Source organism: Haliotis rubra, unplaced genomic scaffold (genome assembly GCF_003918875.1).
Source record: "Haliotis rubra isolate DU_JTF1 unplaced genomic scaffold, ASM391887v1 Scf41, whole genome shotgun sequence".
NCBI lineage: Eukaryota > Metazoa > Mollusca > Gastropoda > Lepetellida > Haliotidae > Haliotis > Haliotis rubra.
The window spans coordinates 2,644,372-2,705,319 of record NW_025767091.1 but is presented as its reverse complement, the minus strand read 5'-3'; the positions used below and the strand labels follow the sequence as shown (position 1 = coordinate 2,705,319).

General features: G+C 40.7%; 2 protein-coding genes across 3 annotated transcripts; one reads left to right on the top strand and one right to left on the bottom strand.

Annotated features, from left to right (window-relative positions):
• Nucleotides 1-15,059: 15,059 nt before the first annotated feature.
• On the top strand, nt 15,060-28,842 carry LOC124288006 (WSC domain-containing protein ARB_07867-like). Of its 2 annotated transcripts, none has more exons than XM_046724518.1 (5): nt 15,060-15,477; nt 19,655-19,738; nt 25,723-25,865; nt 28,142-28,226; nt 28,322-28,842. In XM_046724518.1, the coding sequence occupies exons 1-5, from the start codon at nt 15,120-15,122 to the stop codon at nt 28,390-28,392; spliced, it is 741 nt and encodes a 246-aa protein (XP_046580474.1). In that variant the 5' UTR covers nt 15,060-15,119; the 3' UTR covers nt 28,393-28,842. The 2 variants fall into 2 exon arrangements, with proteins under 2 accessions (XP_046580474.1, XP_046580475.1); XM_046724519.1 differs by having other exon boundaries at nt 28,142-28,289; nt 28,385-28,842.
• Nucleotides 28,843-44,810: 15,968 nt separating this feature from the next.
• LOC124287976 (A-agglutinin anchorage subunit-like) lies at nt 44,811-51,772 on the bottom strand. The gene is made up of 4 exons (XM_046724479.1): nt 50,748-51,772; nt 46,984-47,089; nt 46,078-46,254; nt 44,811-45,173 (listed from the first exon to the last, which is right to left on the bottom strand). Exons 1-4 carry the CDS (start codon nt 51,770-51,772, stop codon nt 45,072-45,074), a joined length of 1,410 nt encoding a protein of 469 aa, XP_046580435.1. The 3' UTR covers nt 44,811-45,071.
• Nucleotides 51,773-60,948: the final 9,176 nt, after the last annotated feature.

The window sequence follows — 60,948 nt, the reverse complement described above, 5'->3', positions numbered from 1 at the left end:
GACACAGCTTGGACACCCTGTTGTAGGAGAAGAGGACGCAAGACTGGAGCGTGCTGCACTCGCGGGCACATGCTCCAACATTACTACTGTCGGGGACCTCGGACACCTGGCTATCTGAACACTTGTAGCCCTCAATGTCAAGATATCTCAAGTATCTGTACCTGTCTGTGACGGAGGTGCAGGACACTTCACAAATACAAGCCAGCAAAACCAAGATTTTCACAAAACATTCAATCATCGTTATCGAAATGAGTAGCTTTTCTTCAAACAAATTAGCAAATTCTTCATGCATGAAAAGTCCAAATAGTCTGAACAGACAAAGGCATGAAGAACTGTGAGGCTGAGTTTGAGTTTATCAAAGGTAAGGTCGACGTATTAATGATTAAAATTAATGGTCAACGCCCTCTGTACATGACAAGAGAACGCAGAATGAACAAAACGTGCACACACCTTATTTGTCTTTGTACCCAAGCATTCAAATTCAGTTGATACGGGTTTTAAATTCATGCACCCAGAGCCATATTACTCACGTATTCTTGTCCGAGTAAATACCTCCCTCTGAAGAATATTTGCTCATCGATGAAATAAAAGCGTCTAAAAATTCTTCGATCTTTAAAAGCCCGGAGCCTAAATATTAAGTAAACAATCAAATGAATAATATTATGGTGTTGATGATGTTAAACACGATATGACATGTATTCCAGTATCACTATAATAAATTGTGAAGAAAGAAGTACAAGTAAAACACTTTGGTCAAATGAAGACACAGACAATAATCTATTGATATGTTTTGCTATGGATTATGATAGTCTGTTTGCAGTAAAAACGTACCGATGAATTTCACTTTAAACAAAAAGGTATATCAAATAAAATGAAATTATTATTACGAATCGTCATAATTTTATCTTGCCAATTGAACATTTAAATCTCAGAATTTTATTCATGTTAGGATAAAAGTTGCTGAACAAACGATCATACATTGAAATCGCTACCATTGGTCTGTATAACAAAGGGGTAAGCGCAGTAGTTAGAACAGTGAAACAAATGCACGTGGGGTTCGTGATGAGCGTTAACTTAGACCAACTCTACTTGTTCTCGGTGTTTCATTTAATGTGCATACCCCCATGTAATACAAACAATACAAGCGATTTGAAACTATATATGATCTTTTGTTAAACAACTTTTATCCTAAGATGAATAAAATTCTGAGATTTTAATGCTCATTTGGCAAGGTAAAATTATGAGGATTCGCAATCATAATTCCACTTTGTTCGATTTACTTTTTTGTTTAAATTAAAATTCATCGGTACGTTTTCACTGCAAACAGACTATAAACCTCCAGAGGAAAATATAGCAATAGAATAGGTTTTTGGTGTTGCTATCCACTAACGTTCTTGAGCAACATATTTCATATCGGCAACTCTTAACTAGGATCTTTCATTAGTGTTAACATAAATTGGGAAGTAAATGAATGCATCGATCTTGCATGTGAAGGTTGGTATGTGTCTACATATTCCTTTGGAAAAGTGTCTATTGTATCCAAATAGCTATAGTATTTAGCATAGCAAATTTATATACACATGGAAAAATTCAACGCAACACTTATGCATTTTTTAACCCACATACTGCCATGTATATTCATATCATAAAATAATGTTTGTTTGTATGATTATTGCGGACCCTTCGCGAACCATACATTGATTTTCATGCTCGTGCTCCGATCAAAGGCGATGCTGTGAATAATGGTAACATATTGATGCCAGGAAAAATACTGCGCTTTTCAATACTTTTTTCCGTGTCTATGAAACATGATACACCAAGGCGGATGATCATTGTAATTGATTGTATTGATTTGGACCTTCCCTTCGGCACACACTGGGAGCGTGTAGCAACTTAACCACAACAGAGCCACGTTTCACAAATGAATTGAGCAATAAGAACATCGTACTTCCCATACTTTATAAAGACTTACAAGTGAGTGAGTTTGATTTTACGCCGCACTCAGCAACATTCCAGCTATATGGCGGCGGCCTGTAAATAATCGAGTCTGGACCAGACAATCCAGTGATCAACACCATTGAGCGTTGATCTACGCAATTGGGATCTGATGACAAGTGTCAACCAACTCAGCGAGTCTGACAACCCGATCCCATTGGTCGTCTCTTACGACAAGCATGGGGTACTGAAAACCAATTCTAACCCGGACCTTCACAGGTTTCTAGACATACAACAATGATATCTCTAAGTCTGATTTGTGGAACGGACCAGGTTCATGTCCAACACGGTTAGTGGGGAGTGTCATAGACAGCAGTTCAATAAACCAATCAGAATCTATATCTCAGAAAATTGACCTTCGCTATTCATGACAAACTTGAGTTACGTAAAATATCACAGATATACATATGTTGAAGGACGCAACGGGCTCTTATCTGCATTTGTTGTGTCCTCGATTCATGTTTCCAATTAAACATTGCTTCACATTGATCTGTATTGCTTGTTTGCACACTGTTCACAAATACACAATGACACATAATCGAACTTATCGAACGGACAAAGCCTCTTAAAAATCAGGTTCTCACATATCATTGATTACTTGGGTAAATAGCATAAAATGGAAACGGAAGTAAACCATTTCCATCGATCGTCTCCTTAGTGTGTCACCATGTCAACATGCTTGTGTATGTCTGTTTGAAAGCTGGTATTAAGCACCCTGTGCATAATGATATAACATCATAGATATTCCATAAAGCCAAAGCAATGACCAATCAGGTTGGAGTATAAGTGGTAAAGTTTTGTTCGTCTATTTGTTGTTTAACGCCACACCAAGCAATATCCAAGCTTAATGAGGGCGATCTGTAAATAATCTAGTCTGATCCACACTATCCAGTGATTGACATCATGAGCATCGATGTACGTAATACCCCCTTCACACTTGAGCCGGAATGCCGTCCTGGAAATTCGAACTGCATTCTAAAACTTCTTACTCCATTCCGAATGCACTCCAACTATTCGTGTCAATTCTTGTAACATGCCCGAATGTTTTGAACATGTTCAAAACTTTCGAGGTACATTCGAAGTGGAAAAATATCGAACTGTATTTGAAGTGCGTTCTAACTGCATTCTAAGTAGTCTTACTGCATCCTAACTGCATTCTAAGTATTCTGAACGTATTCGAGGGAGAATCGAAAAGGCAAGCCACTTCAAATCGTGCAAGAATGTCCTGAATGCGCCTCGAATGTACTTCGATTGCTGGTGGAATTTAGGTGGAATACTCCTCAAACGTATCGGAATATTTCGATTGCACTTTGAATAGAGCTCGAATGTACATCGAATGCACCTCGAATACAGTCAGAACGTCTCGAATGCTCTTCAAATAAGCCCTGGAGTCATCAGAACACCGCCGAATCCCTTAAAAACGTCACTGAAACTTCATTCACACCTTCAAGCTGCGCAAGTTGTCTCCAGCCTCCTGGCACCACGTTGTGCTGCTCATCTTCCTCATCCACCATACCATTGTGGAGATTAGGATAACGAGTCCTCATCATCTGTGCAGGCAGACACAGTATTCAATGATGTCCTTCACAACGGAAGGCTTTGGCAGCATGGTGGTGAGGAGGATTTGCCAACTGTGTGCCATGATTTCAAATGCATTTTCCAATACCCGTGGGCCCCGACTGATCCTGTCGTTGTTGATTCTCTCGTCTCTCTGGAGAGTCATATGACCATACGGTTTCATCAAAAAGGCTCTTAATCCAAAGGCATCATCTCCCAGAATAAAGCATGGCATACGCTAGTCATCTTGTGGTAAGGAGAACGGATCAGGAAATCCTATGCTCCCATCTTCAAGACAATCCTTGAGCTCGCACTTGTTGGAGATCTGAGCATCAGACATACTTCCGTAAGCACCAACGTACGCCCACAAGAGCCATTTGGACCACAGAAAAGAAGTTGTGGTACAGTGAGCTGCCCTTGGCAGGTTTCCTAATGGCCACATGTTTGTCATCTAAAGCTCCTACGGCATGAGGTATATTCCACCTGTTTCTGAATCCCTTTTCAATGGGTGTCCATTCTTCTGGAGTGGTAGGGCAGATGATAACCTCATCCTTGTATTCCCCACAATGACCTTACATACTTCTGAGATGATCAGGCTGATTGTGTTCCTTGCCACGCGGAAGCTGTACATGATGCTGGGGTATCACCTGATACCAGGTACCTCAATGTGATGGCAAGCCTCAAGCCTGTAGGTTGCACCTTTCTCATATATGTATCCTGCTTCTGTATTCTTGGTCCAACTTTCTGCACCAACTCATCAAACATGACAGGCTCCATCCTAAGGTAGTTGAAGAATGACTGCCTGTCCCCAACTCTGAGCTCTTCCATCAGTCTTGTGTAATGTCAAACAGCCTCCTCCTTTCCTCTGTCAGCCATGGTCTGGTCTGGAATCTCCTGGGTCTTCTCCTGTTTTTTTCCACATCTCTTTCAATCTGGGCTTGCTGGAGGACAGCAATCGGGAGCACCGCAACATGGTCCAGGTGGTCCATACTCTATGGGAGTTGGGCAGTGACTGATGAATAGTCCAGATTCAAACGGTTTTTATACCCCATCGTGGAAAATTCCGGCAGCATTCTTCATGCATACCGGACATGCGTGTTACATTCTAAGTGCATTTGAAGGACATTTGAAATATTCGAGCTGCATTCTGTTTAAATTCTTTAACATTCGACCCATATTCGGGGGCCATGCCAAGAAGGTTCTGAATGCATTCTATGTAAATTCGTGCAGCATTCGAGGTACGTTCCAACTGAAAATCGAGTGCTATTCACGCAGCAATCGAACCGGACTCGTACTGCAGTCGAAATTCATTTTAAGTATTCTTAGTGTATTCTAACGCGTTCTAGTTATTCCTACTGTATTCCGATTCATTCGAACTGCATTCGTGATCTAGTACATTTGGAATGAGTATGAATAATTCGAGCCGGGTTTGAAGTGCGTTCTAAGTATTCCAACAGCATTCTTACAAAGCTTGAACAAAATTGTTTATTTAAAAATTCTCTCCCGAATGCGGTTCGAATTTTGGAAAAAAATATTCTAGCTGATTCTCCTTAATTCCTGTCAATTCGAAATAAGTGTGAAGGACCCTTAATTGGGATACTAGGTAATATATTCACCAAGTCAGCGAGCCTGAGTTCACAAGAATAGATTTGTTTAAACAAAACACACTCATATAACCGCAACAAACAGACAAGCTGTTATGGTATATAAAACATTTTTTTGTTAAACTTTATCTCAACGATCGGATAATCATCCGTTTAACTTTATCCAAATACACATACATTGCTAAATGTTTTTCGTTTGTATAAGTCCCATCTGTTTGATTCGGGTTGCTTACTCTAATTGTTACTGCAATAACTCTTGCAGTCGTTTTCTACCTGTCCAATTGTCACTGCAAATTACAGCAAGTTACTGATTCACACGCTTTTATGGAAGCCTTCTACAGCTTCACTGTTGGTGAAGTATATGTGATTTTAATGATGATTCAATCACTTCAAGCCAGGAACTTATTCTGCCCTTGATCGGTCCCTCACAGATATAAGTTAATGTTTACAATGAATTTGAATGGCCAGTGCAGGATAACCTCTTTAAAAGCTATCACCTCCCTATTGTACGAGATGCTATGAAACCAGATGATGATGTTATTTTGTTTGAAACGCCATATATTGAAGAAATAATACCTGACAGTTTCAGAAATGTACCAGATGCCTTCCTTTCAACCCGTGAAGATCCGGGGTTAGAATTGATCTTCAATAACCCAGAGGCGATCGGGTGGTCAAGCTCCCTGATTTGGTTGACAAATGTCATCGGTTCCCAGTTGCGTAGATCAATGCTCTTGCTGTTGATCACTGGTTTTATTCTGGTCCAGACTCGATTATTTACAGACCGCTGCCATATGGCTGGAATATTGCTGTGTGAGGCGTAAAACAAAACTCAGTACTCACTCAGTCCTATTGTCTTCAGGCCAACTGAATGAAATTGCTAAGGTTAAACCAAACAATTCCTAAGTCCTCTGTAAATCGTCATATTCATAAACCACTGTTTAACAATGACTGCACGGACATATAGGACGAAATAAAAAGATGTTTTCGTCGATATTCCGCTGTGGATAACTTTAACAATGTTAGAATGACTGGGTCAAGGCACCGCACGATGTTCTTGCTAACAAAATATACGCCAATCTTGTATGAACTAAGTCTCAGAAATAATTAACATACACTTATGTTAAGGCATGAAACACATCACAAAGAAATATAAATGTTCAAGATCCGCTGTTCACCATTTTAAAGAAATAACAAAAGTATTCACTTCTGAAATTGCAAATAAACTTGGTGAAACTCTAACCAAGCATCCTTCACTGCTTAATTGTGTCCCTTATTTTCTGAGATATAAGATAAACAGGAAAAGACAGACGTCTAGTTTTACTCTTATAACAATGAAATTTCCATTGAAACGTTTTAATTACATCAGCTAAATACATTTCTTGAGGGGCTTATGATACTGCCTTGGGCATAATGCCAGTATAGTCCTTTTTCCAAAACCTGGTGGGATCACATAGATCAATCACATTATAGACCCATATCTTTAACTACCTGTGTCTTTAAACCATGACGCGAATGCTAATAATAGATTAATCTGATGTTTGGAAAAAAACACCTAATTAAAAAACATGCACTATGTGAACGTGCAGCTGATCCGACATGACGCGGATTACGCCACATCCAATGTCACGGACTGGGCGAGATGACATCATCTGTTTCCCATTCACTTATTAAATGGCAAGAAGAAACCCATTCTTCTGAGAGGCAGCACCAGTCACAAGCCATGTGATAAAGACCGATAAATCCTTCTTCTTCCACACAATGATTGAAAGTCCTGCTACAGGGAATACTGCTGCCGAATTCCAAGATGCCAACTTAGACAGAGAATTTCTAAGATCGATGAAATGACGCGAATGGTAATTAATAGATTAATCTAATGTTTGGGGAAAAAACACCTAATTAAAAACATCCAATATGTTTTACGGAAAAATTCGAAGTAGTATTGATCATTTAGATCAGTTAATTACACAGGGTATGTCATGACCGAGTAGGTAGAATCGTATCTGGATCATTACAATCAGGATGAAGGGGTTCCACAAGACAGCATGTTCTTTGTTACTTTATACGTTGTAATTATGAGTCTCGCAAAGGTTTCAAGTGATTCAGTAAATGAATCACTAATATACGTCAACGATTTTAACATTTTATTGTCGACGTAAAAATACCATTGAGAGTTACAAATTTTCCTCTATAAAAAGTCACATATGGTTCCTTGAAAACGGGTTGAAATTATTTAAATTAAAACAAATTGTATATATTTCTGCATATATTTTGAATTGCATCATTGTAAAGTTGTAAAGGGGGTTGGGGTGGGACAACTTTTTCGGTCTTTGTTGTGATTACCACTTAACTTTAATTTATATACCGTTAGCCAAATGCATGAAGGCACTCGGTTTGTTGACATATATTTCTAAATATAGATGGGGAAGGGATCAAACAACCACCTTGCACTTATACAGGCCACTGAACTTTGATAACAGTTCCTTCGTATATGGTGTGGCATGTCAAAATCATTTTTAAAAATTGGATACTAACCAGGATCAAGGCATGAGGCTTTGCCATGAAACCTTTACAAGATGTCCTCTTCTTTGCCTGTATGAGGATGTACATGAGCCATTCCTTTAAAAGCGCCCACTGAAGTTTTCCTTACAAAGCATTACAAAAGTATTCCAATCAATCAAATTCGTCTTTTGACGGCGTATTTACTGTCTTGTCACGAGAATGACAAAAGACTCTCCACAAGGCTGTATGACAAAAGGGATTATTTCAACTTCCCAACAAGTATTTGCCACTGATATGGCAATGTCCCCCGCCGCTAAAGAATGGAATATCTATATTTACTACTTTTTATTTTTTGGTCACATACAAGATGCCTGAAATGACTGGTGTCTGCATAATTACCCAATGTAGGCTGTCAACATACTTGGAAACATTGGGTGCAATGTTTTATGAGATATCGCCTTTAAAAAGCGGTCAAAGTATCGTGGTGACCTTGAAGATAAGGTCAAGGTCACCCAAATAAACTGGTATCTGTGTCATATTCCAATGTATACTGTCACCAAATTTTAAGACATTGGGTACAACAGTCCATGAGATGCCGTGTTAACAAGAGTTAAAAGCGTGCAAAGTGTCTTGGTGACCTTGAACATAAGGTCAATGTCACCAAAATAAACTGGTGTCTGCGTAATCCCCAATGTAGGCTGTCACCATATTTGAAGACATTGGGTACAACAGTTCATGAGATATCGTGCTAACAAGAGTTTGAAAAGTGGTCAAAGTGTCGTTGTGACCTTGAAATTAAGGTCAAGGTCACCCAAATCGACTGGTGTCTGCGTAATCCCCCAATGTAGGCTGTCACCAAATTTGAAAACATTGGATACAACAGTTCATGAGATATTGCGTTAACAAGAATTGGGACCTACGGACGGACGGACGGACGGACGCCGCTGAATACATAGTCCCCCGTTCCGCGTTGCGGCGGGGGACAATAATCAACTTTTCTTTCATGTCGAGCAATATTCCAGCCTTTAGTGTTTACATTGCACATCTTCTGTAATTACAATATCCTGCTTGTCAGTGTCAAAGCAGTAAAGAATCTTTTTGGTAAAGTTAATTCTCATTTAATATATGCCTTTTAAAAGAAATAGATCTCATTCATATAGTTTAATGTACAAAGTGATGTATCTACCGTTACAGGTGCAGATTTATACATAGATTTAATGGTTGTGTACCCAAAACGTGGCATGGTGGCGAGTTCATAATTGGCATTGACTTGGATGTTGGCTAAATGAGCAAATGTCATGCAGCTGATCCGACATGACGCGGATTACGTCACATCCACTGTCACGGACTGGGTGAGATGTTTCCCATTTCCCTATTCTGGCACACAATGATTCAAAGTACTGCTACATGGAATATTGCTGCCGAATTCCAAGTTAGACAGACAGTTTCTAAGATCGATATTCGTATGAAATATATTGCCGTTGGCGTGTTCTACAGGTGTGTATATTATGTTGCATTGGACTATCAAAGCCTGGTTTCATAGGTCTAATGCGGTACTAGGACTTTAGTCCTGCCCCACAACGCTACGCTGTTCAAAATTGCCTCTGGGTACCCGTTGAAATAAGTCGTGAGACTATTAACTGCCTAACAGGCAACTTGGGTTATCTAGAGTAATAATGATCAGAGTGTGCGTTTAAGCAGGATATCTAGTGTGGATAAGGCGCGTTATAAATATTCTTATTATGTTTTACAGATTAAAGATGAAAATGCAGCAGAGAGGGTTCGGGTGATCCTGGCACAGTCAGGCTGGTAAGGCTTATCATCAGCTCAGGGCCCTCGCCCCCTCTACACGCAGCCCAGACAGCGAATGGGACTTCTCCCAGGAAACACTGCCTAGTCGAACCCACCAAGAACTTTCCGGAGAATATGAAGGCTCCCCAACACTGCAGCCTTCTGCATTACCCAGAGTGTCAGAAGGCTTGTGCTCCCGGTGGAGAACCCGGGCACACTCCTGATCTGCGCCAAGAGATCAGGAGGTATCAAACCAAGGGCACCGAGAACAATTGGGATGCAAGCGAGACATTTCAAAGGCGAGGTCCGCTTATTTACCATGCCTTTCCTGAATCTTGTCACATTGCTGTCAAAAGGGACAGAAAATTAAATGATATAAATAATTTCACTGGCTTTATCAAAAAGGACAAGATCAGATTTGTTGGCAGGAATTCTTCTGAGGCTGTTTATGGGCTTGTTCCACAGAAGTTTGAAAGCATCATTTTCCATGACGCCCTCGACATGTTCAGGGTCGTAACATGGATGAACCTTGGAGTCAAAGCCACAGGCATGGCGAAGACGGTAGTAAAAGCAACGAGCCATGCCATGCCATCATGTCTCTTAAGATATGCTGTTTGTGCCAAGGAAGGGCATCCACTAACAAGGTGTTGGACAGTCTCTGTAAATTCATTACACAGTCGACATTTCATATTGATAGTTTCCTTAAGAATCACATTTTGGCGATTACGAGTGGGAAGTGACTGGTCCGGAGCAACAAAAAGGAAGCCCTCAGTTTCACATTTGAGACCAGCCGACTTCATCCAGGCGAAGGAGTCGGTGGAATTGCTATTCTGTTCCAAACACTGCATGTACACACGATGCAATGGCTTCTCAGAAAACTTCTCCACAAAAGACCGACTCTGGGCAGACTTGGTGAAGGACTTCACCTGGTTTACTCCCATCGCTGTACCGTCCAGTAATACATCGCCATCAGCAAAATCAACCTCAAATTTCAGATTCTGTCCAACAACCTTGGCACGCTTAAAATAGCTGTGGAATTCTTTGCTTTCATCATGAGTCTTCACATGCATCACCAGAGGATCATCTGATAAATAAATATGTGCAAAAGTACACAAAAGAATTCTATCATGAAGAGCCTCCACATTAATCAAACCCCCACCTCCAGAATTGATTGGCATGTATAAACGGTTGAGAGAGGAACGAGGGTGGTGGGCTCTGTTATCAGACATGATCCTTCTGGTCAGGCGGTCAAGACTCTGAATGTCTTGTTTTGTCCAATCAACTACTCCAAAGGAATAGGTGAGGACTGGCACAGCAAAAGTATTGGTGGCCTTGACGTTGTTTCGAGCATTTAGGCTCTGAGCTCCAGATTTCTTTAAGCGATATTTGTACTCGGCCCGAAGTTTGTCTTGAATTTAAGCATTCTGGAGCTTGTCTCGAACTTGCATTCCAAGATAGGTGTAGGCCTGATCTTCCACAATTGCAAGATGCTCAATAACTCCTCCCCCCTGTAACTTGACCGATCCACCATTAAATGAAGAGCATTACATTTGTTGAGTCCAAATGTCATGCCAATATCATTAGAAAAGGACTCGACAAGGAGAACCTGTTCTTTCAAATTGGTATCTCCTTTGGCAAGGAGCTCGATGTCATCCATGTAAAGAAGATGAGGAAGCGCTGTTGGGGATCTGTGTTGAGGAGGTCCGGGAAGGTATCCCTCCTCTCTGTTGAGCAGAAAGCTCAAAGTATTTAGAGACAAACAAAAATGCAAAGGACTGAAGGAGTCCCCCTGAAAAATTCCCCTTCTAATTGGAATAGATTCCGAAGTCTGCACCTGCCCTTGCGAGTACATCTCAAGTTGAGGCGACCAGCAACTCATTAAAAGACTTGAATAAATCAAGTAGTCGCTCCGGGAGGTCAATACAACGAAGAGACTTCAGAATCCATTCATGAGGGACAGAGTCATATGCTTTTTTGTAGTCAATCCAGCGCAAGGAGAGGTTGCGGTGATATGTTTTAGCCTCTTCCAAAATCATTTTCTGTACAAGAAGTTGATCCTTGCACCCCCAACATCCCTTTCTCGCTCCCTTCTGCTCTCTCTATAACTTATATCATTAGCAGAGCAGTATGATGATCGAGGTTTGTCAAACACCCAGTGAATAATTTGTATTGTGTATTTAAACATGTGATAGGGCGGAAGTTTTGGGGATCAGTCAAGTCTCCTTTCTTGGGGAGGAGTATCGTGTGACCTTTGCAGAACCACGGAGGAACATCAACTGTGTCCACGAGAGTACTGAAGCAGTGAAGTAATGGTGTTTGGACACAGGGGAACAGTTTCCAGTACCGGTTTCAAATGCCATCAGGCCCTGGAGCTGTATTAGATTTGGACTTTTTGATAACACTTCTCAGGCAATCTGGTGAGATGTAGCATACAAACGACCTAGTTACTTTCTCATGCATTGCATGGTCATAATCACGGACCCATGGTGCCTCAAGGTTACAGTCGCCGGGTACAGACCACAACTGTTTCCAGAACCTTTCATTGGCATCCATGGGAGGCCGCTTATCATGCTCACCATCACCGTTTGTTTTAAGTTGCCTGTAGAAGTGTTTTTCATTATTTCTAAAACTGTTTATTCTGTTTGATGAATTTATTTTTATTTTTTCTTTCTTTTAGTCCAAACCTTTATTTTGGCCTTAAGGGAATCGACAATGTGGGGAAGTATTTTTTCTTTTGTTGTCTTATACTGTAATTTTAATTTTCTCCAAATTGACTTTTGTCGTTTAGACACGGGACTCCCTGATGATCATAACTTCAGGCAAAGCTCTATCCAGGAAATGTATCTTCTAGTTTTTGTTAATTGTACTTGAAACCGGGTTTTCCTTCGTATATTGTTCTTAGGACTGGATGTGTTTTCTTTGGAAACTGTGTGAAGTTCCTCCTAGGTTCGAGCGGCAGCATAGACACAACAATTCACTTCATGTAACGAACAGTCCACAGAAAGTTTCATAGAAATAATATCATTTAATAAATTAATTTCATTTTGGGAAAAGATTCAGTTGTTTGTTTAATTGGCCTCCGTATGTCAGATATTTCATCATAAATAGAATGAAACAAAATATACACAGGATTTTCGGAAAGATCTGCAACTGAGGAAGAGGAAGAGAAAGAGTGAGGTTCCGAAATTTCGGGGCCAATTGGCTCTACGCCGGAAGAGTTTCCATCAGGAAGAGGAGACGCGGTTAAGAGAAGAGAAGAGGAAGAGGTTAACGCGGACGAGCATCAGAAGTTTTGGGTCTGCTGCCACATGAGCATTCTGTTCATGCAAAGGCTCCTGACGGGCACCAGTTGTGGGTTGAACTGGCTCACGGGGCATGAGATTTTTAAGCCGCCGGAATTGATCTCGGAGATTTTGCTCCGTCAGGAAAGCATACATGGGCATGGCATTGTCCCAATGCAGCTTAAGCGACTTGCCGTTTATGCATGGATTATCAGGCCATCCTGTCGCTTTCGCACACACTAGTAGTGTGGTTTTGAGATGGTTTGACCAAGATAGTCTTGATCGGGTGCTGTGTCTTCCCCTGGGGCAAGTCCCATCTCCAGTGTGGTTGGTTTGACTACCGGAGGAAGGCTGACTGGGCTGCGGAGTTGAAAGATGGTTTGCTCCTTGTTTGTCTGTCCCAGTGAAAAAACAGCTTTAGGGGGGTCAGCCCTACCTGGGTGATGTACGTTCAGTTCAGGGAATATAATCCCCCTATCTAGGCCCACCACGGAGAGGCGTACATCATCAGGCCCTTCTCATTATTCTTATTATCATTGTTAAAGGACAGATTTTCTTTAAGACGTTAGACAAATATGAAGGAAACAGTCCGCGTCGATGCCAAAACGCCTTAATCATATTGACATCCATTTCGAAATATGGTTTTGTGCCAAACGTAATGCACTGAATCAGAAACAGCTGTTCCATTGTATCAACAGCAATTTATCGATTAAATCTTGAAACATTTAAATTATGTATAGATTCTCACAGATTTCTGAATCTGTTTCTACATCTGTGGTCACCACGATACTGCAAAGATACAAGCCAATACTTTCCCATGGCATCACTTCGACGTGTGTGATTACAGTGAGAGGCTGTAGACGTGCCACCAAACCAGTACCATGCAATAAAAGAACCAACCGTAGTGATACACCAGTAGAGTGATTATGAAAAGGGACTTAACAAATCCAATAATGATACGTGATCCCTTTATCCGGATGTGCTATGGTGTTGAGTTTTATGTCTATAATTTGATTAAGGTGCAAGATCTCGTTCACGGGTGTTGAGGGAGAATATCTTCTGTCACCCAGGATCTCCACTAACTAAAGTTTGTTCTCAATGGGGAACTGGTGGACAGTCTGAGACTGTTGATGAGTGCCATCGTATCCCAGTTTAACAGATCTATACGGATTGTGTCCATACCTGCCTTTTCATGTCTAGATTATGTCCAGATCGCCGACATAGAGCTGGATTATTGCCGAGCGTGGCATCAAACAACAAAGAACTATTCAAGAAAATCTTTCTACGGCTAAAGAAATTGTTGATGTTTTATTCATACAGTCTTTCTAATATTAATTCGACACTTCTGGATTTCGGTTTGGAGGTTTCGGGTTATTTATTCAAGAGTAACTTGTTATGCCTAACATGGAGTAAGCAACACAAGATTTTAGTTCAGATACCACGAGGAGGACAGTATACGCTTTGCAGATGAGTTAATATTTCATCTATAACCGCCTGTATGGGCATCAGTGTGGACATGTAATGGTTTAGACAACAGTATGAACGTATGAGTATGACTTATTATAAAACATTGATCAGACGAATGTTATTTTTAATAACAATGAATACAACTTACAATTAGTGACATGTTTTTTGTTGCTTAAAGCCGCATTCAGCAATCTTCCTGCTATATGACTAAGATTTGTAAATGATCGAGTTTGGACCAGACAATGGAGTGATTCATATTATTAGCATCGATATACACGCCCTTTGTATACAGTGTAACCTTCCATGATATTCCGGATTATACTATGCTGGAAAGGACCATGCAGTTGTCGTACCTCGTTGTTCTTGCATAACTCTGAATATAGCACAAGTATACATAGAGCAACTCACTGTCCTCTACTGAATGGCAACAGAAAACATGTGATACCCTTGAAATACTTGTTACACAACACTATCAGATAGCTCTTTAGTCTACTTTTTCTGTACAAAGATATTGATGATTCTGGGATGGAAACTGAAGATATCCTTGAAGACGCCGTACAATGCGTCACAATGCATGACAGAACAAATGAAAGTGGTACATTATCAATTGATATTCGATATGGGTAAATTGATTTGTTGTAATACTGAACTGCAATAACCACTTAACAGCAGTTCCAATAATACAATCTGTTATTGATTACCTGTTATGAAATATGTATATTTGTGTCTTCATTCATTCAGTTTGACGAACTACATTTGTATTGACTATTTACCACTTGTACTTGATCACAATTAAGTGTGTTCCATAACTGTAATGTATTTTTAGCCGTGAATCCTGTTTGATATAAATATCCTCACGTTGCGCCGTCATTCAGTAGCAGTGTTAGGAGAGTCACTTCACAAAGACAGTCTATTTCAGACAGAAATGTTTTTAAAGATGAAGTGTATGTTGATGCCGGTGCTTCAGAGAAGGACAATTGGCTTTCTTCGTTGCCTTGTCCTTTCTGTCACTATTTTGCTTCACGTAACAATTGCTTCGGGAAGAACCTTTAACTTCCTCCATTCTGACCATCTGAATGGCCATTTGTGTTCCAAAGGGATCAGAGAGCAAGCTGTGGCTGTTAGTGAACTGGACTGTGCCAGAAAGTGTACTTCAGATCCTCTGTGTGTCTCGTTTATCTACAATGCCGGCAACAGCTCATGTCATATGTACAACAAAAGTCTAAACATTGACGACGATTGTGTAGAGCATGCACAGCAGAACTACCTTTACTACAAGTTAGGTGAGTTCAAACTATGCCATTCACAGGAAACGTTAACTCATACGACTTTTTAAAATGTTTTACTTTTCTCCGTGATATTTTAACGACACATTTGACATTTCCACCAACTAGGGAACAATCTGAAAAAAGAATTATACCGTTTCCTCGTTTCTATGATCACATGAAGTCTATCGCAGAGTGTCGACGTTATCTGTACGTGCCTCTATTTCATAGTAACTCGAAAGCGTCACTGCATCATTTACAAGTGGCGATCCGGGTTAGAACTGGTCTTCAGCAACCCATGTTTGTCATAAGAGGTGTACAACGGGTTCTGGAGATCAGGCTCGCTGACTTGTATGACACATGTCATCGTAACCATATTGCGTAGATCGATACTCATGCTGTCGATCACTGGATTGGCAATTAGTTACAGACCGCCTCCATATAGCTGAAATATTGCTGAATGCGGCCTTATACAACAGACCAACAAACCACTGCCTCAGGCCTGATTAAACACCTTCTGAGTAAAAGTCGTATGACTCACTTTACAATCTATAAACACTGTACCTAAAATTGATGAGGCGAACTCAATTGTCTTAGATATCCATTAGCCGCCTCTTACGACAAGCATGGGTTGCTGAAGACCGGATATAAGGTCTTGGCCAAATACCTTAGTTTAACTCGAGCATAATCTCGTTTCGTGTAGAAGAGCACAGTTGGTGACACTGGTGATGTCCACGTCTTTCCTGAATGTTTATCCCAAAATGTCACAACGTCTTCATTAATCAGAAGTTCAGCAATTAGCATACAATTTTCTGAGTCAACGTTAGTGTAAATTATCTAAAATGTTTGAAGCTGACATTAAACGTTTTCACAGAATCAAGATTCAAGAAAATTTTGGTCGATTTTCAAGAATCCACATTGTATTGATATACTATGAGAATAAAACATTGTTGCAACATGAGATATAAGGTAAGATGAGATGCATGAGTTAAAGAATGATAGAAAATTATGCTCAAATGTAGGTGATTCTGGAATAAGCTCTTTGAAGTACTCCTCAACCTCACTGGAGCTGTCCCTAGCACAAGTTTAAATAAATCTAAACATTACCACATAACAGTATTGATTTTAATAGAAAGTCACAATGTTTTGAGACAAGATGTTCGTTAAAATGATTATTTGTTTTATTTATAATTGATATTCACACTGAATATGAATACAGTTTGACGGGCTGAGTGGTGTGATCAGCTTGAGGAAATGCTTTCATGAACCTGACCTGATAGATGTCCCTGCAGCTACGATACGTGTAGGTTGATGTAAAGGTATCTGTCGTCATATCAGCTCTAAACTCATCAGGTTAACATCGTCATGCTGCGATAAACCCCACAGCAAGGGAGACTTCAGGGGTGTGTGTGTGTGTGTGTGTGTGTGTGTGTGTGTGTGTGTGTGTGTGTGTGTGTGTGTGTGTGTGTGTGTGTGTGTGTGTGTCTGTGTCTGTGTCTGTGTGTCTGTGTCTGTGTGTGTGTGTCTGTGTGTATGTAATTTTCTCTCGCCCTACCATGCTTTGTTGACAGAAGTAAATGCTGTCCTGGGCTATGTTGTCTGTAAATTATTCCAGGGGAAACTGCTTCAAGGCTTCATAATGTCTGTCGGGGCACAGGCTTGTGACACCATATTGTTACTTCTTGTCATTTTCACCATCCTGCGGGCTGGAGCGTCTATTTAAACTTACCTCTGGCGCCAGCCTAACACATAACATGATCTATGATATGGTGTGTAATCAAGACGTCGAATATCGCGGCACCACGAAAAATGTCTATCTATATATCTGTCTGTCTGTCTGTACTAAAACATGTAAAGTCAGTCAGTCAGTCAGTCAGTCAGTCATGCGTTTGGATGATGGAGATTGGGAGGGCCTGTCCCGCTCCTCTGGCAGCGCTGCGCTACGTTCGTCCAACGAGATCATGACTGTGACTTACAGACTCGTGGCAGTTATATTGGGCCACTTGACGTGATGTCCATAGACCTACATGTTATTTCAGTGTATCATAAATAATTTTCATGAAATGAGTTTAGAATCTTTTGGATCTTTGTAAAATTTGACAGGCAAACGTGAAATCATCTCTGCTCTGCGCACATATTTTCTGTTCAATTTTCAGACCACTATTTAACTAATGACATCACATTTATCAACTTTGTATTGTTCCACAATGTACAATCCCATAGGCCGCCATGTTAAGGGAGTTCACGGCACTGTACATATGTTGATTAAATTGTTGCCATTCGATAAATAAGCAACGGAAAATTAAACAGAAAGTATGTGATTGTAGGTAAGATGATTCCTCACAAATGTGCAAAAGTTTACTTGGATCTTACAAATATTAAATTCATGAAAATTATTTATGCTACACTAAATTAACATGTGAGTCTATAGAAGTTACGTCAAGTGGCCCAATATAACTGGCAGGGGTCTGTTTCAGGGGGAATGGTCTTGACTCCGTTCTGTTATTGGCATTCTATGGACCTTTGTGGCGCTACTGTGTGGGGACGTGCAAAGTATCGGTTGTGTTGAGGTGTTAAGATATACAGACATACACATTCTTGTTATTCTTGTTATTAGCAGTGGTCTTGGTTATAATACATCATATTAACATTTATATTTTATAATCCCCGAAGCTGTAAGGGTATAGTTGTTATCATGAATATCGATTCAGCTTTGATCAATTGTGTTGGAGGACAGTTTTACTTCACAACCTTTCATCACATCATTAAAAACATGAAGTGAAATTATATCTGCCTCTGATCTGAAGATACGCCGTGGATTAGGGACGTATGTACTCAACTTTCTTTACCAGCAAATCCACCGATGAAAGCACTGAACCGATGCAAATGGTGTACTCTCTTTAAGGGGCACCCCATTAGTCTGATAATAAGATGGATGTGCAAGACATGTTTATTGATTACCATGTCAATTAAACAGTGTAATTATGTCTTTTTTTAAGGGTCGGTTGGGTAGTCTAGTGGTTAATGCATTCCCTCGTCCCGCCGAAAACCCGGGTTCAGTTCTCCACATGTGTACAATGTGTGTAACCGATTTATAGTGTGACCCATCTTGTTATTGCTGGAATTTGAAATCGGTTTAACACCTTTGTTACAATAATTAAGTGAGTATATCGGACGTTTACTGAGAAAATGTTGTTAAATGTTAGACTTCCTTAAAGATAAAATCTATGTACCGTTTGATTTATGTACCGTTTGTAATCATCCAGACAAACAATACGCGTCACAATGGACACCAGCAGTGTTCCCCTTAAAACTTGGTTTTTATGCATAGGCATCGGAATTCCTGCTCTCCTAGACAAAGTCAAGGCAAGGTTTCTTTTAAAAAGTATAACCTCAGCTTCGGTTGTATCGATGATCTGATATTAATAACCTCAAAGAAGCCGATTCCCTTCTACCTGAACTAGAAACAAATGAGATCACAGTTAGATCTTTGCATCAAAATTCAGAGTAAGAAACACTCTCCCCAAAACTGTATAACAAGACTATGATTTCACTTTTTCAGTAGGCAACGTTGCCATCATGTCGGGCAATATTCCTGCAGCGTCAGCATTAGTGTTTACAGGTTACAATATTTTGAGGTGAAGGATACGCTCTTTGTATTCTCACCAGCTACTAGTGATACATAATCACATTCTCGTGATGTAGTCGGACTTGCAGAACGAACTTTTCTGCTGTGGCATAGATATTTATAGGTATGGAAATGCTTTTGTCGCTTTTATTTAATGGATGTTTATAGTGACAAAAATATCTTTAACCTTTAAAATAAACACCGATCCCTTGCGGTGAAGAAATCCATGCAAAACGCGCGTACTTCACCGTGACGCTTCCTTAATAATTGATGAATAAGATGTTGCCTAACCTTCAAATGATAATAATTAGCTTGTGATGACAAGACGATATTGTTGTGGAATGACTTATTCAGATAAGGACTGACAGGTATGATGTACAGTTGTTCGATATCATGAAGAGTGTTAATACTTTGTTGGGGGTGACGTTGTTTGTAGTCGTAAACATTAAATATTCATGGGGAAAAGCTTAAATAGAACGAGAGACCTTCTGTCATGATGTGAGTATCGACATCAGGCAATCATTGCTATAAGTTATCTTTTCCCTCATCTTTTTTCCTTTCTTTCAGCTGCCACTACCACAGCAACAACTGCCACGATTCCAACAACCACACCTACACCAACTACGACATGTCCTGCCACGCCAAACAATGGTTTGTGTAGCCAATAGTATATGCCCTTATATGGTTGTCTTGTATTGTTATCTGTGTTTCTCTGTTTGACGTCGTGCCATCTTAAAAACTTCTGACACAGACTTTAGAAGCAGTGTCCAACTACCTCTATCATGACCACTGAGGTGTGGTGACATCCATTCGTGTAAACCAAACAGGTATGCCATCAAACATGAGGACAAAACAAAGCATTTGTGTGTGGTAAAACAAGGAACAGTTTATTTAGTAATGGTTAAGGTGTGATCAAAAGATATCACAATACCATTATGCAACTCCTGCTCCCAGATGAGACAACTCCTGAGTTTAATCATCATTGAACATGTACCCAAATGTCCCAATGAGCATCTACCCTAATTTCCCCAATGAGCATCTACCCTGATGCTCCCAATGAGCATCTACTCCATTTAGCATCTACCCTAAGTTCCCCAATGAGCATCTACCCTAGTACCCATGTGGACAAGTTATCGACCAACACTGGGAAGCCGAAGTGCTAACTCAACTAAAAAAACACACCTAAAAACGACATTGGTACATTTCCTCCAGTAGGCCACTGGACCAACCTCACCCCATCGCCATCAAAGGGCTACTTGTGGGTGTCACTAATCAACAAACATTAACCCTCGCTACCCATCCCTATTCAAATAAAGATTTCCCCTAACGACTCAGACATTGATCCTATACGGGATCACCGCCACCAAACTGTCCCAAAATTGTCTATCGAGGATCATCTTGACTAAATACAGATCTTGCAGAAACCGAGTTACACAACTCATCAGGAAATCAAAAACCGAGTACTGCACCAAAAGGATCGCGGGATTAGAAAGTAGATCTGGAGCTATGCACAAGTTTTTGTCATCTCCTCTTGGAAAGAAAAAATATGAGTGTCTACCAAAATCAGAGAGTTTATCTGATCTTGCGAATAGTTTCAGTCAATATTTTGCTGAAAAAATATCTAACATACAAGATCATGTTAGAAGTTAGATGAAGGACAATCAAAACCTGCCTACACGCCAGTTCGATGGTTCTGTCATGGACTGTATTTAACCATTCACAGAAGTTGAAGGTTTTAAACTGATTAAGATAGTAAGCCAACGACATGTGTCTTGGATCCGATGCCAACGAAAGTTCTGTTGGAATTTATTGATGTTCTGATTGTTCCAATAACTAAATTGGTAAATTTGAGTTTAACTTCAGGCAGAGTTCCTACACCCCTGAAGGAAGCGGTCATCAGACCATTGATCAAGAAAGCAGGATCTGATCAAAATGACTTGAAAAATTACCGTCCCGTCTCCAATTTACCCATTCTATCCAAACTTGTTGAAAGGGCTGTGAAAGTGAGACTCAACTCCCATCTTAGAGCGCACGGACTTATCGAAAAGTTCCAGTCTGCTTATAGACTACGTCATAGTACGGAAACGGCACTCATTCGTGTCACGAATGATTTGCTTTGCTCGGTTGACAGCGGAAAGATTGCCCTAGTTGTACTTCTTGACCTAGACTAATGCTTAGTCTCTGAATATATATAACTTTGATATTAACAAACAAGCCCATTTAAATTGAAAAGGAGCCCCATGGAGACCAGAGATTCCTAGACTTGCTTTAGTTAGGGCTTTAGCACCGCAGAGAGGGCTTGGCAGTAGGGAAAATAATGTGGTTCAGGGACTGTGAGACAGACTATTCTTGACCTGTCGGCCGCTTTTGACACTCTTGACCACCATACACTTCTGAGACAACTTGAGACTTCATTTGGAGTAACCGTAATGTCACTATCATGGTTTGTTTCATACCTCAGCAATCAACAGCAGTCAGTTATCATAAAAAATCATGCATCTAAGAAAAGCCATTTATCCTCGGAGTACCACAAGGATCGGTTCTAGGACCAGTGTTGTTTACGCTTTACACAAGAGATCTAGGAGATGTAATCAGTACACATGATGTGAGCCACCATTTTTATGCAGATGACACCCAGTTGTCTGATTCGTGCAATCCCAGTACAGCAGATCAAATGGGTGAGCAACTGTCAGAGTGTACAAGTGACGAAAACACATGGATGACGACACATTTGCTCAAACTGAATGAGACGAAAACCGAGGCGTTGCTTGTCGTAACTAAGAAAAATCTTCATCAAGTGATGACTAACTCAATCACAGTTTGCAACACTGTCATTCCATTTTCGAAAACCGTAAAAAATCGTGGACTTGATATGGACTCTGATCTCTCTTTGAAAGCTCATATTGACACAGTCTGCAAATCCTGTTACCTCCATTTGCGGAACATCAGCAGCATCCGAAGCTCCCTTACTACAGCAGCAGCTCATGCACTGGTGCGATCTCTGGCTCTCTCAAAGATTGACTACTGTAATAGCATCTTCAGCTATGGTGCTCCACAGTTGTGGAATCAAATCCCGACTGAACTCAAAATGTCTCCTTCCACTGACTCATTTAAAAGGTCCCTGAAAACCCATCTTTTCAGAAAATATTACAATCTATAACTTTCCAAAATGTTTACCCTCGTTCTAGCATAACCTTTGCTTTGTAAATATTTGTAAATATTTAGCGCTTGGAGCATGCTTTATGTGTGGAATTCAGCGCATTATAAATACACATATTATTATTATTAAATTAGGACATTACCTATCTCAAATGGATAAATTTGATCATTAAAATGCAGATCAAACTCCTTTGCTTTGATATGATTCTTCATCTTAGCATCTCACATTTAAAATATTTCGCATGTCATGAAGTGGTTGACACGTCTTTGTTCTCGATTGATTGCAACCAGGCAATAAGTTCCATCCTATCATTTTCAACCAGAAGATCCCAGTATTGGATATGACTGAATCAAGTTCGTCCATATCTGCACTCGTGAGAATAAGGCCCTGTCACACCTCTCCATATCCTAATTCCTTATGAGTTGCGAATTGACATTTCATTCATACGCAGCCGCACTCACTACATGCACCTCATATCCACCTCAATCGTTTTGTGTAAGTTTTATGTACGCAGGCATCCGCACAGTACGACCCAATGCACCTGGTCGTTTTGGGCATGCACAACACTACGTTGCGTACACTGTTACGCAGGTCATAAGTTATAAATACGCAGTGCATCGGTCCCGCATCGGTAAACGGTTCATACGCGGTAATACGCTGGTCTCTTGGCACGAGCTATGAGTCGCGTATACTGGACGTATACATAGCGTACTTGCAGCGCAGATACAACGCATGCTGAACGGCGTATTGCAGCGAATTAGTACCGTTTGTCCTGCGATCGGGCGGCGTATTGTACTTATTTGTAACTTATGACAAACGTCACAGATGTTTCGGGCGGCCTATCATGACAAAAGGTTGATGTACACGCTATGGAATCTACACTGGTAAAAAACAGAGGGAAGCAACCGCCTTTTTAATGAATCAGGAATACGCTTGGCATTCGTCGGAAGTGCGTCAGACATGCGTTTTGCATAAGTTGGGGGCGTCTGGAATACGCTCGGCATGCGCACTGCATATGCAGCTATTTTCAGCAAGATAAATAGTGTTACGCACCTCATGCGCAATGGATGCACTGAATTCGTTATTTATACGCAAGATGTGCGTCACACATAAGTCAAAGTAATCGAAACCTCCGCAATTTTGAGCGTACGGCTGCGTATTGAAACCTTTTTATAAGGAACTCGTAAGCACTTGAGTATGTCAGGCGCTTTACACAAGTCGTTACCCATGGAGTAGTAAAGGTGGGCACCATACATTGGTTTCTTTCAAATCCAATTGCAAAATGTAGACAAACAAGATTGCTAAGGTGAAATCACTGAGAACGTTTGGGGACCGGCATGGCTGTCTAATGGATGAGTGTGGAGAGACTGTCTACACTTCGGAACCGACATTGATTATTGTAGGGGTACAGTGAACATCTTTACTGTGGGCGTATTGCTTCCTCATCATTAATCTCAGGGTTCTGTCAGCTATATCTTCAAGGTATCTACTTGAAGTTCTCGTCGGTTTGATTGTGCTTGTGCTCTGCAATCTGACGTCTGTCGTCAAATGTTACAATATAGGCAGAGCAATAAGACTTCATCCCCCTTTCGATAGTTCAGGTGGAATTTGTTGTTTGCAAAATAATTATTTCTCCTATCACGAAGTTTCTCGATGAACTAGCACGTCAGCCTCCACGATTGTGTCACAGCGACTGATTCAGGACAGTCAAATATTTCCAAAGGCCAAAGAAGAAGAAGAAGAAGTTTATTTAGTATTTGAGGCCACATGGCCAAGAGTACAAACATATAAGAACAATATTGTGCGGATGGACAGAAAAAAACAATGTAATTAGTTCATTTTTATACAGGCAAGTTACGCTTTAGAAATAGTGCTATTGACTTCAATAGATGTGCATTTGTTGTTGTTAAAAGTTGTTTAAATTTTAATCTTGATGGGAACGTATGGTAATAACTAGGTAAGTACAGTTTTCTTTGTACAGAATAGAATGGACACACAAGTAAAAAATGAAATTCATCCTGTGTAACGTTAATATCACATTTGTCACATATCAATACATTGGAATTTATATTATTATTATAACGTTGTTGTTGAACATTTAACTTATGGCTTTAACAGCGGAATTTGCATAAAATGCGTATAAGGTCCTTGTTATGACAAAGTTCCAATATGTATTTTTCAGGTTCGAGGGCGGACTTGATTGCTCCATAGACTTTTAGAAAAGATGATGTTATCCTAGAGTGCCAATTTTGAATTTCAATATCTTGACATCTTTGTCTAAATTCACTTATAAACGTTTCTATATTCCCACATTCCTGTGTAATCCAAACGTAAGAAAATCCAGTTCGGAATAAAAGTAGACGCACATGCGTAACCCAGTTGCAGCTGCCACTATCGTCTTGCAACTTTAACATTTCATAACATGATTTGGGATGTCGATTATTGTCCATATGTAATATTCTGCACCAATATTTGATACATCTGCCGTAATATTTAACGCATAATTGGGTCCTGCCAATTTCACCAAGTACAGCATTGGAAGAAACATTTTTATCAACACACAGAAAACGTTTGAAAAAGAAACATTGGATTTTCTCAAACACTATGTAGCAAAGCCATGTGAGACTTAATTGTAATTATGTATATGACGCAAATCTGCATTCTTAATCCTTATCACTACCACGTTGTACATCGACTTGTCGTAGGAAGCGCTATGGGGTTGAGCTGGAACTCCGCTCACCTCATCTATGACTGAGCCGGCAACCCAGCTCATTGTTGTCTTGTGTATGTATCCAGTATTGTCTTGCCAACTAAAGAAGTTTAGACACAACGTATTCATTCGTCTTCGTCAACGTATAATAATGAGCATCCGATACAAGAACACCTGGTCGCATGTTGTGTTGTGTCCTTGGGCAAGGCACTTCGTCCACATTGCACTCAGTCCACCCAGCTGCTCAAATGGGTACCTGAGAAGCGGGTGTACGGATCTATACGGTCGCGCGAAGCGCTTAGTAGCAGCTTTGAAAGTACAATTCCGTCAGGGTAAATAATGTAACGCCGGAGAGCAGCATCGTGCTGGATTCTAGGCGCAAAAATTAGCATTGTTATTATTATTATTAGCTGATTTTCAGCACTATTGTTTTCAGCTGACATTTGTTTCAGCAGGTAATCAAAACTAAATATTCAGGCATTGCCTATTATTCATAATAGCGAACTTGTGTAACAGTCTCAAAGTTATGTAGTCGTAGGATTAACCTCACGTTCTACATTTCTGACACTATGTGATTTACGATGTTTGTAACAATACTCTTCCATTGATTTATTCTTCTCGTCGCGTTTCATTATTTCGAAATGGTCTGTAACCGACAATTCATTCTATCATGTGCATTTGTTATGTGTATTTTGTTATTAACCAATATCCTTTGACTGATCATGTACCTGTCAGCTGGAGATCATAATCAACATATGTTTACAGTTGAGCACACATACGTTGCGTGTTACAACGACAACCGGCGTCGTATACTTCCATACGGCCTGAAAACGGACCTGGTCTGCCTCACCATTGAAGCCTGCAAGCTGAACTGCCATGGCCTCGGGTATACCTACTTCGGGGTTGAGGTAAACAAATCTGCATTTTGAAATTTAATTTATCGAAACGGTCAACAATGCACGTACCATTAATCGACCCGGGTTAGAATTGTTCTCCAGCAACCCATGCTTGTCGTACAAGGCGACTAATGGGATCGGATGGTCAGGTTCGCTGACTAGTCATCATGCTCCAATTGCTGATGATGTCAATCGATTATTTACAGGCCGATAATTCACAGAAAAATGATGTGATGATCTCTGTATCATTCAGTTTACGGCTGACTTAATAAAGAAGACCAGACCCACTTATTTTACCATTTGGACCTACTGTCTACAACATGTAAAATTGAAAACCTCAGTGAATTAAACATATAAAACATTACTTATTATTCTTAGTATCGTACTGTATTCTATACGAAGACGAGTACATGAGATCAGTTTATCAGAACTGAATATCAGATGAATATATCAGGCTGGTATATTGAACTAGTCCATCAGAATTGTATATCCCATGAGTAGATTAGGCTGGTATATGAGACTAGTTCATCAGACCTGTATATCCAACGAGTAGATTAGGCCGGTATATAAGACTAGTTCATCAGACCTGTATATCTGACGAGTAGATTAGGCTGGTATGTTAAACTAGTTCATCAGACCTGTATATCTGACGAGTAGATTAGGCTGGTATATAAGACTAGTTCATCAGACCTGTATATCCAACGAGTAGATTAGGCTGGTATGTTAAACTAGTTCATCAGACCTGTATATCCAACGAGTAGATTAGGCTGGTATTTAAGACTAGTTCATCAGACCTGTATATCACACGAGTAGATTAGGCTGGTATATAAGACTAGTTCATCAGAACTGTATATCACACGAGTAGATTAGGCTGGTATTTAAGACTAGTTCATCAGACCTGTATATCCAACGAGTAGATTAGGCTAGTATGTTAAACTAGTTCATCAGACCTGTATATCCAACGAGTAGATTAGGCTGGTATTTAAGACTAGTTCATCAGACCTGTATATCCAACGAGTAGATTCGGCCGGTATATAAGACTAGTTCATCAGACCTGTTTATCCAACGAGTAGATTAGGCTGGTATGGTATACTAGTTCATCAGACTTGTATATCCAACGAGTAGATTAGGCTGGTATATAAGACTAGTTCATCAGACTTGTATATCCAACGAGTAGATTAGGCTGGTATATAAGACTAGTTCATCAGACCTGTATATCCGACGAGTTGATTAGGCCAGTATGTTAAACTAATTCATCAGACCTGTATATCTGACGAGTAGATTAGGCCGGTATGTTAAACTAGTTCATCAGACCTGTATATCACACGAGTAGATTAGGCTGGTATTTAAGACTAGTTCATCAGACCTGTATATCACACGAGTAGATTAGGCTGGTATATAAGACTAGTTCATCAGACCTGTATATCACACGAGTAGATTAGGCTGGTATTTAAGACTAGTTCATCAGACCTGTATATCACACGAGTAGATTAGGCTGGTATATAAGACTAGTTCATCAGACCTGTATATCACACGAGTAGATTAGGCTGGTATTTAAGACTAGTTCATCAGACCTGTATATCTGACGAGTAGATTAGGCTGGTATGTTAAACTAGTTCATCAGACCTGTATATCCAACGAGTAGATTCGGCCGGTATATAAGACTAGTTCATCAGACCTGTTTATCCGGCGAGTTGATTAGGCTGGTATGGTAAACTAGTTCATCAGACCTGTATATCCAACGAGTAGATTAGGCTGGTATATTTGAGACTAGTTCATCAGACCTGTATATCCAACGAGTAGATTAGGCTGGTATATAAGACTAGTTCATCAGACCTGTATATCCGACGAGTTGATTAGGCCAGTATGTTAAACTAGTTCATCAGACCTGTATATCTGACGAGTAGATTAGGCTGGTATATTTGAGACTAGTTCATCAGACCTGTATGCCCCACGAGTGCATTCGACTGGTATATTAGACTAGTCCATCAGACCAATACATCTGACCAATACATCAGGCGAGTACATTAGACCAGTTCATCAGACCTGCATACCACACCAATACCGTAGACCATTACCCCAGGACAGCCCATCAGAACATATCGGATTACAGTAACCACGACTCGTCACAACTGTTTTGTCTAATTGTGCGAAGAAACACCTTCAATGCTTTGATACCCTTTCGTAAAATTAAATGTTCAAACACATGCATCACAAAATGATGTTTTGGGGACGGATTTTTCAAATGAACAGAAAATATATTTTGCGCATGTTACTTGTCATTGCAGGGAGGAAAGGAATGCTTCTGTGGCAACGTCATCAAAGATGGGTACAATATAAGGCCCGAGACCGAATGTAGTTCACTGTGTAGAGGTGACTCAAGCCCGAGGTGTGGGGGACACTGGAGGATCTCCATCTTCCAGACTGTCACAGCAGGTGCTTGAATCAATCACTAGTACTGTGTAGAGGTGACTCAAGCCCGAGGTGTGGGGGACACTGGAGGATCTCCATCTTCCAGACTGTCACAGCAGGTGCTTGAATCAATCACTAGTACTGTAACGTGCAGTTTGTATGCACTATACACTAAACTAATATGTGAGGCGTTTGAGGTCTGAATATTGCACTGTAACATGGAAGTGGATCCGTACATCGTTAACCAACCTAGGAGGAAAGTCATATACTTCTTCTGATACAGCAAAGGTCCTATGGTTTGGTGGTATTTTATGCCACTGCATCTTTAGATTTTAGGTTACAATTTGTAATCACTTCAATCGTCCTGTTTCACTGGTATCACAGCTGCTGTAAGCAGTAGTGACACTTATCATTTCTAACTTTACATCCATGCACAGGTCCAAATAACATTGGCCATCGTTGCAATGAGGTGAATATAGCTACCTGATTTTATTACAATAATCACTTCTTTTGTACTTAGAACCTTTGAATTGATACTGCCAGAGAAATACCTTTGTAGTGATTTGAATCAATTTGTAAACCCTGTTAATGTTAGAATACAATTGGTAATTCCATCCCACCTCTTCGTTGTTTGTTAGTTCCACACCGAGTTGTTTTACGGACTGATTCCCTGTCAACTGTTAGTATCAAATTTATGACGTAACAATGTTTATGATTAATGTCTTCTAAAAGCATTCGGGGCGGTGGGGTAGCCTAATGGTAAAGGGTTCGATTCCCCACATGGGTACAATGTGTAAAGCCCATTTCTGGTGTCCCCCGCCGTGATATTTCAGGAATATTGCTATCAGGGGCGTAAAACCATACTCACTCACTCTAAAAGCATTTCATTGGACAGTTATATGGCAGGATCAGATGCTTTTAATCGCTGATACCAGGTGTTAAGAAAAAGTGGGCGTTGCTGCCCCACAGATAGCACCTAGCTGTCATGCAATCATACAAATATCGAATGTTCGCCTGACACAAGATCAGACAATAGCTTAAGACTTCATTTTGGTACCTGATGTGTCGAATATGGAAATATCCTCCATTTGCCTTTTGAAAATGAAATGTTTTCATCATGTTGTTTATATACGTTCAGGACGTCGTAGAATTATATACTCATAATTTCAGTTCGACGCACGTAGATGTTCTGCAGTATATTATCTGAGTAATAATTTGATACAATGTGCAGTCCTTCGTTCAAAGTAATGCATACTATGCAATACAGGAAAAGTTCGTTCATCCGCATTATTGAATATTGGTCGTTCATTTAGCATCCGTTATTACAGATTAAGTTACAATACTGTATATTGATTCAAAACATTTTTTGCAAAACGTGAACAAAAGGACTTATCATGTAATGTAGTTATCAGACTGTCCTCCTTTCCTTTACAACCACAGACAAAGGCGGACATATGAAATATAGTGCTTAACTATTGTTTTACGTTAATTCATCAGTAAGGTGAGTGAGTTTAGTTTTACGCCGCACTCAGCAATATTCCAGCTATTTGGCGGCGGTCTGTAAATAATCGAGTCTGCACCAGACGATCCAGTGATCAACATCATGAGCATCGATCTACGCTGCTGAGATACGTTGACATGCCCTATTCTGTTAGTCGCTTCTTACAATAATCATGGGTTGCTGAAGACCAATTCTAACCCGGATCATCACGGGTCTCATCATTAAGGGACAACAGATGAAACACCGATACTGTATAACACATCAGTGTGCTGTGTCGTCAGTATCTCGGACTGACTGCGTTTCGCTGTAAACGTTTGTAAATTATGTGCATAAAATCGACAGGCATAAAGAATAAGATCAGCCCAACAGAATAGAAGGGTAAGGCGTTTGGAGTTCTGTGTAATTAAGACAAATAATGCCATATGTGTTTGGGATCCAGTGTCTTCGTGATCAGTGAATGTGGATCTTGGGGCATCATACACTGAAGACCAACCGGGACAATACACCATTATTGACAATGTCCCAGAACAGTGACCAGTACTTACGCCCAATCGATACCGTGTTAAATGTAAGTGTCATGTTTATACATGTCCTTGGTCATTGTCCTGGACTCCAGAACTAAACGTCCTCTTTGAACGAATATACTATGCCTTACATTCTTACCTCGTCCTATTTAATACAAGACACTTGATATGTATGTGTAATTATTTACACTAAACGTTTCTCTGCTAATAATTGCCCCTTCATTAATATTAGCCCAGAAACGCCGTGTGTAAATAATAAAGAAGTGGCACATCCATATCAAGTGTCTTGTATTACCCTATCAGCTTCTAAATGCCTATCACCCGTGAAGGTCCGGGTTAGAATATTGATCTTCAGTAACCCATGCTTCTAGTAAGAGGCGACACACGGGATCGGGTGGTTAGGCTCGCTGACTTCGTTGACACATATCATCGGTTCCCAATTGCGCTCATGCTGTTGATCACTGGATTGTCTGGTCCGGAATCGATTATTGACAGACCGCCGCCATAAAGCTGGAATATTGCTGAGTGCGGCGTAAAACTAAACTCACTCTGAATGCCTATCAAACATATCGTCTTATTTCATTTCAAGTATAAAGGTTTGTCTCTTCTTGTGTGTACAAGTGATATATTATTTTTGAAAAATGGATTCGGATTCTTCTTGAAATACATGTGTTTAATATTAGCTCTGAGATGTGTGGAACGTACATTCACCACTTTTTGATAAGTATCCCCACACCATCCACAATGATAAACTTAAATATTATTTCAGTATAATGGTCCCGCGAAGATCCGGGTTAGAATTCAGCAATCCATGCTTGTCGTTCGACTCGACTAGTCGAATGATCAGGCTCGTTGACTTGGTTGAGTAATGTCATCGCAATCCCAACTGCTTAGATCGATGCCCATGATGTTGATCACTGGATTGTCTGGTTGATCACAGGGTTGAGTGTGGCGTTAAGCAACAAACAAGACACCGGCCCTAACTGAAGAGGGTTGTACGAGAAAATTAAATATATAACTTAAGGCTTATTGCTTAAAGTGAATGTACGTGTTTGCTACTCTTTACTAGTAGCCTATGGTTTAAACAGAAATCGGTACGTACGGGAAATAGCGTACAGTCAATAACCACACAAGATCAATCAATATTCAACCATTTATATCGAACACAGAGGATTCGGATTCAGACAAGGCAAGACAAAGGGTCAACTCTGTGATATAATGGAGCATCATTGGTTAGAGCAGTAATTCAGTCCTGGGACAATGAAATACAGTTACCAATGTCCAAGGACACGTGCTCCATCCGAATAATGAAACCCTTTACTTAGAGACATGTTGTTCACAACAGTATCAAAATCTCCCTCATCCATGTATCACTCATATACCGTGGCATAAAGTGAGATATTTTACGCCCCTTTAATCGTTTATCAGGCAGTTCGCCAATCTGGTTCGCTTGGTATGCTGCGCTGGCGCTTCTCTGCTGCAAATTACAAAGACATCGAATGGTGTAACCCTGATCAGTCAACTTTTAAGTGATGCTCTTTGAAGTCCACTACGGAAGAACATACTTGATTACAGGCATCAGAGGCTCTAGGAATACTGCGGGACACTCGGGGAAAGTTGTTATGGGAACGCTAAAACCATTTACATCGGTCTTGTGATGCACATGCATGCACATACTTTTTTTCTTAAAATTCGTCCTGGTAAATAAGTGGGAGGAAAATGGATAGTTGGATACGATTCAACACTATGACATCGTCAGTATATCTGAAGAAGTTAAACTCTTTGGCAAATTGTCTTGTTTTGATTGCCAGTGCAAGAAGTTCTTGCTCGTACAGAAAGGGGACAGGAACAGCAAGGAGGGCAGCACAAATGGTGTTGATGGAAATGCCTGCTTGTTACCTAAATGTCTTTCCTAAGGATAAATAAGGATGTTAAGTCATTCACATACTGTTTTCTGTGCAACCTTCAGAGTGCATTCACTTTCATTTTCGACAAATCGATTGTATCTTTTGAAGACAGAGATGCAACAATTCTTACAGGTGGTTTGTCAGATTTCTTCCCTAGTTAACGGGGCATTCTGACCTTTCACTCTCGATGGAATCGTTTCTAATTGAAACCCATTGGAACAATTTACAATAAATAGCTAACAAACCTTACAATACATTTTAATGTATGATATTTTAGGCGTGACACTGGACCTCCCCAACTAGAGCAGCAGACATCAACGTTTTGTTACAGCCTAGCACCTTGAACTTCCGTTGACTGGTATAGTCTAGCACCTCTTCAAATATGCGACTACGCATGCCCGGTGACCTTCACAGCATCCAGCTCAACCCAATCGTTTGCCTGGCTGCAGTCGATCTCGATCCGCAGCTGACCAGTCTTGTAATATGGTGGCTGTAAAAGAATGATTACAACTCCGTTTAATATTCTGAAGCATGGCATGCATTTGAAGTGTTGACAAATGTTGATCAAGAACTACACATGACCAAATTTTAAGGGTTTTTTCATTTCATTTTTTAAAAAGCAGACAGAAGAAGCGTCACATGTCACTGTCTATAGAAATAGTTAAGTAGCTATGGTTTCTTTGACCAGCATACACATTCAGTTTATATTCACATTGAATACATATTTTACGAACCCATTGACGAGTGCGTGGAAATCCTTCACTGAGCATATTACACTATGTGACCATGTGAAGTTACAAGTTTTGCAAAAATAGCACAAATGTAATGAAGAATTCTATGTTAATAAATAAATACAAAAGACTGTTTCCTGCTAAGTATTGTTGAATTGTGGTACATGATAGGTCTCAGTTGGACAAATCACAAGTCGCCAAGAACAACTTTCATAGTGTTTGAGTTCAGTATGACGGATCAGTAGTGCGATATATATATAGACTTTTCTCACACCCTCTCATATGTGAATGATGGTTAGCAATATATGTTAATGCATGATTAATTACGAAACTGCAACTCACATGGATAATTAGTCAAGTGGTTAAAATGATAACAAAGACATACATTTAGGAACAGTTGTTGATATGTAAATATATTTGGTTCAATCCAAAAAGAAATAAATATCCTAATTCTGAGTAATCGCCCAAAATAACTTCTAACCTCTTGAACAAATTCGTCATGTTGGAGCAATCATCAACTTCATAGTCATGTCTTTTCTGAGAAAGTAATCTTTAAAGGGCAAGAAAAAGGATTGGGGAGAATTCAGGATCATGGCGAGTGGCAACAGCTGATAACAATGTGTGATATGATGAAATACGGACAAAGTCTCAAGCCATGCAGGTACTTAACGCATTTATTTTAATGAGAGTAATAGCCGTGTCTGGCTATATTCCGTTTTAGCTGAATTCCAATTTGAACTCCTTAAACAACTTCCGGTGTTATCATTGGTGCGAATAAGAAAATGAAATTCCAACTTCATGGTGTCTGAAGAGAAAATGCGTTTTAAGAAACATATCATCATTTTCAAATTCAGAAGTTTTGGGAATTGTGGTGAGGTAACGTTTTTCTTCCATTTGATATGATACAAAGAAATCACATACTAATGTAAGTCTCGTCATTGATATGCAGGTAGTTGTCCGCTTGCGGAGAGTCAGTTCGTTTTATTTGGACGTTCACAATTTGTAATCGGGTATTTTTTCACTGTGTCGGGACGTTGGTTACTAAAAGGTGATGATAAATGTATGCAACAAACCCTTTCTATAATCTATGTACACACCTGCCTAGGTCGGGAGAAGATATTTATGTACACACCTGTAAAGGTGAAGCGAAGATGTACACACCTGTAAAGGTGAAGGGAAGATGTCTATATACACACCTGTACTTGTGGGGAGGAGATGTCTATATAGACACCAGTATTGATGGGGAGAAGATGGCTATGTTAACGCCTGTATTGGTGGGGAGAAGATGACTATGTACACACCTGTATTGGTTCGGAGAAGATATCTATGTACACACCTGTACTTGTGGGGAGAAGATGACTATGTACACACCTGTATTGGTGGGGAGAAGATGTCTATGTACACACCTGTATTGGTGGGGAGAAGATGTCTATGTACACACCTGTATTGGTAGGTTTGGGAGAAGATGACTATGTCTATGTGACACACCTGTATTGGTGGGGAGAAGATGACTATGTACACACCTGTATTGGTGGGGAGAAGATGATGTCTATGTACACACCTGTATTGGTGGGGAGAAGATGTCTATGTACACACCTGTATTGGTGGGGAGAAGATGTCTATGTACACACCTGTATTGGTGGGGAGAAGATGACTATGTACACACCTGTATTGGTGGGGAGAAGATGACTATGTACACACCTGTATTGGTGGGGAGAAGATGTCTATGTACACACACATCTGTATTGGTGGGGAGAAGATGTCTATGTACACACCTGTATTGGTGGGGAGAAGATGTCTATGTACACACCTGTATTGGTGGGGAGAAGATGTCTATGTACACACCTGTATTGGTGGGGACAAGATGTCTATGTACACACCTGTATTGGTGGGGAGAAGATGTCTATGTACACACCTGTATTGGTGGGGAGAAGATGACTATGTACACACCTGTATTGGTGGGGAGAAGATGTCTATGTACACACCTGTATTGGTGGGGAGAAGATGACTATGTACACACCTGTATTGGTGGGGAGAAGAAGATGACTGTATGTACATGTACACACCTGTATTGGTGGGGAGAAGATGACTATGTACACACCTGTATTGGTGGGGAGAAGATGACTATGTACACACCTGTATTGGTGGGGAGAAGATGTCTATGTACACACCTGTATTGGTGGGGAGAAGATGTCTATGTACACACCTGTATTGGTGGGGACAAGATGTCTATGTACACACCTGTATTGGTGGGGAGAAGATGACTATGTACACACCTGTATTGGTGGGGAGAAGATCCTACTGGAAGTGATGACAGAGACTGTAGACACCTGACACAACACATCCCAGGTGGACGTGGACGGGTTCCAGTCTCGTAGATGTCCACCTTGGTGATGAACAGAGACTGGAAGATCTTTATCTGTTGTCCAGAAGTCAGTATATTATCAATAGCGAAACAGGCGTGCCTGCGTTTGTGCGTGCATGCCTGTTAGTAGGTTTTAAAATTGAGATAAAATTTGTTTAAAAACATACTTTGCAAGAACATGTTAACTTTTAAGACAAAACTCGATAGAGGAAAACTCATAAAACTATAACAAAACCCGATAGTTTTGGCATTCAGTACGCAGTAGCGCAGTACAGGTGCGAAGGGTCTGATTCCTGACTTTGACATTTTCAGCGAATAACGATCAATCGCAGTGGACAATAATTTCTGTCATGTGTCATTATTCTGCTTATCATACAGTTGCAATTACTTGATTTCATGCTTTGTCTGTCTATGAACTATTGAAGCGTCTACGGGCTGTGAGCATGCAGGAAGATGGCTGAAGTTTGCGTGAAAAGGCCAATACGTTCCATGTTTTGAGAGGCTGTGGTTAGCAGACTATAGAACAGGTAGCAACAAACCCAAAATGTTGAGAATCGACCCTTTCAGGGCCCCCAAGGCCAACTACTAGAGTTCAAGATCGATTGGTCCGAAACCAGACTCAAATCTCAATGTTATTACTGTGAATTTCACGGACGGACACATCCCAACATTGCATACAGACGAAACTGGGGTAATCGTTGCTGGCCAAGAATAATGTCATGAGTCAAATATCTACTTTGCACTTCCTTGATGGGTGCGTTACTGTGGTAACGTCGATATAAACATCATACTTATATATTACAATGAATGAGTGAGTGAGTTTAGTTTTACGCCGCACTCAGCAATATTCCAGCTATATGGCGGCGGTCTGTAAATAATCGAGTCTGGACCAGAGAATCCAGTGATCAACAGTATGGGTATCGATATATATTACAATGATGGTATATATATATATATATATATATACGTGTGTACGTGTATGACTGTACATATATATATATATATATATTACAATGATGGTATATATATATATATATATATATATACCATCATTTTAATATATATATATATATACCATCATTGTAATATATATATATATATATATATATATATATATATATATATACATGTACAGTCATACACGTACACACGTAAACACACATATATATTAAAACATAGACACATTGCGATCGATATGTAAAACAGTTGCACGTTGCACAATATTTGATAAAAAAACGTCTTACCATTATCCATTCAATGCCGGTAGTACCAGATGATGCCCATGCTTCTTTTTTATCACCATATCTACCGTAGACATCAGGTACACCGACTACTTGCTGAGCACTCCATCTGGTTTTGAAATTATACCTCTTTCCAAATAAGAAAGAGTCCTGCATATGTCGTCTATCTTAACATGGAGACGTTGGTACAGCGCATACTGGAGGCTGGCGGTCTGAAAATAGGGGGTTGCTTCCTACACCATATTTGCCGTAACCATATTTGGCTGTTTGACCATTATTGACCAATATCAGAACATTGATACACTAAACCTTAACTGCAAATACGTTCACTGTAGGCAACAAGAGTTTCCATATGTGTGAAGTGTTAGTATCTGTAGAAGATGCAATCGGACTGTATTCGTTTAATAAGCCATTAGAATCAGGCAATGTCACAAACAGTTGGTATTATGTGCAGTTGGTTATTCCTGAAAAATGTATTGATGTTTTTTGTTTACATACTTATTGGGCTTATACTGAGAGAAAAGTCAACCACAGACTCCACCCATAGTGACAGCAGCGTAAGTGCGGTTGTAGATGTTGTCGTTGTTGTTGTCGTTGTCGTTGTAGTGGCAGCTGTCGTTGTAGTTGGGGCATATGGCACGTAGATATTATTGACAAATTATTTAGAAGATGTATGAAGAACAAACATTAAAATGATGCAATATTTATTCTTGCTGTAATGAAATAGTAAACAGGTGCGTGTAATGGGGTGGGCTTTTTGTTTGCTGTTTAACACCGCTCTCAGCAATACTCCAAAGACTCCAACTATAAAAAATCGAGTCTGGACCAGACAATCTAGTGATCAACACTATGAGCATCGATCTACGCAATCGGGATACGATGACATGTGTCAACCATGTCAGCGAGCCTAACCACCCGATCACGTTAGTCGCCTCTTATGACAAGCATGGGTTACTGAAGATCAATTTTATCCTCGATCTTCACGGGCCTGGTTGTAAAGGAAATGAAGACAATTTAATGGCTACATTACTTGATAAATCCGTTTTTTAAATATTATTTAAATCAGTGACCAAATCTAACCCGGATCTTCACACGTATGATGAGATGTAAACAAGTGCGTGTAATGCTAGAGTAAATATGTGTGTGTAATGCTATAGTAAATATGTGCGTTTGGGTTGCTACGCCGCATTAAACTTGTTTTCAGGTAAACAACTGGTGGTGGTTAATTTATAATAACTGCATATATAAATCACCAGGCATTTTAGCAAAAACATATAAGTGATCTCGAATGTGTGTTGAAAACTAGTATTTAACAATTAGAAAGATATACGTGTACACAATAATACATCATATTAAAATAAAAAAAAGTAAAAATAGTGACGTTGTTTGAAATGTCTGTAGAATGGCCATGCTCCCAAAGATTACATTTAGTACAGTTGACCACTTTCCAAATGTCATTATGTATTCTTAGCCGTACCAGTTTACACTTATCGTCAACTATTAGTTGTCAGACTTCCATTTTCAGTGGAAGCTGAGGTGGCTGAGTGGGTTAGATCGCTGGTTTGACTCAGCCCAAAAAGCACCAGAATCTGCATTAACTGAGAAAGTGTAATCTCACATATACCATTATGTAACATGTTCGATTGTCCCTCATTGTAGTCATCAGCAGTGGCACGAGGTGGTCGCTGCTTCTTGCTAAGCTATATCTTTATGGGGCGGTGGGGTAGCCCAGTGATTAAGGCGTTCTCTCGTCACGCCGAGGACCCGGGTTAGATTCCCCACATGCGCACAATGTGTGAACCCGATTTCTAGTGTCCCCCGCCGTGATGTTGCTGGAATATTGCTAAAAGCTGTGTAAAACTTAACTCACTCACTCATTGTATCTTTATGCGTATGAATCAGAAGGCCTGCTCAGACTGGCAGACCTGACACACGTTTAACAGACACCGTGATCAAAGCTGGGGAATGTGATGAAGAAATTGACTTAAAATTCAGGTATAGCGGCAGTCTAATATCATTCAATAGTGTTCAAATGCAAAAATTCCTTTCACTGATACAACCTTTAGAAATTCAAATAGCATATCAATAAAACGATACCTTCAACTTTCAGATAGTTAGCTAATGTTGTAACCATCAGAAATATAAATAACATATCCTTAAAACGACACCTTCAACTTTTACATAGTCATCTTTTCAGTAAGATTCCAGCACATCCATCCTTGGTGTCAACATGTCAACTATTTTGAGGTATTATGGAGCATATTCTGTCCACCAATATATAAAAAGGCTTAATGCTTTTCAAGATGCTGCCTCTATCAAATGACACCTCCTGAACTAAAACGTTAGCTTGCGTAGTCTTTATATGTCTCATCAAATATGATCAAATACATTGAATATATCTTCAATAAACTCCACTCTGAACATACAAATTACATATAATCTCTTATGATTTTAGTTACTCTGAATGGACAAATGTACATGTTTCATGATCAATAATAGATTATAGGATTATTGAACAGATTTTCTTTATGAAATGACATTACTGGACTAAATGTCACTGGTTTGTTGTTGATATTATATCGAATAGGATTATGGCAAAAACAAACATATCACTATTATGAAACATTGTAAATGTGATTAAGTACACACGAAAAACGATCTATTTTCAACGAACACACATTGTGAACACACAATACATCCATAAGTAATGATTTCACTCTGAATGTATAAACGTATATGTATCATAACGGATGATCAATTACAGACTGGATTGACACGTTACCGATTCACCATCACGAACAATGGCTAGATTTGTGATGCTGCTCTACATCAAATAGCAACTAACAATTTCTCCCTGGAAGTATTCTTAAATGAATGGAATGCCAATGTGGCCATGACTCGACTATCCAAACTGGTCTAACCACCGGGTGTCCTCATACACCAGGTGTTGACAACACCATCACATCGCTTCTCGTTGCACGTCAGCATTCAGACACCTGGGGATATTGCCGCCCGATGTATGTTTCTTGAATGCAAGAATGAAACGTTAGCGCCAAGGAATGAGCAATTTGTATGTTATGCTGATGCAGCGTATCTTAGGAGTTAAAGTGAAAGCCGTAACGGTTCATGACCTTGCGTTTCTGATGTGGTTTTCTATCCACGTTGTATCAACACCGATCATGACCTCATGTCGATCATCTTGTGTCACTATACAGATTGTATCAACACCGATCATGACCTCATGTCCATCATCTTGTGTCACTATACAGATTGTATCAACACCGACCATGACCTCATGTCCATCATCTTGTGTCACTATACAGATTGTATCAACACCGATCATGACCTCATGTCCATCATCTTGTGTCTCTATACAGATTGTATAAACAATCATGACACCGATCATGACCTCATATCGATCATCTTGTGTCACTATACACATTGTATAAACACCGACCGATGTCCATCATGACCTCGATCATCGATCATCTTGTGTCACTATACAGATTGTATCAACACCGATCATGACCTCATGTCCATCATCTTGTGTCACTATACAGATTGTATAAACACCGACCATGACCTCATGTCCATCATCTTGTGTCACTATACAGATTGTATAAAACCGATCATGACCTCATATCCACCATCTTGTGTCACTATACAGATTGTATAAACACCGACCAGATCCATCATCTATGTACTATACAGATTCTATCTATAAATCTTGTGTCCATTTATGGCGATCATCTTGTGTCACAAGATTTATGATCATGCTTTCCCATCCTTACAGATTGTATACCCATGTCATCATCTGGGTGTTTCTATACAGAAGCCTTAGGCGCACCAAGTTTAATGTTGCTTTCCCATCCTTACGAGGTACCCATTCACAGCTGGGTGGACTTGGACATATAGTCACAGTAATTTGTCCAAGATTACTGCACGTTGTTGTACCCGCAGCTAGGTGTTTGAACGTATTCATGTGGCCACCATCTGGTCATATACCAACGGATTTGTGGGTTCTTTTAAGTGCACAGGGTTGTGGCAACACAGAAAGCGTCTGCACACAAAGTTGACAAGAAGGTTTTTACACCTGGCCACAGGTGGGTTCGATCTCGGCACCTCAAGCTCTCTGGATTACTAGCCTGGCGCCTTATATTGCTTGCCCATTGCGCCCCATCTTGTGTCATATGACTTCAGGCCAACTAGTCTTGCTTCATGTCCCGTATGCCGAAAGCCAGGTATAGTAACAAAAATTAACATACTTTAGCGTCTTTCCTTATGAATTGCATCCCTAACCTTCCACTCTTCGAGAAGGCACTCTACCCACTACATCACTGATACAGGCATGTGTAGGCCTGTTTACGTGAATGAAGCAGCAAGTTTCAAAACATCAAGGTAGTCATATTGATTTTATGGACCCTTGATCGGCCATTATTACTTTTGCCATGGTAATTTTGTTTTGAATTGGTTGCAGAAGGAACTGCCCTTCATCGAAACGAACCATCATCATAACAACGTATGATATGGATTTACAACGTCTTTATTATTTACAACGCGACGTTTCCAGGCTACTTCTTGCCCCAGAAACGCCGTGTTGTATATAATAAAGAAGTTGTAAATCCATACCATACGTTGTTATTTTACCTTCCAACTTCTAAATGCCCATCAAGCATCTCAACCATCATAATATTTCCAACATTTCCTGAAAGAGTACACGGATGAAGTTGATTTTAAGGAACACTTTTATCAGAATAGACCTAGTTACAATGGCAGCCATACAGAGATGGCTTCAAACAAAACAAAACAAATCTCGTTTGATCGTCTTAAGATGATACGACTTGTTCTGTAAGTGGTGTTGATGCGAGTTTATATGGATTTTACTGTGGTTTGTGCATGCAGAGCTTTAAGTACATGATATCCTGTATGTGATGCAAACTGATAGGTGGAATAATATACACGGTAAACGGGAGAAACAAGAACGCCAATACGCCTTTAGAAGATGTGAAGTGTACGTGATGGATCTTATCTGGAGATATTCGCCATCATGTAATACGGCGCACTTAGACAACATGATCAATGCACTGCATTGTGGGTGAATTGTTGACCGAAGAAGGATGTTGTTAGCGAGGATACGTGTCCATATACAAGCAGCGTCAACAAGACACTGAATCAAACCTCCTTCCAACACAACAACTTCCCCATAGGAACCAGGACTGTAATATATATACTATTCACACTTTGCTAAGGATCAAATCATGGATTCAAGAGAAAACTATGATGTGGGGTCAAATTTGGTCTAAATATCTAAGCTTATTGTAAGCATGGATCCTAGGTTTCAGTATGTCCTTTCATCTTGTGGAACCCATACCTGCAACTGACAGGTGTTGTGTACTTGTCAATGACTCGTTCCATGATTTGCAAAATGGTTAATTGGTGCCATGAAAACCATTTTTATGGTTACTCATGCATCAAGTGCATAGGGTTAGATTAAATTGACTGTTTGCCTAAGATGGGTTATTATTATTTAATTTTCGTGATCCTTAGCAAAGTGTGAGTAGTATATAACGTTTTCAAGTCACACGCGAACTGTTTGGTACAAATCATTACTTTGTACACTATTTTCTAACGTCCTTGTTATATATCTTAATGTATTAACAATCCATTGTTATTATTTGTAACATGTTCTTATGGTAGCTGCATGTAACATTTTAGTATTCACCTTTAGTGAAAGTATCAATGTTAATGTGTTCGTAGCTTTAGTATGTTACCTGACCATCCTTGTGTCTCAGTTTGATTTTATATATTTTCAATCAACATTTTTGTTATGCCATTCATAATGTATTTGATTAGCAGGAAGGGTCACTCTAGTGGCTGCAATGGGTGTGGTCAACACATGATTATTGTATTTAAAGTCGGTTTCAAAGCATTTGGGGATGAAGTTGTGGAATTTCAGTCATAATTGTTAGAGTTCATTGTGAATTGTGGGTGGGTTTTGACGCTGACGTAGACAAAACTGCCAATTGTCTAAACTTTAAACCCTCAATAATGAGGTGTCCGCTATTTACATGGGTGCCAGGTATCTAGAAAGGTATCTGGTGATGGATAACCACATCCTGAGTATTCATGTGTCATCCTAACGCCATCGTAAGTATATATAATTATATGCATGATAGGATATCCGAGGGGCGCGGTGGGCGAGCCGGCTAAGGCCCCAGGCTAGTGATCCAGCGAGATTGAGGTGTCGGGATCGAGGAAACCTGTGATCGGGTGTAAAACCTTGGAGTCAGCTTTGTGTGCAGACTCTTTCAGTGTTGTCACAACCCCTAGTGTACAGTTGCATGATAGGATATCCGAGGGGCGCGGTGGGCGAGCCGGCTAAGGCCCCAGGCTAGTGATCCAGCGAGATTGAGGTGTCGGGATCGAGGAAACCTGTGATCGGGTGTAAAACCTTGGAGTCAGCTTTGTGTGCAGACTCTTTCAGTGTTGTCACAACCCCTAGTGTACAGTACACAACCCTGTGCACTTAAAAGAACCCACGAATCCGTTGGTATACGACTAGATGGTGGCCACATGAATACGTGCAAACACCTAGTTGCGGGTACAGCAACGTGCAGTAAGCTTACACAGAGTACTGTGACTATGTGTCCCAGTCCACCCAGCTGTAAATGGGTACTTCGTTAGGATGAGAAAGCCACAATAACTCGGTGCGCCTAGTGGCTGCAAGAGTTGTATACTCCCCAGGGAGTTGAGATTGATAATACGATGTGCCGTTGAGATTGACATCCAATGATCGATGGAAAAAAGTACCAGCGCCTTGAGCATGCACTAGTTGCGTGGATATGTGCGCTATATAAATATCCTATACTACTAGTATGACACTTCCGTGAGAATGTTGTTTGTCGGGCATCGAAACTACCTCCTCAGGTGTGTGTGATTTGTAGGGATGCGCAATATAACCGGTTTACCGGTATTTACCGGCTCAGACATGAAAACGATACGTATTGCGATACGCTGATCGAAAACCGATATTTTGACTTGCATTCGGAAAACTTCGTAACACTCGGAAATCTTCGGATATTTCCTTGTTTCATTTGTGCCAAATATTATTCACATTTCTATTTTATCATGATGAAAAGTTGTTACTAAAGCTTAATCAAGCAGTGATTTTGCTGTGTTTTTGCTCTATAAATCAAGCATTAACTCGATTATAAGTAGTATTTTGTTTAAAAATACTTCATGCAATATATTGCAATACATATCGCAATACATGCTTTCGCATCGCAATATATCGCAATATGAAAATTATCTGCAATACCCACCCCTAGTGATTTGTGGGGAAAAGTATCGACAGTACAGTGTTTTACAGGCTCTTTCTACAGAAGTAAACATATACAAGATCTACACAATATATTTACAAAGTAACAACATTTATAGCCAGGCTGTTCCAATATATACTGAGTCAAACTAGAAACTTCACAATCATATATTAAATAATATACACAAGAAAGGACACAAGACTGTGGTCTAGAGGTTATCATCTATTTATTAATGTCGATAGGATGAACTGAGAATAATCACAATGCCAACAAAAATCGGTTCCATATGGTTACAGACTTTATCAATAAAAGGCGTAAACAAAGTGTCAAGTCACAAGAAATTACATCTGATGTTTCTAATGGACTGTTTCATGCGTGTGAATACATTATTGAGGAGTCGGCGCCAGTGTTCCTGCAAAGCAGCACTGCTCCTGCAAAGCAGCACAGATCCTTCTGGGGTTGGTTCGTGAGAATGCGCAGACGTCTGCCAAGAGCATCCCAGATGCTCGAACACGACGGTGAGCAGGTGGCAGCCGGTTTCGGATGGTTTGTGTCGACAATCGACCCCGAAACAGCTCATTTCCGGTTCCTGTAGCCGTAAAACAAACGGTTACGGAGGTGGCCTAACACAATTTGACGGTCCTCCGTCTGTGTCGAGACGACCTGGCTTAGGGTGATCAGCAGTGGTGCCAGTTTGCTGCAGTCGAGTCTGTAAATCATAAACAGTCGGACGGCCGCACCCCACTAACCATGCAACGTCACTTACTGACGTTCCGACCTCCAGCATGCGAACGGTATGTTCACGCTGCACATTTTCAGAGGCACGGCATAAGAACTGGCTGTTCTAAATAGTGTTTTAAAGTGTTATTTTCACTCTGTACTGTTGATGGGAACAAATGCGATCGAATGCACGTGCAGTGATAAGACAACGTGACCAAAGAAGGTGTGGGCGTGGCAGCTGTCGTGAAACACACGTTCTAGCACTATTGTGGGGTTTGGTGTTTGGATTTCCTTAAATGTGCTGTGGTGAGTGTGTTCCTGAGTCGATACTTGAGGATTAATATTATGATACCCGAAAACTGTCTACTATAACAATTCACATTTTTATTTTGATGGATCTCGGCAACAAAAACATTAAATGTAAGTTCGGATATCTCATCTATCAACTCGAGGTTTCTTCATTGTTTGGGATGAGCTGACACTTGTGCAATCATGCGACTACGCATGTCCGGTGACCTTCACAGCATCCAGTTCAACCCAGTCATTTGCAGGGCCGCAGTCGACCTCGATCCGCAGTTGATCAGTTTGATAAGTTGGTTGCTGGAGACGAAAAGAAAAACAGTTATAAACATACATCGTTGGAAACCATTTGATCTTCAGAACAAAGAGAGGGGCGGGGGTAGTGATTAATGAGTTCGCTCTTCACGCCGAAGACCGGGTTCGATTCCCAACATTGGTGCAATGTGTGAAGCTCATTTCCAGTATCTCCAAAGTGGTATTGCTGGTATATTGCTAAACGCGGCGTACAACCTTATTGACTCACTTACTCAGAACAAACTGATGGTGAGAAGATGGACGGACATATATTGGTTTAGGTGAATCCCTTTGTGGGTACTTGTATTGCATGTAAGAAGATATTGATATAAACATATGTATAGGTGGGGAGAAGATGGCGATGTACACACCTGTATTGGTGGGGAGAAGATGTTTATGTACACACCTGTATTGGTGGGGAGAAGATGGCGATGTACATACCTGTATTGGTGAGGAGAAGTTGTCTATGTACACACCTGTATAGGTGGGGAGAAGATGTCTATGTACACACCTGTATAGGTGGGGAGAAGGTATAGGTTGGGAGAAGATGGCGATGTACACACCTGTATTGGTGGGGAGAAGATGTCTATGTACACACCTGTATTGGTGGGGAGAAGATGACTATGTACACACCTGTATAGGTGGTGAGAAGATGTCTATGTACACACCTGTATTGGTGGGGAGAAGGTGTTTATGTATACACCTGTATTGGTGGGGAGAAGATGGCTATGTACACACCTGTATTGGTGGGGAGAAGATGGGATGTACACACCAGTATTGGTGGGGAGAATGTCTATGTACACACCTGTATTGGTGGGGAGAAGATGGCTATGTACACACCTGTATTGGTGGGGAGAAGATGTCTATGTACACACCTGTATTGGTGGGGAGAAGATGGCGATGTACACACCTGTATTGGTGGGGAGAAGATCCTACTGGAAGCGATTACAGATACTGTAGACACCTGCCACAACACATCCCAGGTGGACGTGGACGGGTTCCTAGCAGACACCTTCTTCACTCCCCCAGCGTTGAAGGTCTCGTAGATGTCCACCTTGGTGATGAACAGCGACTGGGAGACCTGAACCTGAACAGTCATTATCAGAGAAGCTTCTAGAGAAGCAAGACAATTAATCCAAAGCGATCCCATTCAATGTAGTACACTGATGTGGTGCAAAATGTGAACAATCAGTGGAGTGAGTGAGTTTAGTTTTACGCCGCACTCAGCAATATTCAAGCTGTATGTCGGCGAACTGTAAATAATCGAGTCTGGACAAGACAATCCAGTGATCAACAGCATGAGCATCGATCTACGCAATTGGGAACCGATGACATGTGTCAATCAAGTCAGCGAGCCTGACCACCTGATCCCGTTAGTCGCCTCTTACTACGAGCATGGGTTAATGAAGATCAATTCTAACCCGGACCTTCACGGGTAACATCAACAGTGGGGTGTGTTGTACTGAAGAACTTAAATACATGACTTCTCGCGTTTTATATATTTGCTTGTACATACATCAGTTTCAATATGTTTTCTCCTAAAGATCGTCTCATGTGCAGTGAACGACATGTTAACGAGTGAAACACGATTATTTATTCATTGATCAAACCAGGTGTCACAGTGATGTTTTTTTGTGTAGGCCCTATACAGAAATATATGTAAAGATGATGGCTCCTTTGGAACACAAGAAATTGCATCTAACATTAGCCCTTTAGAAAACGTTATGGTTAACGTGTTCCATAATGGGCAACAGTTCTCAGTTAAACCCCTTTACGACTTCGTCATCACCGTGTGTTTGGTACAGGATTCACGTACCTCTATCCACTCAATACCGGTCCACTGAGCTGATGCCCATGCGTTTTCGTGATCACCATAGGCGGGGTACACATCCGGTGATCCAACTATTTTCCCAGCACTCCAGCTAACATTAAACAAAAGAGCGACATCCCATTCCACATCCATGAGTGAGTTAATATTCAACGTCCTTAACGTCACATCGGCAAAATCTCAGCCACATCGTGATGAGAAATTTATTAAAAAAAAAGAGATGAATTCAACGTCCATGAGAAATATCCGCTAAAACCAGAGTCGATTAAACAATTCCGACTATAGCATGGGCAAGTGTATATGAAACACTAACAACACGTGATGACACCAGGTGTTCGCGAAAAGGTTCGCCACCGGTGGCACACGTCATAAACACATGCAACGGCAAGTCAATTCTTCTTAAAATATGAGAACCGGATGGTACAGGACAACATTTATTTTTACTGAAGCATCAATTTTAGAAATAAACGTTTGATTGTTTTTATCGGATGAATAATAGGTAGTCATTATAACCTGAAAATTTAACCGTCTAACGGGTCAGGCTTACAATTTCGCCAAAGCCCATTGTCATTACTGATTTTCAGTTATCCATTCAAGTAATTTTCACCGCTATTTCGTATTTTACGCACAATGGATTCTGTTTTGGGGCCAATCGAGACAGGTTATTCACTGGGTTGACGGCTTATATGTACTGTATTTACCATAGATATAGGTTTGTTTGTTTGTTTGTTGTTTAACGCCACCCTCAGCAACATTACAGGTATTTGAGAGTGGTCTGTAAATGATCTAGTCAGGACCAGGCAATCCAGTGATCAACAGCATGAGCATCGATCTACGCAATTGGGATACGATGACATGTGTCAGTCAAGTCAGCGAGTCTGACCACCCGTACCCATAAGTCACCCCTTACAACAAGTATGGGTTGCTGAAGATCAATTCTAACCCGGATCTTCACGGGAATAAGAGAGGGGCGGTAACTTGGTTGTTGGACCAGTAATTGAGTTCATCCAGAAATAGGCAAGGCATGAAATACGTTCCATAAGCAGGAAGTAGAAAGTTGTGTCCAAGATTTATATTTGTTCATTGCTTACTGTTAACGTGGTTGACTGTCTAAATGCGGAATTACTGCTGTGTAGCGTCTATCCTAATTATGTTTGGTGAGGTGAGGGGAGGTGAAATTGGGTTTAACGTCGTACTTAAGTATATTTCGCTCATATGACGACGTGCACGCATGTGTATGTGTGGCTGCTTGTACTAGCCCAGGCTTAACCTGGTTTTACAGTGCTAGCCCACTGAGATACCATGCCGCAGTTAAACATGAATACCCAACTCAGACACATCATACTGACTCCGAGCAGACTAGTCCTTGTTGTACCCATTAATACCGAGCGACAGACAGGGACCAACAAGTACCATATGTTAATGTCTTTTGGTATGACGCGGTCGGGGATCGAACCCGCGACCTTCCGCTCTTCCGATTTGTACTACTGTAGCGCTTGGTCTTTGGCAATATGGCGGACTCCAGGCACATTTGACGTCACGAGCGGAAAGGTCACGTGGGTTCCAGCGAAATATGTATAATGGCCGAAGCTGAGATTTACAGAAACTGTTTTCGCGATTAAAACATAATTATACATACTTTTTAATTGAAAATTTGGGAATATGTTTCTGATGACTTTATCTTTTACCCATCAAATTATTGCAATTCACTCGTATTCTCCTTCAATGTCTTTTGGTACCTGCGACCTTCCGGAGTAAGGTGAGACATGCTCTCCCTGTTCGTGAATACCTGGTGTCATGAGGGAGTTTCTTAGGTCCATTCCTATACTTTTCACAGCTATTTTGCCCTTTACGTCAAATGTAATCAGTCGGAACCTGTTCATGCTGTTGCGTTGACGTACACTATCTACAACGGTATGTTATGCATCCTTGGCAGTAGATATGTTTAGACAGTGCAGTATGGAAACAGGTCCTTTGTCCATGCAGGATCAATGGCCTGGAACAGTCTCCCACAGAGTCTCAGAGACTGTTGTGACTTTCATACCTGTAAATCCAATCTAAAAACACACATGTCCAAGATAGCCTATGAACTGTAGCTCTTTGCCTTACTTGCATTTTTATTTGTGCGCGTTGAGCATGCATAAGCATGGATATATGCTCGTATGCTATTATTATTATTGTTATTCTCAAATCTTTTTTGAAATGTGGAATCATCGGAAATGACGTGCATTGAGAGACAAAGGTGCAAGCGTCCACACTTACAGACTCTTACAGAACGAATTGTATAATATTTTCTACGATGATTGTTACTACCAATATGGTGGCCTGCGCCTCGATAATAGCTGGCATTAATCAAATTATCTAATGTACATCTTCCATCAATTTCATCAGCAAGGGAATACCACGACAAATGTCTTTTCTAGATCAATCAAGACCGAAGTTAGATGTCTTTATTGCCTCTAACTAATGCACATTAATGTCCGGTAGTGCTGTATCCATTGTTTACATTTCCCAAATCATATCTCGCCATTCTTTACTTTACACAAAACGGAATTTGTTTCTAGGGTAAGGCAAACTGGGTATTCTTTAACACTGACGATCTATATTATGCTATTGTTCATTTGAAATGCTGTGAAGAGAATACCAAGCCTGCGTGTGAGGCAGATCAATATCAAGGTCCGGGCGTTTGTCCCGCTATGGGATTAGTAGCGAATACGTTATGGCGGTACGTCCTATGCTTTTCACGAACACCGGGGGTCATCACTGACTTTCAGTACTCCATTCAAATCATTTTCTTACATATGTTTGCCTTAACACCAAATTGAATCAGTTTCTGAGGAGAGTTAAGATTGAGTATTTTTTTATTGGCGTTTGATATTTATACAAATCCAAAGGTGGAACCATCGCTTAAACTCCTTTTGTCGGTGGAAGTTAAAGTCAATATGTGCTAACTGCCTCTTGGTTTAGTGGATAAAGCGGTTGGAGGGGTGGCCATATTGATGATTGGATCCGAACCTCTTGAACATTGGTGTTATTATTAAACTTTCGGCTTCATTGGTTCGTTGTTTCTTTGTTGTTTTACGCCGCACTCAGCAATATTCCAGCTATATGGCGTCGGTCTGTAAATAATCGAGTTTGGAACCAGACAATCAGGTGATCAGCAGCATGAGCATCGATCTACGCAATTGGGATACGGTGACATGTGTCAACCAAGTCAGCGAGCCTGACAACCTGATCCCGTTATTCGCCTCTTACGACAAACATGGGTTACTGAAGACCCAATTCTAACTCGGATCTTCAGCTTCACTGGTCCAGTGTTTTCGGAATAGCATACGATGGACGAAAGACAAACAGTTAGTGACAAGTCCATTTGGAGCCAGGTGTGTTAAACATGTACATGTACCCATAGCTACGTACACAGCTCGTTCAGCTTGACCTGATCAAGTGAATACTCGTAACCGTGTTTCAACTGGTTGGGTCTATTATTGTGAAGGGTCTATTATTGACCAGGTCGCCGTTTGACACCTCAGTGTCGAGAAATCGTCAGCAATGTCCTAACTTTCTTTAAAAAAGATGCTTTATTGTTTCCGATTCGAGCTTTTATGCAGCGAGTAGCAACATTAATAACATTCTTTGCTCCCCTATTTAATAAAGTTAACTCGACCTGCCGTTTGTGCCATTTGACCTCCCGGGTCATGCATATGTAGAGTAGCTCAGGTCAAGCTGAACAAGCTGCATTTGGGTCTACTTACCGGAGGGCCCTGAACTGAGATGAGAAAGCGACAACAGAGTCCACCCACAGCGACATCGGTGCAGATGCTGTAGTTACACCTGTAGTTGTTGTCGTGGTAGTTGGAGTTGTCGCATTATTTGGTATCACTGTAGTAGTTGCAGCTGTCATAGTAGTCGTTATGGCTGTCGTCGCAGTCGGAGAAGACGTCGTACTAGTTGGGATGGTCGTCGTAGTAGATGTTGTCGTCGCCGTAGTTGTGGTAGAAATAACAGTTGTCTCAGTTTCAGACGTCACTGAAGTAGTTGCAGATGTTGTAGTTGTTGGAAGTGTTGACGCAGTCGGTGCAGTTGTTGTAGTGGTAAACGCAGTCGTTGAAGTAACAGTTGTCAGTGCAGAATGTGTAATGTTAGGAGCTGGTGATGGAGTAGATGGACGAGTTGTAGAAGGTACAGTCGGAGCAGTTGTCGTGCTAGTTGGGGTGGTCGTCGTTGTAGATGTCGTCGTCGATTGAGTTGTGGCAGAAATAACAGTTGTCTCAGTTTCAGACGTCACTGAAGTAGTTGCAGATGTTGTAGTTGGAAGTGTTGACGCAGTCGGTGCAGTTGTTGTAGTCGTAAACGCAGTCGTTGAAGTAACAGTTGTCAGTGCAGAATGTGTAATGTTAGGAGCTGGTGATGGAGTAGATGGATGAGTTGTAGAAGGTACAGTTGGAGCAGTTGCCGTGCTAGTTGGGGTGGTCGTCGTTGTAGATGTCGTCGTCGATTGAGTTGTGGCAGAAATAACAGTTGTCTCAGTTTCAGACGTCACTGAAGTAGTTGCAGATGTTGTAGTTGGAAGTGTTGACGCAGTTTCAGACGTCACTGAAGTAGTTGCAGATGTTGTAGTTGGAAGTGTTGACGCAGTCGGTGCAGTTGTTGTAGTCGTAAACGCAGTAGTTGAAGTAACAGTTGTCAGTGCAGAATGTGAAATGTTAGGAGCTGGTGATGGAGTAGATGGACGAGTTGTAGTGGTAGTTGCAGATGCCGTAGCAGTCGTTGCCGCCATCGAACTAGTAGCAGAGGTTTCAGTTGTGTTTGTTACAGTTGCACTTGCGTATGTCCCATTAGCTGCTACAATGGTAAAATACATGTATTAACGAAGAAGTCGTAGTCGTTGAAACAACGTGTCCGATATTGTCTAAAATGTTTAGAACATGTTTACAAATGATGTATGCAATATATACTGAACAAAAAGCGAAACTTCACATATGGAGAAATGAATTGCATCGAAAATGGGTCGTACAGGGAAGTTTTGATTTGCCAATACAATAATCTAACCTGATGCATCCGCCCATTTCAACTGTGGTCAACCACGTGGGGTGCATGCAGCGCGTTTATTTGTAAAAATGCGCCACCGCGCATGGGCGAGGTCACGTGACTACAATTTCATGCCCCTAACCACCAACACGTGTGCAGAATTTGCTGGTGATTAGACAAATAACGTTAACAATTCTTGAGAGATAAACAATTCTCATGCCGAGCCTTACATACGTTGAACGTGAACGTGCGCTTGGCATGCTCCAGGCTGGCCAGTCAACTTTGGCTGTTGCACGTGCCATGAGATGCAGCAGACGGACAATTCACAACCTGAGGACACCAATGCTTCAACTGGATACGACAACCGATCGCCCAAGTCATGATGACCACGTGTAACGTCACATGCCGAGGACAATCAAATTTCGCTACGTCATTTGCGTAATCGCAACGTCAACCAGTAAAGGTCCTGTCACACCTTGACGATTTAGCCAGCGTATGCCGACGTATGGAAAATTTGGCGAATAAGCCGGCGTACGTCGAGTTAGTTATGGATAAGTCTTGTATCAGTTAAACGCACGCTGAAGCTCGCTGACATTTTCGCGGAAAAAAATTCGACATATACCAACATATGGCTCATACCTCCTGCATACTCGGGCCATAAGTTGGACGTAAGTTATGCGATCGTTGACACACATCCACACACGTGATTTATTGTCAGTTACTCATGATTTGAATCGTCGAGCGGCAGCCATTTTGTCGGCTACGCTGTCGTGCGCTGCATGTGCATAAGTTAGACTATCGTTGGGCATAGGTTGTAAACGCCGGCAACACGCAAAGCATTCGTTGGTATAAGTTATCTGTAAGTTATCGAAACGTTCTATATAAGTTACTAATACGTTATCGGCGATGGGGTAACCTAGTGGTTAAAGCGTTCGCTCGTCACGCCGAAAACCCGGGTTCGATTCTCCATGTGGGTACAATGTGTGAAGTCCATTTCTGGTGTTCTCCGCCGTGATATTGCTGGAATATTGCTACAAGCGGCGTAAAACTAAACTCACTCACTCACTACTAATACGTTATGTATACGTTGAACTCGTTATGAATACGCCATGTATACGCCCAACATTGAAAAAAACCAATCGATAGTTCAGCGTATAGCAGCGTTTTAGAGAGATTTTGATAAGTCGACATACACTGGCTAAATCTTCGAGGTGCGACAGGGCCTTAAAGCACTGCTTGCGCGCTGTCCATCTTCGTATCGGACCCCCTTTTTTTGACCCTGGCACAGGTAAACCGAAATGGACGTCTACGCTAGGCACAGCTGCGCCTGCCATGGAACCACAGAAAATGCGACATAGTTGTTTTTAGTACCGAAACACGTTTTACGCTTCGATTTGCCGACGGAAGAGTGTTAGCGTGGCATCGGAGAGGTGAACGTCACGCCCGGAAGTTGATCGATTTCGTGGCGGAAGCGTTATGATTTCGGAAGCTTTCTGCGGAAACGTGCGCTCATGTCTTTTCGAAATTCGTGGGAACCACAATGCAGCAGGATATCATGACCAGGTCCTTGTCGCTGTGCTGGTGGGGTTCATGGCTGCTCATGGTCCAGGCCTCCAATTCCAACAGGACAATGTGACACCACACACAGCTGTTTTGACACGACATTTCCTGCAAAATGCGGGTATTGACGTCATGGAGTGGCTATGGAGATCACCTGATCTCAATCCCATCCAACACGTAGGGGATGCTCTTAGAAGAAGTCTTCGTGAATGAGACGTCAACCCCAGACTTTTCAAGGCATCAGGCAACCCATGCAATTATATTCTGTACAATAAGGAGGACAAAGTAGTGTTTTTGAATTAGATGCCTGTTGTCAGTATATACTCTAGCAGGTATTAAGTTTCGAAAGCGATTTGAATGTCTAAGCCTTTGATGTTTTAGAACAAGACATTTTTTTCACAGCATTTTGTATACCCATTCTTTCGCCGGTCAATGAAAAGTAAGCGTCGTCATGTGCGACGCATAACGGTAGTAGCTATGTCATCATCATTCGTATGACGTTACAGTTAGTGACAATATTTAATATGTAATAGATACATAAGACATATCTTCTTAGGGAGTTGAAAATGCTGTTCATAAAGCAGTAAAAGTCCCAAGAGAGACACTTAAACAAAAGAAACAAATACAGAGATAGACATTCTCCATTTGTTTGTATCTACAATCCTCATAACTGTACAATTATGTCCATTATAAAGCAAATCTGCCAGTTTTGTGTAAAAGTGACACTATGAAAAAAGGTTTATCAGTCAGTGTAACAAAATGTCAAACACCTCGATGCGGAACTTGTTCAATCATAACTGAAGACTGCAAATTTACATTTTGTGAAGGCAAACTATTTACTGTCAAAACCAACATGAACTGCCGCAGCAAAATATGTTATATATGTTTTATTTGTTTTGTGTTGGGCAAATCCATTAAGCAGACGCAGGTGACAGCATGTAGTTAATCTGTGCACTGGACCATAACATGTGTTGTTTTAAGCTGTAGTTCTTATGGGATGTAATTCTCATGGAAGGACACCGATATCAGCACTGGCTTTGAGATAAACATTAGATAAACACCCTTTGCTATTTTGAGCTGTTAACTGTACTCATTGTCACACAAATGACCCTGTTATATTCCAAGCTGGGATCACAGACATTTGCTACACTAATTCTATTAGTTTAACATCATTATAGTTTCACTGAATAGTAATGCTGGTGGTTTGTCACAGAGTTGAGTTTTCCCTTTAAACAGTTTACCATGTCAAGTAAACAGAGTGTAGTTAGGGAGGCTTTTGAATTTCCCGTTGATGGCATCCCTTCATCCAGACTTTTGAGGCCAAGTGCAAGACATTGTGGTTCTTTCATATCTGGATCCCTTAAAGCTGCTTCCAACTTCCTGTCACATCTGCAGGTAAGTGCTCCGTTATTATTGTTATTTCGCAATTCATGTGCAATTTCTATAAATCTAAAATGTTTAGCTAGAGATGTACTGGAAATTATTTTACCTTAAATTATTTTTACCTTTAAATTTTATTATATGGATAATACAATGAAGCGTTCATTTAAACACTGAATTTGGTGATGAAAGTTATACATGTTTGTTTGAGCATTTTTATTGACAGAGGTAGGACACAAACTGATAAAAGCAAACACTTACATGATAAATGTATACAACAGACAATAAAGAATAGTAAACATCAGTCAAATAGCTAGATTTTAGTTGGTTCAAAACTTATCTGCCCATCTAAATAAATTCCTGATCAATATTTAGATATAAATGAGACTGCCGTTAACTCTAGCCATGTGAATGGCATGTAACTATCACCATCTGCACATTTGTGAAACAATGGGAATCAGTAACGCATGACTGAATGTAGGTTAGTATTTGAGGAAATGGGGGATTAACTGTACTGTTAGTCAAGTTCCTATCAAAATGGCCTCTTTGTTTATTTCTCATAGGATATGACATTCTGACACCATTTGCAGAGGCCACAGAACTTGGGCAGGGACAGACCATAGTCACAGCGAGTGTTGTTGTGCCATGTGTGAAAGGATTACAATCCCAGACTGAAAGTATTACATCAAAATACAACAAGTTGGTTGCCGCCTTAAGAGCTTCTCTCATCAAGAGACTTCCCCTCACGAATAAAACGATGGGTATGTGATGGCTAGCACCCTAGAGCCAAGGTTCAAGCTGAACTGGTGCAGTAGTCAAGAGGAAACCGAGAAAGTCACAAATACACTGATTTCAAAAGTGCTGACTTCATCTCCTAGAACCGTCTCCAATGAAGAAGCTGATATGCAATCACCACCAAAGAAGAGAGCCAAACTGTTCAGCTACATGAAGAGCAAACCTCTAATCAGGCCATCAGTGCCTGCAGAGCAGGAGGTACAGGAATATCTGGCACAGCCAACCAGCGAGGAAGACTGCAACCCCCTGCAATTTTGGAAGGAGCAGAAGAATGTGTTCCCTTTCCTTAGCGACCTTGCCAAGAAATACCTGGCTATACCTGCGTCGTCAGCCCCAGTTGAGAGGCTGTTCAGGGTTGCAGGGAAGACATTCAGGCCTGACAGATGCAGGCTGAACAGCACAACCTTTGAGACATTGATGATGATCAAGTCCAATGGACATATGCTGAAGAAAAGGTTGTGCTGTTCAGCCTGCCATTTGACTGCGAGCAAAGGTGTGAAAGTTAGTAGGACGTCCGACTAAATGGACACATGAAAAAAAAAAGAATGAAACCTGTTTTAAGTTTATATATCAAACAATCCTAATTTTGCATTTCACATTTTGATGACAAAAATGTTAATTGGATTTAGTGACCACTGTTTACCAACATCTATATCGTGTTGATTAAAGAAATACAGAAATATATCTGTTTTGATTTTGTAGTGTATTTTTTAAGTAATTTATAATGTAATTAATTACATTGGTAATGTAATTGTAATTGAGGAAAGTCAAAGTAATTGTAATTTAATTAATTACGTTTCAGAGTAATTGAACCCATGTCTGGACACAACCCTGTAAAACGAAAAGAAAGACTTACCTGGAAGGTTAAATCCAATCCATCCAGTCTCAGACGTGAGATTTAACTGTGACACCTGTTCTGAGTTCAGAATGCACTTCAGAAGAGTTTGGTGATAGAAGAAAGCTGCACAGTTGCCCATGTTGACGCAGTCCACAGCACATTCAGATAAACTGGAAACTGTCGTCGTGTTTAGTATACTGTGTAATGACCTTTCTCCTGATGACACATTACTTAGATCGCGTATAGAAATATCAACACAACCATTGTAACTGTCTGCTCTTTCCATAAGAATCCCCATCATCAGAAGCATTAATACACTCATGGCTGCAAGGTCCGGTCTTGAGGAGTAAGATCCTGTGCCTTTCGGTTCTTTCTAATGCCCAGCACTGGCGTTATGGCATAGAGTCCCTGGACATGTCTTCTCTGTCAAACTTTTGTGGATGTTAATCTTGTTCTACGGCATTTACAGATGTACAGACACATCAGTGAAACAATCCACTTGTGTCAGATAACCATGGTCCTTTGGGCTTGTAGTTCTCGAGAGTTGTTAAAGCGCGATAAACGGTGAGTTAAAACAGACTCTAACCAAATGGAAATGGTCCGGATGCTTGGGAAGCTTTTACTTGAGGTGATATTGATTGGTGAGCTGCTACCATGCAATGACATGGAACGTCTTTATCGACCAGCACACACAGATCTGAGAAGAAAGGACAAAGCAAGTTTCAAACATGGACGCCTACATAAGATACTGATTCATGACAAGAACCCGGCCATCGTCTTTGCGTGATCAGGCAAATCACTGTTTATGTAAATCTTGTAATTAGCAGATGAAGACAGGAATCAATTTACGTATGACTTACAAGAAACAGTTAGTATTAGACAAACAGAATGTAACTAAATCTACCTTCAAAAACTACACCACTAAATTAAGTTACGGGTGCCACGTTAACTATAGCAATATATAAGAAATCGGTAGTCCTTAACTTCTTTGCGTGAAGATCCGGGGTAGAATAGGTCTTCAGCAACCCATGTGCTAGCCAAAAAAAGGCGCCTATGCTTGTCGTAAGAGGCGACTAACGGGATCGGGTGGTCAAAAAGAACTTTCGTGTGTTTATAGGGAAGGAACATTTCCTCCAGCACCTGGTATCGTCACTATTTGATACTGATTCTTGCTTTTGATATTGATGGAATTTTTCAACGTACTCAGCTTTTTCTTTCTTCCTGCACCCGTGATGGTCCGGGTTAGAATATCGATCTTCAGTAACCAATGCTTGTCTTAAGAGGCGACTAACGGGATCGGGTGGTCTGGCTCGCTGACTTGGTTGACACATGTCATCGGTTCCCAATTGCGAAGATCGATATATATAGTAAATATACACCTGGAAATAAGTTAAGCACCACCTGATAAAACTGTGTAGAAGCGGAAAACTCATAACACATAACATTACATTGATCATGTTCATGTGACATTTAGGGAACTGTGACAGGCACGATTTGAAAGTGTTTGTATGTGCATGAGGAGAGTGGTTTTACACGGAGTGCACGAGCAATTAGACAGGGGTCTAATCTGAAAAAAAGTTTGATGATCACAACGTCGAGACTATCCTAGAGTGAAACATTACGCGTTATAAAGCTTAAAGTACGATTATTCCTCGTCGTAGACTCACTGAAGTTGAAAGATGGTGTATTTTTGGCATGGTGAATGCTGGTTTATCATGTGGGGCTATTGGTCGTCAACTTGGGTTACACCATACAATAATAAGCAGGTTGCAACGAAAACATCAACAAACCCAGACTGTCAAGGGCATACCAAGGTCAGGACGACCAAAAGTAATCTCAGCACGGAAGGATAATGCCCTGTTGAAACTTGTAAGACGGAACCCCTTTGCCTCAAGCACACGTTTGCGCCATGAGTGGCTTCCGGGCAGAAGACTGCACAAGAACAGTGAGAAATCGTCTGACATCTGCTGGTTATCGGGCATGAAGACCCGTAAGACGTCCTTTGCTAACCATTGGTCATAAGATGGTCAGAATGGAATGGTGTAGACTCGGATATCGACACCATGTGGCAACGTGGAAAAGGATCCATTGGTCTGATGAGAGTCGTTTTTTGTTGCATGTTACGGATGGCAGGACCAGAGTCTGGAAGACACCAAATACGGCATAGGCTGCAAGAAACATCCAGGAAACAGTTCCATATGGGTCTGTGATGGTATGGGAGTGCTTTTCGTACCTCATCACTGTACAAGGCAACTTGAATGGAGAAAAGTACCGAAGGGTCACCCTGATAACCACCCTTTAGCTTCTCGTCACATGTTTATGGATGATAATGCTCGACCTCATCGAGCACATGCTACTGTAGATCTGCTGCAGTAGAATGCTATCACAACGATCCCCTGGCCTGCTCGTAGCCCCGATCTTAACACTATTGAACATGTGTGGGACTTTCTGGGTTGAAATATTCGCAAAAGACAACCACCGGTGCAGAATCTTTATGAACTTGAAGCAGCTCTTCATCAGGAATGGCGGCAGCTACCACAACAACAGCTACGACGTTTCGTCCAAGGAACGAGGATGCGAGTTGAAGCTGTCGTTCGTGTTCATGATGGTTACAGATAATACTGACTTTTGTATTAAAATGGTCACAGGAATGTTTTTCACAAGTTTGAGAAAGCAGATCCTCATTATGGTACCCAGAATCAAACTTAATAGCTTTATGGAAAGACTTAGAAACATGCATTTGTTGAAATGGAGTCTCTGTTACAACATTTCGGGCTTGCTTTTCTCTGTGCACATATTTATCATATCTACAGGTTCCAAACGTTAATTTAGTGCAAGAGGCCCCATTGTGTTCATACTTCGGCCTTTCATTCTCTCAGCTTGCAAAAAAAGGTGGTGCTTACCTTTTTTCCAGTTGTATATAATCTTGGTTCAGTGGTGAAACACTGAGTTGTACAGAAGCCGCTTTCAACATTACTTCCTATGATATGGCGACGGGTCATCGTGAACCCAGTTAGACAACCATTCTACCAGTAGACTTGTCGATATGTTCTCCGTGATCTCATTGCGTCGACATTTGGTGGGTAAGAATTCAGACAAGAAGTAAGCATTACCAGTGACGCCATTTGTGTTTCCCTTACTGATCTGGCTCTTTTTCCACATGAATCGGAATTACAGATTGGATTGACAAAATGAAAACAAGCTAATGTCATCAAGATCTTTAACTTAGCTTCAGGGGCCTTTTCATAAAGCTATCGTAGCGCTACAATGGTCGTAACTCCAGTACGGGATCCAGGGCCTCCTTTCACAAAGCACTAAGGCGATCGTAAGTCACTAAGGTAACCTTAGTGCAATGTTAAAGACTCGGAGTTAAGGTTTACCTTAGTAAAGGTTGCTTCGTGAAAGGAGCCCCAGGTCTACATATGATCTGATACTGTTTAACAACCGCCAAATAGCCAATTCCCTTTCTTTTACTTAGCCACGTGAACAAGAAATATGAGAGAACAGTGTATGCCTCATTTGATTCATGTTAAGATCTATATATAAAGATTCAGAGTGACAAAAGGCTCTCCAGAAGACTATATGACCGGCGAGGTTAAATCACAAATTTTGAGGTACAATATCGAGCATGTTCATTTGCCAAGATTTAACAGGTCAAACGACAATTGCTCAGACCTTGTTTGACCAAAATTACCACATTCAAGGCATCAGTAATTCTTTGAAGATATTTTATGGAAAACAAGTTGAGGAGATCTGACTTGTTTTTACCATACGCGATTTTTTCTTCTTCTGGGGCAGTAAACGGTTTGGGCGATCACCAGGTATCACCATAAAGTGATAGTAATTCGTAAATACATGCTTATGATATAGTCGGAATTGTACAGTCGAATCTTCGTCGACTGCTGGAAGAGATTTCCTATATTTTGGGAAAGGGCTTATATTTGAATGTATCTATGTATATTTTTTACATAAATAGATGGCATGTTTGCAAAATAATTTTCTCCCAATCTGATTTCACCTGATGAAGGAGCAGGAATAAGCTCTGAAACGTCGTGATCAGTGATTAAAAAGTAGCTGTCCATAAAACGCATGAACGTATTCAACCTGTGCACTTGTAACTTAATGACATTGCTTCAGGTCTTTGTGGTATTCTCGGTTTGTTTGGTTTTCAAACTGGGATTTTAAGTAAACTAATGAGATTTGCATTGTGTGAACCGATCTATGAAAATCACGTATTCAGGAACACCGCCACGTATATTATTTGCATAAAAAGTAAATACGGCAATACAAATAACAAAACAAATATCCATCTTAAATGTTCAAATATTGATTTGCCTTGAAGCAGTTGAGCG

Coding starts and splice junctions, on each gene's coding strand:
- LOC124288006 (XM_046724518.1), top strand. CDS start 15,120: ATGTTTTTAAAGATGAAGTGTATGTTGATGCCGGTGCTTCAGAGAAGG. Junction 19,739..25,722: donor TCCTGCCACGCCAAACAATG/GTTTGTGTAGCC, acceptor ATATGTTTACAG/TTGAGCACACATACGTTGCG. Junction 25,866..28,141: donor ATACCTACTTCGGGGTTGAG/GTAAACAAATCT, acceptor TTGTCATTGCAG/GGAGGAAAGGAATGCTTCTG.
- LOC124287976 (XM_046724479.1), bottom strand. CDS start 51,772: ATGGCGGCAACGACTGCTACGGCATCTGCAACTACCACTACAACTCGT. Junction 46,255..46,983: donor CCGGTATTGAGTGGATAGAG/GTACGTGAATCC, acceptor ATGACTGTTCAG/GTTCAGGTCTCCCAGTCGCT. Junction 45,174..46,077: donor TCTTCTCCCCACCAATACAG/GTGTGTACATCG, acceptor TTTCGTCTCCAG/CAACCAACTTATCAAACTGA.